This window comes from Sphaeramia orbicularis, chromosome 21, assembly GCF_902148855.1.
Source record: "Sphaeramia orbicularis chromosome 21, fSphaOr1.1, whole genome shotgun sequence".
NCBI classification, from domain to species: domain Eukaryota; kingdom Metazoa; phylum Chordata; class Actinopteri; order Kurtiformes; family Apogonidae; genus Sphaeramia; species Sphaeramia orbicularis.
In genome coordinates, this window is record NC_043977.1 from 5,974,079 (window position 1) to 6,046,167 (window position 72,089).

At 36.9% G+C, this 72,089-nt stretch overlaps 2 protein-coding genes and 1 long non-coding RNA gene across 6 annotated transcripts in view; all 3 read left to right on the top strand.

Moving 5' to 3' along the window:
• Positions 1-15,392: 15,392 nt before the first annotated feature.
• Positions 15,393-19,891, top strand: LOC115412640 (amine sulfotransferase-like). Its single transcript, XM_030125242.1, has 6 exons — positions 15,393-15,537; positions 15,620-15,828; positions 19,025-19,151; positions 19,228-19,322; positions 19,416-19,587; positions 19,660-19,891. The coding sequence occupies exons 1-6, from the start codon at positions 15,393-15,395 to the stop codon at positions 19,767-19,769; spliced, it is 858 nt and encodes a 285-aa protein (XP_029981102.1). The 3' UTR covers positions 19,770-19,891.
• Positions 19,892-21,622: 1,731 nt separating this feature from the next.
• On the top strand, positions 21,623-34,987 carry LOC115412915 (uncharacterized). Its single transcript, XR_003934400.1, has 3 exons — positions 21,623-21,634; positions 30,403-30,405; positions 34,859-34,987. It is a non-coding gene; the product is annotated as an uncharacterized LOC115412915 (long non-coding RNA).
• A 25,671-nt stretch (positions 34,988-60,658) lies between these two features.
• LOC115412167 (partitioning defective 3 homolog B-like) overlaps positions 60,659-72,089 on the top strand; it is a 387,150-nt gene continuing 375,719 nt past the window's right edge. For all 4 annotated transcript variants that reach the window (XM_030124503.1, XM_030124504.1, XM_030124506.1 and 1 more), the window contains exon 1: positions 60,659-61,771. In XM_030124503.1, the coding sequence (XP_029980363.1) occupies positions 61,655-61,771 (117 nt within the window). In that variant the 5' untranslated portion in view covers positions 60,659-61,654. The remainder of the gene's footprint in view (positions 61,772-72,089) is intronic.

Genomic DNA, 72,089 nt, shown 5'->3' on the forward strand with positions numbered 1-72,089 from the left:
ACACCGACACAAATTACCATCCCTTATTTCTGTTCCTAGATGTATTTAACCTGGCGAGAACAGCCTCCTTGCACGGATTTTGCCTCTCTCGCTCAACTGGATGCACCTATTTCTTGCGCATAGACACGTGTAGAAGGCGACGCGAGAACACACACAGTCCCGTGTACGCTTAAACAAAGAAATAGAGCAAGACACAGCGGCGAACACACACACAAAGAGCACACACAGAGCACACAGCGCCAATCCACTTAACCAAACCACTCTCTTCCTGAAAACGGCTGATTTGAGCCCCCGCAGCCCCTAATCATCCAATCAGGGACAGAGCAATCTCCACCCTACTGGGCCTATCAGAGCCCTTCGTTCAGGTTCCACTGTTCCTGCAGCGATGGCAAGATGGAGTCGTGTTCAGAGCGGCCTGCCACTCATTCTGGGCGTGTTCGGAGGGGCTTTTCCTTGTCTGGATTTTGCAGTTTATTTGTAAGCTCTATGTGGTGCACCAGGCTGCTGTGAAAAGTGCATATTGCCGGTGTCAAGCCAAGATCACATATCTTCAATTTTGCTGTTTCTCTGTAACTGACAGCCTCCGCCTCATCCCAAACACATAACGTACATATCATTATTCAAAGACTACAGCTTATTACTGTTTCTGCCTTACTCCTGAATATATAAGTCAAATATGTGCTGCAAAAATACACTGGAGAAAAAAAAGGAATATTCATGCATTCAAGATGAAGATAGAAAATAAAGTTTACCCTGGAATATTCTGCCTTGGCACAAAAATCACCTTGAAAAATCTATGAAAATTAGACTTTGTTAGCAGTTTTGAGTCGTTGCGTATAGTGTGAGTTAGGTCATGGCTTGCGGCAGGTGCTCTGATTGGCTTAATTAGCTTTTGAAGTAGGAAATTAGCCCTTCAATGAGATCCTGTGATTTCTAAGGGTGTGAAGAGAAAAGACTTAATCAAATATAATCAGAAAAGAATAATTAGGCCTTTTATCTGTAGCATAAAATAACCATAAAATACATTTTATAATGAGAAATACCCCAATCATGTGGCTACTGGTGAATGGCCGTAAAACTCTATTAAAAAATGGCAATACAGCACCTCAGCGTGTTATATTTCTAAATATATCCAGGTCAACAATGAGTACACTCAGTAGCCAGTTTATTAGGTATACCCATTCAACTGCTTATATATCTAATAGGCCAATCATGTCACAGCAACTTAGTGCATTTAGATATATAGATATGACCACAATGATCTGCTGAAGTTCTAACTGGCCATTAAAATGAGAAGGAAAGGTGATTGTATTGACTTTGAATGTGCAATGGATGTCGGTGCCACACAGGCTGGTCTGAATATTCCAGAAACCTCTGATCTATTGTGATTTTCACCACAACTATCTCTAAGGATTATAGAGAATGTTCGGAACAAGAGAAAAAAATATATCCAGTGAGCAGTAATTCTCTGGGGAGAAAATGTGAGATTAGACTAGGGGGCTGTAACCCATGGCTCCTGGGCCAAATGTGGCTCTTTAGCTTCTCTCTATGGCTCCCCTGGTCAAAAAACATAAGAACATTCTGAAATGAACTGAATGAGTCATTACTTTTTAACATTGTTGTAGGCCTAAAACTATTCTAACCTTGTCTATCTGCAAAATGTGCAAGCTATACACAGAATAAAATATTTTTTGATAGCATATAAACCAAAATGTATTATTTACTTGCCAAATTCAATACAAGATGCTTAATTTGCATTTGTTTGTAGTTTGTAAGTAAGCCACTATACATGAAAGTTGAGCTTTTCCCCATTACACAACATAATTATGTTTTGGAAATAGTGTCCATCATTAATTCTTTTTTTTTTTTTTTTTTTTTTTTTTTTTTTACAAATCTTGAATGTTTTCTTTAATGTCGTTGTAAAATTTCATAAATGCACCAGACTTTGCATTATTATAATGTAAACTAGTGAAAAAGCAAACTAATAACAAATAGGCTACAGCAGAACAGCCACCTCATGGTAAAATATAGATGGGTTTAAATATTTTTTTCATGGCTCCAGTCAGATTTCTTTCTTCTTTTTTGAGATAAAAATGGCTCTTTAGGTTGTAAAGCTTGCCAACCACTGGCTTAGATAAATAGAAATGCAACAGTGATGCCAAAACCACTTGTTACAACCAAGGTTTGCAGAAGAGGAACTCTCAATGTACAAAAGGTCTGACGTCGAAGCTACAGCAACAGCAAATACACTCACTGGCCACTTTATTAGGCACACCCCACACTAACAAGGTGTTCCTAATTTAGTGGCTATGATTGTCTATATGTATCAATACACCTGCATGTCTGACATGATTGATTACCACAACAATAGGATGTCATATGCATAAAATCTACAGACATAAAATACAGCTGATTGTGTGGAAAAAATGTTAAAATGTGAACTGCATTCAGGCTTTGTCAATGCTATGGCTAAGGTTTGGTTAGGTTTAGAAGTAAAAATAAAGAACAAAGAGTCACAGAAAATAGGTAAATTAAAAAGAAACTAAAAGAAACAATTCATAAATGGTAAAATACACAGTTTACCTCTGGTTTTATACAGGTACCCTGTGGATCAGTCAACAGTGTTCGTTGTTCCTATCTCCTTCTAAGGTCAGTCTCTGTTTAATACTATCAATTCATTAATTTTCTTTTTTGCTGCAGTTATTTGTAGAACCCCAAGAGGTTTATTAAAACATTGTACCATTTATATGTGTATATTAACACCTCATTCTGCATTGACAGTTTATACTCCTTATCTAGCTTTGAACTGACCAGCACGTTAGCTGTTAGCCGTTAGCAGTTAGCATACACACTGCTAAACATGAGTAAATAAACACCAACACTGGCCAAATGCCTTTGTGTTTACATGCCTAAATGACTGCTAATGAAATTATCTGTCCTTATATTGTACCAACACATGTTCACATACACAGCGGTAGCTAGCTAACTGTTAGCAACAACAAAACTATCATGTCACTTACATCAGTTGTGCTGCTCGTGTCCAAAAACGACTTGAAATGAGTTGAAATAAGTCTCCAAAAGGAAAATTCACAGGTCTGTACTATTTCTATCCTTTTGAAGGCTGTCCAGTAGTTTAGATGCACTGGAGCAGTACTTCTTCAGTTTTCAGAGCTACTTTTCCTGTCATGGTCACTGCTCTGAAGGGGCGGGGCTTAGAGATTTCAACTTCAATCTGATTGGCTCTTCATTATTGCATCACAAGATAAAGGTTGTCTAATTAGTTCATTTTTTCTACATGATTTTTCTTTTTGACATCTTAATGTTTGTTCAAAATTTATCTATGTTTTATATACATATATTTTCAATAAAGTTAAATAAAGAAAAAAAAGTTCCTTTTTTTCTGGTGACCATTTTGTGGTGACAGTGCAAAACAAGATCATCTTTAAATAGCTTTTATTTCACAACAGAGAGTTTATAGAAGCCTCAAACATAATAAATGTACATTTTAATGATATGAGACCCTTACAGGTGCAGTGTGTAAGATTTAGAGGGAAGTAGGAGTGTAGAAAAATGAGAATTATTATGTTTTGTTACCTTGGGAAAAGTACTTTATATCCACAGATGGACTCTACTGTATATATTCACAGGGTACTGCTGTATATTCTATTGTGGCTCTGTATGGACTTCCTCTTCTGCCTTTTTAGCTTACCGGCTGACAGGCCGTAAGCTATTGTCGTCATGCAGCGGCGTCAGCGTCTGTCGTCCGTTACAAAAATTTCAATTGTCTTCTTCTCCGAAACTACAACTCCAATTGACTTCAAACTTGGTATACAGCTTCTATATGATGATGTCAACAAAAGTTAGTTAAGTTATTTGGCTCTGGATCTGATTCTGGATTTGGTGCCACTTTGAAAAATTTCCCCATTACAACAGATAGGAAGTGGATTGACCCAGTAAATCAGTATCAATGATATCAAGTTGGAATTTGAATTTTTTACAGATCTGATTGGAATACGACCAAAACATGGGCTATTTCTGTAATAGAACAAATACACAGAACTGGGTGATAATAAATGCCATCTGGATACATTTCCCAAAGCTTTTAATTTGGCCGGTAAGCTACAGGGCCATTGGTCCTGTTTTTCTATTTTATAATGGTGGCCTCCAGCATCCAGATGTGCCATGCTGGTGATGTTCTAACACAGGGGTGGGCAACCTGTGGCTCCAGGGCCACATTTGGCTCTTAGAACATGGAAATGAATAACACTTTTTTTTTTTTTTACCATTTTGCTGTTATTGCCGTAACCATTAAGTTATTCTGATGTTATGCGATTGTAAAAATGTAGACTGCACTCTAAATTACTGCAAAAACAGAAGTACTAGTAATGGTAAATGTAGAGTACTTTTTATTTTATGAAACTGAAGGTATTCATCTGTTGACTCATTACAAAGAAAGCCTTCACATACCAGTCGGTTTTTGCTACACAACACAATAATGACAAATGTCACCGTCTTCTTTAGTGCAGTTCTGTACATGCTCCAAAACTTTGATTTAATCTTCTTTACCAACTAATCCTAAAGTGCTTCTCACAGAGTCACCACTTTAAGGTAAAACATAGTTAGGATTTTTTGGCTCCAGACATTTTTTTTTTTTTAATTTCTGCCCAAAAATGACTCTTTAACCCTATAACACTAAACATATCATATTTGATATATGAGATTTGAAGCCCTTTACATGATCAGTGTGATATTTTTTTTCTTGAAAAACCTGATGTATACAATTAGATACATGCAGTACACAGATAATCCACCAGGGGGAGGAGTTCATTCACCAGAGGCCTTTCCAGTGACACTAAAGATTGTCAGGAGGCAGAACTTTGCCAATTTTGAAAAGGAATTTCCAAATTGTTAGACATGTTTGGGTTATATTATGTTTTTCTTTAAGGCTAAGGCTGTTCATTTTGTCTTCTGTTAATGTATTAATTACACTGGTCAACAACAAATTTATTGTTTAAGTTTTCTGAGCTGATTTAGGATAATTTTGGTGTGCTGAATCCAAAAATCACATTCATTTTGCTCAATCAGGTCAACTTTCTGAACTATGCTACATATTGGCTTTTTAACATTTTTGCTTACATTTATGGGCATTTTCACATCATATGAGACAAAATTCTTTCATATTTCTTGCAATAAATGAGTTCTGAAGATTTTACTTTTGCCAATTTATGATTAATGGGGTTTTTTTAATATTACAGGTGAATGAAATGGCTTCGACTAGAAGATCTTGCAAAAATAAGCCTGACGTATTCTGCTACATCTGCGGTGAATACACCATTGTACCGAACAGGAATCAAGTGATCAAATGATTTTTTTTCTCTTAAACCTATTTTGGGTGAGAACTATATAAAAAAATCAACTGATAAAGTCACAAAAATGTAATCGATTTTGTGAGAAGATCAAATTTTTCAAAATCAAATGAACAAAAAAAACCTGACCTGATTGAGAAAAGCCGATGTCATTTTTGGATTTAGCGGTGCAAAATGGTCCGAATTCAGTTGAAAAAACCTAGACAACTTGCAAAAAACATTTTTTATAACCCGGTGTTATACTTTTCTTTTTTTCTTTTGTTACCATCAAGCAGGTATTATCTAAAAACTATACCTGGTCTGAACAAAAGAAAAAAGAAAAGTATGATTATGTTTTTGTTTGTTTAAAAATAATATTTCAGCATTGTGACCCGATGTGTCAAATATGATACAAAATTGAAAATCATACATGGAAACTGATATCAGAAGGACCAATAAAAGCTCCGGTTTTAAAGAACTGGAATTTTCTGTCTATGATTTAATGCTTCAGGCTTTACAGGGTTACATAGTAAAGGTTGCCGACCCATGTTCTACCACCTTCTATAGAATGTACACCAGATCATCCGTCCTTTTTACTAATAAATCCACCAAATATTGAGTGGGACATTCAGGTAGTTGCAAACCCCAACTTCACCACTAGATGTTACTAAATATCATACTCTGAAGCTGCTTTAGTATTGGTGCATTTCCGTGGTGAGGTCAGACTTTCTATTTGCACCTGTCAATCAAATACCTGGCTGAAAAACCTGTGATTAGCCAAAGTCTGCATCACGAGGTAGACTTTCTACAGCCAGAAAACACTCCACAGGAGGGAGTACAATTCTGCCTTTCTCTTAGACCACTCGAATTACAACATGCTGAAAGGTAATTACAGAATTTTTGCCAAATGATGCTGTAAAACCATCAAGCCCGGCAGCTTTACAGAGGCAAAACCTTTGTTCGTTGCACTTAGTAATTGTACAGCCGGTGTAATTGGATAGAAAGCTGTATAGATGCAAAATGATGGGCTTCTTTGATAATACCTGAGTGGAAAAAGATTAGTATTGGATAGAAAATGAAAGAAAAGGACCGAGTAGGATGGAGGAGGTAGAGTTTTGATAAAACTACATTGGGTGGGTAGTCGGGGGGGATGTTGTTGCGATGATAACAAGCGCAAAATGTCCCTTTTGTTTGGGCTGATATTGCCATCTGTTCATTTCGGTGTCACGAAAACCGACGGAGTAAGAAGGAGGGCAGGTGGAATTAGCTTTATATCCCCGCATCTGACAGTGAAAAGGGTTGTAATTAGAGAAAAGCAATCTCCTTCCATATCTACCTGTACTCCCGCTCAGGCCCCTTCTCAATCCCACCCTGCCAATCTCAGAGATGTTTTTATCCGTTTGATTTTCTCCTTTTCATGCTCCGTAATGGCATATTGGGAAACCTTGGTACAACCTCCTCTTTCTCCTCCATTATCCTCCTCTTTGTCCTCCTCCTCCTCCTCGTTCCTGCCTCCACTTTCCACCTCTCTCTATCTCATTACTCCGAAGGGGCCACCATGCTGTGATCCTGGCCGGCAGTAATGGCTCATGGCCTCAGCGGATGGGAGATTGCAAATGTAGCAAGGATGAAATATTAGGTGGTGACTGAGATTGTGTAAATCAATGGCTTATGAAGGCTGACTGGGCTCCGTCGTCCCTTTACTCATGCACACTCACAGGTTTGGCCTGTTCATCCTATTATCTGGAGCTCCATAGGTGACCATCAAGGGCTTTTTTTTTTTTTTTTGTTAGTAAATCACTCATTCTATGTTCTGTTCCTGTCTCAGTTTATCATTAAGATCTCTCTATTTTCTCTCCAGCTCAGTTTATATAAAAAAAAAAAACCACCCCTTTCCTCATCTGCCTTGTACTCAGTCTGCCTCTGCTTCCCCCCATTGATGGGATTTTATAATGAGGGCCACGACTTGGTACTCATTTTTAGCCTCTTTTCCTCTCTTCGTCCTCCTCCTCCTCCTCCTCTTATCTACCTCTCTTTGCAGCAGAAGGTAGATAATGGGGATCAGAGTGTGTGTGAGTCTCTTCCATTAAAGCCCCTGCAGGTTCATAAACCAAATCACAAATCAAACAAAAGTGCAGAGCCGGAGCAGGGAGGACTACAGATTGCGACGGCCAAGTCTCCAAACAGGGTTCAATAATATCCTGATGAAATTTGTGAGGGAACCATCAAAATGGCATTTAAAAAATAACTATAAGTGGATAGCAAATGGCTCTAATGTGGCTGCAGGAGCCCAGTCTGACAGTCATTTGGGCAGATTGTACATTAACAGATCTAAAAACCAAGCGTGTAAGCAAAGGTCAGCAAACACAGATGCAGTGACGGTACTTACTCCGCCAGGTCTCACAGTCCCACGATGCCTCTTTCTCATTATGTTCTTCTTAATTTCTACTGTCACTTCTGGCGTACTTTGTATCAGCATTCGGTGTTGATTTAAAACCATCGCATAGAGGCTGTACTGAAGGTTTTTTTTGTTTTGTTTTTTTTATTTTATCATTTTAAGCCAATCATCTTCAGTGACAAATTCGCCAGTAGCAGGTCTTCATTCGCAGGACTTGGTTTTATTGGCACTTCCTAAAGCTCAGGAAGAAGGTTTTTCAGTTTGCTGCTTCTGCCATTTGGAATCTTTTGGAAAATAACCTTAAACTGAAAAAGCTGGACTCTGCAGACTCATGGGCGGCCATGGCTCAGTTAAAGTTCAGAGCGGGTCGTCCAATAACCGAAGGGTTGGCGGTTCAAATCCTGCCCTGTCCATGTGCTGTTGTGTCCTTGGGCAAGACACTTCACCCCCCTTGCTTCCAGTGCCACTCACACTGGTGTATGAATGTGTGTGAATGTTCGGTGGTGGTCGGAGGGGCCTTAAGCGCAGATTGGCAGCCACGCTTCCATCAGTCTGCCCCAGGGCAGCTGTGGATACAAATGTAGTTTACCACCACCAGAGGGAGAATGTGAGAGTGTGCTTTGAATATGCGTTCACAGAAAAGCGCTCTGTAAATCTAATCCATTATTATTATTTAAGTAGACTTTAAATAACATCTGAAACATCCAGATGTAGTTGCTTTGCCTGACTTAAAATATTTATTTTTGCTTGTTTTGAGTAAGGGTGTTTGTAAACTGGTTATCAATACTACATTTGAACACACGTGTGATTTCTCTCCGGGTACTCCGGCTTCCTCCCACCATCCAAACACATGCACTAATAGGTTAATTGGTTAATCTAAATTGCCCATAGGTGTGAATGTGAGAGTGTATGTTTGTCTCTATATGTTCAGCCCTGCAATGAACTGGTGAAATGTCCAAGGTGTACTCTGCCTTCGCCCCTATGTAGCTGGGATAGGCTCCAAGCGACCCCCGTGACCCTAGTGAGGATAAAGCGGGTTCAGAAAATGAATGAATGAATGAATGAATACTACATTTGGTAAATTTTTAACTTTATCTGAATTATTTTGATTGTATGTATGAGTCCTGTGATGAAATGGTGACTCGTCCGGGGTATACTCCGCCTTCGCCCTTATGTAGCTGGGATGGGCTCCAAGCGACCCCCGTGACCCTAGTGAGGATAAAGCGGGTTCAGAAAATGAATGAATAAATAACTGATGTGTAATTTATGCTGCTGGCTGTCATATTCAGGATGCTCTTGCTAAAGACATTTTTAATCTCAATGAGACTTTCCTGGTTAAATAATTTTTAATTGTATTTTTTGTAAAGTTACTGATAAGATCTTCTGTCTTGTGGCCAAAACTTTTGGCAGCGACTTAGTTTTTCATAGGTTTTCTCTATCTTTGTTGTTCTGTTTTGGTGTTGTTTCTTCCATGTGTTTCTGAGGTGAATTGAAGAAAAAATAAAAGTGTTGTAAAAGTTTCAAAGTCTTTTATTATTATTTTATATTAATCACATTTATGTCAAGAGTTATAGTGTGTCCCTGCAACATCTTTTTGTCGTGACTGTTCCTGGTGGAGGACTAACCAGTCTTAAAGTCAATGAACATGAACCACAGCTTCATTCAGGTGGGTTTAATCCCCTCATATTATCATCATTTCATGTAGTTCACTAAAACACCAGCGGTTATGGTCAAAAATGCATTCTGTGAAGTTGTATTGACCACCAAAACCTAAGCAATACATTCAAGTCCAAGTCTTTGTCAAATTTACAGATATTGCATTGAATGGATAAATAAAGTCACCTTGTCAGGTTGACCTTGAGCTCTGACCTTTGGCCACCAAAATTGTAGTACTTTATTTTTGTGTCCAAGTCAACATTTGAAACAAATTTTAGGAATTCCCTCCAGGTATTCCAAAGATATCTTGAAAAACAGAAAAACACAGTCACCTTGACATTTGACCACCAAAATAATTTTCAACCAAATAAACTTTTTTGCCAAAGTTTGTGTCTTTCTATCAAATCATTGTTCAAAATAATGCCTTTTGAACATAATGGGGAAAATCCAGGAATCTGTCCTCTATAGTCATTCAGCATTTCTCTGGTTTGGATCCAACAGTCTCACCTGTCCATATTAAAGACAAATGGGCACAAATTAAACATACAGCTTTCCTGTCTTCATTTGCTGTGCTCGGTAAATACGACCGTACAGACTTTAATTCATTAGCAGATACAGCACTCTTTAGCTGTGTGCTAAGCTCCAAACCCTCAGTAACACTGTGTAGACCACATCGCAGTGATTAGCTCCAAATGTGTTATCATGCAGGTGATAATGGGAAAAGTTTGAAAAACTCACAGTTTTCAGCAGCGTCGTAGTTACTTTCACATCTGTACGTGTTAGACATGAGGCCTCCCATGTTTACTTGAGATATTAGCACTAATGTCACTTTAAGTGTTAATCCACTGCGTTTGCAGCTTCGACACATTCTGTTGCAGGTTCAGAGAGTGAACATGGGTTTCAGAACTCTGCTCAGCATCTCCTGCATCCCAGACCATCCAAATGTACAGAAACTGGAGGAGGAAAACATTTTGAAGATTCAAAATTTAATATGAAAAATATGGATGAGACTGTGTGCTTATGCACTGTAAGCCCGGAATTTGTATTTACTAAAATGCTTTAATTACAATGCACTTAAATGATTTAAGTTTTATGATGTCACTATAAAATGTTCAGTACATTCTACTAATTTGTAGACATAGTTGAAAGTACAAAAAAGTTTAAGTTGAATGGAATTAAATCACTAAGTTTTAGTCATGACCACACCTTGTTATCTTCGCATTGCATTGTGGGTATTGGGCATGTTGTTGAAAATGTGTTATTTTTATGTGCAGGGGTTCAGCGGGGTTGTGGTGTTAGTGTTAATTTGGATTTAATGTGTGTATGGCAGTGTTAGTTGGCCTTTTTGGGTTTGTTTTTGTATTTTTGTAGAGCTGCACCATGAGTCAGAGCCAGAGGAAGAACTATGGCTTTCCTGTTCATCTCAAATTGTTACTGTACAGTGGAAATTTTAATGTCTTACCAAATTAAAAGCACTTCCTGTACTGGCAAATGACATTAAGTTAACTTCCAATCATGCTACAGTATAGTAAGGTGAATAATTTCATAATTATTTTGGTCAGGAATAGGATTTTGAGTTTCATTATCTTAAAAAAGTTGTTTAATCAATGATAAATTAATCTGGCTGCCATTGAGATAATTAGTCAGTGTAAGCTAAAATGCTGAGTTCAATGGTTGGATAGTGGGGTTGATTTTACAACAGATTTAAAGTACAAATAACTTGTCTTTTAGTGTTTTCTACTTAATAGTTTAAGTTCAATACTTTTAGCATTAAAGTTGAACCTACTTAAACCAGTTGATTAGTCGATCATTACTCAAATCTTTTAAGTGCAATCACTTGCCTCAAATTTTTTGAGTAAACTCTACTTATCCGGGCTTACAGTGTGTGTTGTGTTCATTTGGGAGGTGGTCATTTGGTGGTGTTAGAGGACTGCATTTTGTCTACGACAGGGGTGTCAAACACACGGCCCGTGGACCAAAACCAGCCCACCATACACTGTAAGACCAGATAAGTTGAGTTTACTTTAAAAAAAAATGTGAGTAAACCCATTGCCTTAAAAAAATTAAGTAATGAGTAATGAAAATTTGAGTGGATTAAACTTAAATGCTTGATTTGAATGGAATTACTATTTTAAGTCCAACACACTAAATGCCAAGTTAATTTAACTGAAAATGTGTTGCAATGTCAATTGTTTTGTATAATTATTAACTTAATATCATCAGTTCATTGGACTCAATTCCAAGTTGATTTTTTGATCTTTTGCAAAATAAATTACTTTGGATAATTAATTCAATTCAATTTTATTTGTATAGCCCAATATCACAACAAGGTTATCTCAAAGGGCTTTACAGAGTCAGTTGGATGTAAACAACAACAGTCAAATAAGATAATAAGATAATTATTAAACTTAATATTATACTTCTTCCTACTCCTTTTTGACCATGCAAAATTCAGACTTCTATATACTTGGAGATAGATTCTGTCCATTTTAATGTTTTTTTGTTTTGTTTTGTTTGTTTGTTTTTTGCATGTTCTAAATAAATAAATACATACATACATACATACATACATACATACATACATAATTAAATAAATATATTGAAGCATGGATGGAAGTTAATCAGGAAGTTAGCTCACTGTGACTTGCCAATTTGGAGAGTATTTTTAATTTGGCAAAGCATAAAGACTTTCATAGAAGAACAGTCACTGCTGAACAGGAAACCTATTGTTGGGCCTAAGGCTGTGACTCATGGTGCAGCTCTACAAAAATACAAAATCAAACACAAAAAGGTCAAAAAACACTGACATACACACATTCAGTCCAAATGAACACTAACAGCACAACCCCGCTGAACCCCTGCACAGAAAAAGAACACATTTACAACAACATGAACAATACCCACAATGCAATGCACAGAAAAAAAGGTGTTGTCAGGACTAAAACTGAGTGATTTAAATCCATTCAAATGAAACTTTTTCATACTTTCAACTATGTCTGCAAATTAGTAGAATATACTGAACATTTTATAGTATGTCATAAAACTGAAATCATTTAAATAAATTGTAATTAAAGCATTTTAGTAAATACAAAGTCTGGGTTTACAGTGTAGGGCCCAATCTGGTCCGTTTTTTGTGAACGGCAAAAATTACACTGAAGATATTAACGATATGAACAACCTGAAATGCCGTAAAGAGAAAGAAGTGCAATTTTAAAATTATGCCTGTTATTAAATGTTTGTGTCTTTATGGGTCCACCGTGATCTGTAAATGATAATCTGAGGCATAATATTGTTAAAATTAACCTTTTTTTTTTTTTTTTTAATTCAGATTGTTCATGTTAATCACATTTTTTAAAAGATAGTTTGTAGATGTAAACACTTTCTCTGTGAATTTTACTTTTTTACAGTGTAAAAAATACAGAAAACATTGGAGTTGACATTATTTATAGGTTACTACAGCATTAATTTATTGGTTTACTTGAGACCAGAAAAAAAACAAGCTGAGACTTCCACATCGACGCAGACAGTTGGTAAATCCTGCTCCTTTTCGAGCATGGGTGTGTACATGTTTGTTTACTTGATGATTATTGAACGTTTACTGATGAAATGCACAACCATGAATGAGATAAATAAATAAATAATAAAAAACTAAATAAAACTAAACTATAATGAAAAATCTAAAACTATTCTACCCTTGATCAATAGTTTTCACTTCTTGGATTACTAAACTAAAATATTTGTGATTTTAATCGTGAAATAGTGACAGATCTTGATGGGAAGAGAGTGGATTATACGTATTAATGATTACAAGTGTAAGTGGGTGGTACAGGGTTATTCAAAAAGAATGAACCGATTTCGCGACGCATTGCTTCAATTTTCAAGCATCTTCATGGAACGAGTCAGTGACCATTTGAAAGAGGAGTTTTCTAAGTTTCGAACGGCTAACCTCAATGACCTTAAACACAGAATAACAAAAGCGATCAAGATCGTGATATGCTGATACGCGTCTGGGAGGAATTCTCTTATCGCATTGATGTTGTCCGTGCTGCAGGTGTTGGCCACACTGAACACTTTTAAGACAGGAAATAAAAGTTAATTGTGAGTAAAATACTTGTGACTTGGCTGGAGTTTTCTATTGCTTTTCCTTATCAAAGTATTGCACAGTGAAATCGGTTCATTCTTTTTTTAATAACCCTGTACCACCCAGCTACACTTGTAATCATTAATACATATAATCCACTCTCTTCCCATCAAGATCTGTCACTATTTCACAATTAAAATCACAAATATTTTACTTTAGTAATCCAAGAAGTGAAAACTATTGATCAAGGTTAGAATAGTTTTAGATTTTTCATTATAGTTTAGTTTTATTTAGTTTTTTATTATTTATTTATCTCATTCATGGTTGTGCATTTCATCAGTAAACATTCAATAATCATCAAGTAAACAAACAGGTACACACTCATGCTCGAAAAGGAGCAGGATGAAGAAAATCTTATATTTCCTGCCCCCCCCCCCGTCAAAATAATAATAACCTTAATGGTTAGCCATACACAACTACGAGGGCTGTTCAATAAGTTCATGGCCTCACCCAGAAATACTGGTTGTTATAATACAGGATGTTACATTCTTTCGTGATGGGATAGTGATGCTTGAACATCCATGGACCAAGTGCATTGCTGTAAATGGAGATTATGTTGAAAAATAAAATATAAATTATCAGTCTGTGTTGTTCTGTTCTGGGTGAGGCCATGAACTTATTGAACGGCCCTCGTAGCTCTAAAATCCTACTGTATACAGTCAGACAAACCAACTAAATACATCCAAAGATAGTAACAAATGAATACAAAACCAAGTGCAAAACTACATATCCAGAAAGTACAAAACATAGGTAAATATAAACCCGATGACATGATGCAAAAACATTTTACCAGTCCAAAGCAAGTAAATAAATATGTCACAAAATACAAAACAAATACAAAGACAAAAGTAAAACTTAGAACTGTTCATATAATCTCATTGTTCTTTCTTTATACACTTTTTCCAGTTGGAATCTGTTTTTACAGTCCTTCAGCTCATTATAAAGAGGATTCCAGAGTTTAACACCCACCACTGATACACACATCTGCTTCACAGTGACCTTTCCTTCTATGCTCTTCATTGCTTTGACTTTTTTTTCTCTAATTCAGTTCGTTTTCATTCGTTTTTCGAGCAGATTTGCTGGTTTTTATTAGTTTTAGTTTTTTTCTAATTGCTTAGTTTTAGTTTTGTTTTAGTATTAGTTTAGTTTCGTCATATCTTTTATCTTCCTCGCCGTCGTATTCAAATAAATCCCAGACAGGACTCTGCTGCTTTCTCCCAGCTTTAGTCTCCATGTTTCCAGGTAGAGTGGGGACCAGAAGACTGGAAACCACAAGTGAACACAAGTGACGAACCGTCAAGTGTCGTATGGTGTCACCAGCTAAAACTGGTCAAACAAAATAAATTGATTTCGTACCAATCTGACATTGACAAAGACAAAAATGAAGGGAATTTTATTCATAATTTTTATATGTTTTAGTTAGTTTTGTAAGCACACAATACAGTTTCAGTTAGTTACAATTTTTTCTTTTAATTATAGTTTTTATTTATTTCAGTTTACAAAAAGGTTTTTTCAGTTCTAGTTTTCGTCATTTTGTTAGTTTTTGTTAACGATAATAACCTTGCTATTGATACCATTTTCCGTGCTGCAGCTTTCCCTTTAAGTGCAATGCATTTTTAGTTAACTGCTTATGTTTAATGTGTAATTAAAACTGCAGGTCATGTTTTATGTGAAAGGAAGTTCTAGGTCACGCTAGGGGTTATATCTACATTACTGCTTGTGAAGGCCTGCTGCCAATAACATAATGTAATCGAGTACAAAGTCCATGTGTTTAACAGTATAAACAGTGGGTCCGTCTCCTCTGGACTGTGATCATTTCATTCTTCTCTTTCTTGTGAACTTTCTGGCGAACATGGAGAAGATTTCTGATCATATGTGTCGGTATAAAGGATATAACTTTGCTATTAATGAGTTACTTACTGCAGAGTACATCGATTCACTCCAGAGTTTTGAAATCAGAGACAGTGACACATTTATTGTCACTTTTCCCAAGTCAGGTGAGTGAACTCTTCATTATCTTACTTGACTGGACACTGATTTACCAGTAACGTATGGTTTATATTTACTCTGTCCACTCAGGTACTGTATGGTCTCAGCAGATCATCATCTCCATCTGTGAGTTAGCTGGTGGTCTGAACCAATATGCTAACAATTTCGAGCAGATGCCATGGTTGGAATACCGAGAGGAGGGGCTGGAGGATTATACTCTGAGACGGTCACCTCGCCTCTTTTCCTCTCACCTGATCCCAGCCCTGATGCCACCAGGACTGAAAAACAAGAAGGCAAAGGTCAATAGATTACGAAAATAGTCAAAGAAATGAGGTGGAAATAAGAAGCAGGTTTGATCGACTTTGGTCTCGAAAGTCAAATCTACGATTCAAATATCAGATGAACTTCTTGGCTTTTGTTCTGTTGTGAATTTGCAAACAAAAAGATGAGTATATGTAGGGTTACAACAAGAAGTGTTTCACACTAGAAAACATATTTTTACACCATGTGGACATATACACTTCCTGGCCAAAAAAACTCCACACCTGGACTGAACTTGATCATTTCTGCAGAACTTAATGTTTCAGCTGTAAACAGTTCTTTAACAGTAACTTCTCATTTCATAAACAACCATCAGTTTGTAGAAAGAATAAAGACTGGACTGTGTTTCAATAGAAAAAGTCATGTGGTCTGATGAGTCCAGATTGACCCTGTTCCAGGGTTGGATGCAGGGATTACCCATCATGCCTAGTGCCTGTCAGGGGCAGAGTTATGATGTGGGGTTGGTTCAGTCGGTCAGGTTTAGGCTCAACATGAGTTCAGTTGAACCTGAATAAACTGAATGAGCAGAATGAACACCAGTGGATGTCATTCTATGCTGATGACACCTTCATATTCCATGATGAAACACCAGGATTCATCAGGATCAGATGGTTAAAGAGTGGTTCACTAGCATGAGATATCATTTTACTCATGGATTGGACACCACAGAGTCCAGACCTGAACCACATTGACGATCTATGGGATGTGATGGAAAAGAAAACAGTCCAATGAAATGCAGTGTCTGACTTTTTTTGGCCAGGTTGTGTACATACAGTCATGGGATTATACTCATGTTTGAGGAATATGCCTCTTTTACACAGTTTATTGATTGATATTATTTATTGTTTATTATTTATTGATATTTATTGATTATTAGGAATAAGCTTTTGCTCAGCACCACATGGAACCAGAAACATAAACAAATACCTGAATGTACTTTGGCTCACAAATACCCAGCTTGGTTGAAATGGAGATTGTGTAGCATGTACAGTTGCAGAAAAAATTAGTAGACCATCCAAAGTCATCCAAAACAATGGTTATGCAATCCAGTCCTAACTCCTGTGTGTGTCATGTGACTGAAACAGACAGAAAAGAAAACATGGAATGTCTAAAAGCACTGTTTTTGTCAGTACAATGACAGAGATATTGATGGAAGAACTGAAGTGATTTTGGTTTTTATCAAGAAAACATGTTAAATGGATAGAAATCAGTTCTGAAATTCAACTACAATGAGCTATTTTTGTTGGTATCATTGTATTTGTCCAAACAAATGGACCTTTAGTTTTACCAGGCATTAACCCTTTCATGCATGAATTATGAAAACCTTAGTCAAGATATTTTTCCTGAGTGTTTTTATTCCTCTTAAGGCATGAAAAAAAACAATGTCATTGAAATTTTTTATGAAGCTGTTTTTTATGGGGTTTCAAAAATGTCTGCTCAGCTGGACAGCATGCGTTTAATTTTTGAAGAAAAGAAACACATATTTAAAATACAATATCAGAAAGTGATATACTGTGTGAAAACTATGAAATATTTTCTTTTAATGTAGCTAATCTGACGTCTTCTCACATTTTATCATACTCCAATACAAGTTATTATTCACTTCATGGACATAATATATATATATATATATATATATTTTTTTTTTTTTTTTTTTTTTAACTTTTTGTTTAACAAAACTGTTAATTACAGTCTAATAACAAATAGCAATTGATTTACTCTCCAACATTTTACCGCAGATCAGGTTTATCAAGTATTTATCAGTAATTGTGTGAATTGCAGTGTATGAGATGGTGCATAAGTGTCCACTGTGTTGTCTGATATGCAACTAAAAAAACAAAATCCATGAATATACAAGAGAACATCTGTAAAATAACTGTCCACTGTAGTGACCAGTATGCATGAAAGGGTTAAAATGAACAAGAAATTGAAGAAAACAAGGGATGGTCAAATAATTTTTTCTGCCACTGTACATGTAGATGAACGTACTATGAAACCAATGACAGAGTTAAAATTAGCAGCTGCATCATGACAAATAGATACAAATACATACAGATATAGATACAGGTACAGAAACAGGTACAGATACATAATAGATATACAGATACAGATACAGATGAATGTATTAATAACACTGGGTTACAAAAAAGTGTTTTTTGCAAGTTGTCTAGGTTTTTTCAACTGAATTAGGACCATTTTGCACCGCTAAATCCAAAAATGACATCTGTTTTTCTCAATCAGGTCAGGTTTTTTTGCTAATTTGATTTGGAGAAATTTGATCTTCTCACAAAATATAATAATTAATAGCAAAATAAGATTGGTGAGCACACTATGAAATTTGTGACTTGATTCCTGTTAGGTACAATGGTGTATTCACCGCAGATGGAGCAGAATACGTCAGGCTTATTTTTGCAAGATCTTCTAGTCGAAGCCATTTCATTCACCTGTAATATTAAAAAAAACATTAATCATAAATTGGCAAAAGTAAAATCTTCAGAACTCATTTATTGCAAGAAATAAGAGAGAATTTTGTATCATATGATGTGAAAATGCCCATAAATGTAAGCAAAAATGTTAAAAAGCCAATATGTAGCATAGTTCAGAAAGTTGACCTGATTGAGCAAAATGAATGTGATTTTTGGATTCAGCACACCAAAATGATCCTAAATCAGCTCAAAAAACTTCAACAATAAATTTGTTGTTGACCAGTGTAATCAAAATCCAGTGTCTTAGTGAAGAAGCAATGATATTTGACACCACTTTTTGTCCTACTTCTTCAGTTCTGTTGTTATTCAGTTTTTAACTAAATGAGTCATATTTGATCAGTTTATCCATTTTCCATTGACAGTTTCTACAAGCAAGTTACAGAGTTATAACTAAAACAGGACTATGTTTTAAAAACTTATCTAGCACATTGTCCTAACATGACTTTCTTGCTGTAACATGATTAATTTGTTGAAATAAAGTGAAACTATCTTGATCTAATACAACAATCATAACCTCAAAACCTAAATTTATCAAGTTACATCATGATACTGATATATTTTCCTTCTGGAGTTCCTCAGTGGAAATGTGTTTTACCAAATGAGAACATTTTCTTACAAATGGAATTCATTAAATGCACTTTAGCACGGAAGGAAAACTCATATGTATAACTGACTGTTTTTATCTCAGATCATTTACGTGATGCGGAACCCAAAGGACGTCGTCGTGTCGTTTTACCACTTCAGTCATATCCTCAAAGATCTGGACACGCCCGAGAGCTTCGACAGCTATTTGGAACAGTTTTTGGAAGGAAAAGGTGAGGAATCTGAGAGCATCCTGTGGAAACTTTTGATTTTAATTCATATATATTGATCCTAAAAACCATGGTTCAGTTATAGGATCGTCCTGGTTTGACCACATCAGGGCGTGGCATTCACACAAAGACCAGTACAACATCCTGTTCCTGACCTACGAGGACATGATCATGGTCAGATTTGTTGTGTTTTTATGCGATGAATGATGCCAACGTTCAATTCAAGTCAAAAATAAGAATGTTTTTGCATCCTGTGTTGATTTGTAGGATCTTAAAGGGGCAGTGACGAAGATCTGTAAGTTCTTGGGGAAAAACCTCAGTGATGCAGCCATCGAACAGGTCGTCGAAAAATCAACCTTTAAGACCATGAAGAATGACTCAAAAGCAAACTACAAGTTTATTCCACCGGAGAAGCTCAGTGGAGACTTCATGCGCAAAGGTAACGCACTAAAAGGTAACAGAAATCTACAGAGTTATATACAAACACAACAGTGATTTTGTTTCCGTCCAGGTAAAATCGGAGACTGGAAAAACACTTTCACCGTCGCCCAGAGCGAAAGAGTCGATCAGATGCTTCAGGAGAGACTCGGTGACATGAATCTGAAGTTCATCTGGGAATAAAAACACTGTTGAAAACTAAAACGGTCAAATGACAGACTACAGCAGATGCAAAACTAGAAGAAATCGCTAAAAAATTACTATATTCAAGCAGCTTCAGTTGAATGATAGCAGGACAAATTCTGCAGAGAAAAGCTCATTGTTTACATCAGAACATACAGCACTAAAGGTTCTGCAGAGAAACACTGAAGTTCTATATCCTCCTGAGACCCAGTAATGCATTTCTGTCCTCTGTAGGGGACAAAAGCTTCACAGTTTTACTTCAAAAATGCTGTCCATTGCAAAGGACATTCCACTAAAAATGAATAAAGTAATTAATTAAAATAATTTTAAAAATGTATCTGAAAAACCTGTTGAATTATGCAGTCTCCAATCAAAACAATTGTTTAATGTAAAATAAAGCTAAAACTTTCACTTTCCTGGGTCTCAGGAGGATATATGTTTAGCAAAATTACTACAATTACACAGTTTCAATAAAGTTATACAGTAAAAACTAGGGATGTCCGATAATATCGACCCACTGATATTATCAGCCCGATGTTGGCATAAAAATGTAATATCGTTTTTTTGTCTATCATTAAAACGGATTAAAAAATGCCTTGATTTCACCTGCATTTACCGACGCGTAAATGAAGCATTGTTTGTAGCTGAATGAAATGTGCAGTTTTCAAAACTGTACAGTAGAGCTGTCACACTGTAATAGACTCATGGAGGGAGGGAGAGAAAATAAATAAATATGGCATTTTTTACACAACTTAAGTTGAAGTATGTATTCTTTGCACAGACAGTGTTTACATTTTAAAAGCCTTGTTGCATTTCAGAATGCATCCAATGGAGCATCACAATAAAATTAGGCATGATGTGTTAATTCCATGACAGGAGATATGTGATGTTACCTAAAATTAGTTTAATATCCCACACATATCAGCGGCGGTATCAGTAGATATTGGAATCGGAAATTAAGTGTTGGACAATATCGGCATATCGTTTTTTGGCAAAAAAGCCAATATCGGACATCCCTAGTAAAAACTACAGAAAATCACAGACTTTTAAATTTTTTTTCTGAATTATTACAAAAAAACATTACATTTCTCTACATTTTGAAGTTGCCATAAAAATTGTTCTAGGTTTTTAAGGGTTAAAATCTATACATACATTGGATTGTAATAAACGTAAATTTTTGACTGTATCCTGGTCATCTGAATGTTCAGTACAAACCTGATTTTTTCTCATTCCTCTGTTTTTAATAAGCTTTTCTGACTCAATATTGTATATTATCTAAAATAAAACTGCCTGGTCTCAACCATTTACTGTGCCTTTTTTTTTTTAAACTTCTTTTTACTTCTACTTTCTTTATTTCACAAAAAGCACAATCAATAAGTTCTTACAGTAGATTTTCAGCCAAACACTCAATGAAATGTCAAAGTACCAGAATGACTTTGACTGCAGCGTTCTCAAATGTCACCGTATCATATTGTTCTGTTTCTGAATAAGGATAAACAACCTCAATACTCTTCTGTCTCTGACTTTAGACTAAAAAATGGTGTTGCACTCAAGGCAATTCACAAAATTCCAGGCATGCAATTATTGATTGGCTAGAAATGTCAAGAAAAGGCTATTATGATCGCAGCAAATGCTTCAGAGAAACACAAAGAGCCTGTGGTAAATGGGAACATTTCAAAACGCTTATTATGCATTCGCGTTATTTTTGCATTGATACTAATATGTTAAATCGATGTTATTTTCCTTCAGCGTTGGTGGAAATACTCCACAAATGTTCATTGGTTTCATAATCTGTAATTTTCAGCTGTTGCTCCGAATTAAAAATAACCCTTTGAATCCGTTAACATTCAAATATCCCTGTTATTGTCTTGACAACTACTCATTAGGAGACTTTACACACCCATCGCATTACACTTCTGACCGCTTTGTGGCAGATATTTTTACTCCCTGTCCACATTAATACACTTATTTTTCTTCTTGCATATTTTCCATCTCTGTCCACAGTTTATTTTACAACATAACTCTATAGACACTGGAACAAAAAAACACCACAAACAGACAAAACTGTAGTTTGTGTAGCTTTTTATAATGTGGACCTTCAGCTACTATTGGTCTAATAATATAATAATAATTAATAATAATGCCATTTAATAATATCTATATCTATCTGTAATATTTATCTAATCATAGATGCAAAGCTGCTGAATCTATCTATCTATCTATCTATCTATCTATCTATCTATCTATCTATCTATCTATCTATCTATCTATCTATCTATCTATCTATCTATCTATCTATCTATCTATCTATCTATCTATCTATCTATCTATCTAATATTTAATCTGTCATGAAGGTGAACAGCAACAAGTTAAATTTTACAGCTATAAAACTGATGTAAAAGTAGTGGCTTTTCCACTGGACATCTGCGCAAAACTTTACCAATATTTTCTAAATGTTGAAAAAACAGAAGTGCATTATGTCAGTTTTTCCATTAAATCACAAACTCAATGATTTGTTTGTTTATAATCACAAGATAATGTGAGAAATCATTCCATACACATGGCAACGAACATAAATATCATGTTGATTTACAGATATATTCATTATTATTATTATATATTACCCCTCTATCTCTCCTGGTGTGTCCACACATACCGACACTTGTTTCTTTTAAAACTCTTCTTCTTCGCTTGTTATAACGCACATCAACACCCAGGATTTTTTATTTACATAACTCTTGTTGCAGAAAAAGGTCTGTCCATAGCAGTTTTGCATGATGCACCATTTGTGCTACACCCAAAAAAACACCTCTTGCCAGCGCAAAAACTTTGAATCAAAAAATGACCATTTTGGCAAAATTGTCATTTTTTCATTTGGTAAATTTTTATGCACAAGTTATATTCACGCAATTTGAAGGTCAATGGAAAAGTGACTACTGTTAGTTTGTTAAGTGAAACACCAGTACATGTACTGTATCTGCCTCATATTATTATATTATATTATATTATATTATATTATATTATATTATATTATATTATATTATATTATATTATATTATATTATATTATATTATATTATTGTTGTTGATCTATAATGTTCTGTTCTCTTTCCTCAGGATCCACAGGTCAGTTCAATCTAAGGTTTTCTTCCTATAATAGTTTTTCTTCCCCACTCTGACCATGAATAGATACAGAAATATATATAAATAGATAGATTATTGATAGAATATTGTCATTGTATAAAAAAACACAAGATAGATAGACATAGCAAGACAAATATCTACAGTAGATATGACAAATTGTCACTTTTCTTAAATAATTTATATAAAAATGACTTTTTTGCCTAAATTATCGAAAAAATATCAAAACTTTATTAGTGTTTCCTGAAAAATCTGAAAAAATAAAAAAGACTGGCAGTTATTCATGACTTAGGAAGGTGACGATATTTGGAGAATCTGTAGAATAAATCTAAAGTGGAGATAAGGCTTGCGGAATCAGTGACATCTTTTAAATCACTTCTTAAAACACATTTTTATAGACTTGCTTTTATGTGATGTTTGTCACTTTTAATTTTTATTTTTTTAATTATTAATTTATTTATTTTTTTTAAATCTTATCCTGTTTGATTATTAATTTATATTCTCATACATGATGTTGTTTTATCTCACTCCTTTATTTTTACATTGATTTGACAGCATCATGTTACGTTATCCCTGCCCTCTTTATTCCGATTCATTTAATTTATTCAAAGTGTCATGTTTTTGCATTTGTTGTACACATCTCTCTTATTGTGTTGCTTCTGTTTTAGTGTTTTTACTTGCATCTTGTATCCTGCTGTTGTGCCCTCTACTTTGTCTGTCAAAAGCACTTTGTAAATTTTGTTTTTAAAAGGGGCTATATAAATAAAGCTATTATTATTATTATTATTATTATTATTATTATTATTATTATTATTATTATCATTAAAGTGAAGGAGGAATGTCACTGTTTTTCTTGAGAGGTCATTATGGTTGAATAATTATTACTCTGTTTTATTGTTCATTCTGTGTCATGTATGTGTTTTATATTCAGTAGTTTTGGCTGTTTTTTTTGCTACCTTGGCCTGGTCTCCCTTGCAAAAGAGATTTCTAATGTCAGGTTGACTTTCTGGTTAAATACAGATAAATAAAATAAAAGATAAGATAATAATAATAAAATAAATAATCTGAAGTAAAGTTTACCTAGTCGACAGCTTAATCTCCAGAAACTATGTCTTGTCTGTGCATTTGAAGCTTTTTGTGTCCTAGTGTGTACAGAAATGCTTTGTAAAATAAATGTTCTGTGGTGAGAATTTTCTTTGAAACAGAGGGAAAACAACCATTTAGTAAATATCCATATTGGTGTGGACATAATAATCATACTTCAGTCATGGTGATTACAGTTAGACAGATGTAGTCATTACACATGCAGTTATACTGTTTGTTTGGTGCATTGTTTTTGTCCAATCCCAGGAGAATGCGACATATTATAGTGTTCCACAGTGAAGGGACATTGCTGCGCCTCCGTTTTCAGAGGAAAATAAATGACATAGTTATTATTTTTAAAGTCTAAAACCATGAAGTTTTAAAGATGGGCAGTAACTTCTCCAGTTTATCATGTTTGTGTTGTTCCTCTCATTCTCCTTCCCTTTGTCTCCCCCTCCCCTTCCCCGTTTCCCGTCCCCAGTGTTCGTTGCCACATTGAGTTTTCACAGGAATTTGAGCATGAATCTTTAATTAGCAACAGCTGCTGTACTTGTGTGTCGGCGTTTGTGTGCACATGTATGTCTGTGTGTGTGTCTGGTGGATGCTAACTATTCTCACGGGCTCACTGTCACCTCAATCACAGTTTCACACAGCAAACAGGCTGCCAACAGCACACACAAACAGCATCCCAGAGCACGCACCCGCAAACCTGCGCCTCCAAATCCACATACATGTGCAGACCCCTGAACGCAACGCACACGACACCTGCGTTACGTCTGCACACGCTAATGCATACAAGCGTCTATGTGCATGATCCACCTCCTTGGCCTTCTTCCTATTTGTCCTTTTGGTCTCTGTTCCCTTGTTCCCTCTGTCTCTCTGTTTGTCCTCATTTACTCAGCTGTTACCTATGAATTATGTATTATATCCTTATGGAGTGAGAAGAGTTAGCTCGGGGCTATCATTCTCCACTTAACGATCATTAGTTGTGTCTTTGCACCAATTAGAGCTTGATGGCAAATCAGGTCTTTTTCGCAGTCACCCAGCTCCTGCATAATGCAGCTCCGTGCACCTGGTACTGGCGAGAATCAGGCTGTGATTCTACCCAAAACCGTATGGAATATTTTCAGCCTTCGACCTCTAAATTCATCGTACGTGCAGCTTTTGAGACCGGGGTCATACTTTAATTATATTTATAAAGCACCAAAAGCAACCGTGGGTTCAGTAATGATGAGGTCATGGGATAAGAGAAAGAAATTAATACCAAAGACGTGCATCTGCTGTTTTACTTTGTGGTGCCTAATAGTGAATCGTGCCTCACTTCCCTCTACAGACTCTGAAGGCTTTATTTGTCTTATGGTGACTCATGAGGAGACACAACAGAACAGAACACAATGAGACCTGATCTGTCTGCATGAGGAGGGGAAAGAACCGCAGAGCAACACAAACAAACCAGGTCAGTTTGTTCAGGTCAGGTCTGTTTTCAGCCACAGTGTTAATGGGACTGTAGGCCATGGGGGGCCATGGGGGTCAGTACTAGTATTAATGTAGGCCATGGGGGTCAGTACTAGTATGAATGTAGGCCATGGGGGTCAGTACTAGTATTAATGTAGGCCATGGGGGTCGGTATCAGTATTAATGTAGACCATGGGGGTCAGTATTAATGTAGGCCATGGGGGTCGGTACCAGTATTAATGTAGGCCATGGGGGTCGGTACCAGTATTAATGTAGACCATGGGGGTCAGTATTAATGTAGGCCATGGGGGTCGGTACCAGTATTAATGTAGGCCATGGGGGTCGGTACCAGTATTAATGTAGACCATGGGGGTCAGTATTAATGTAGGCCATGGGGGTCGGTACCAGTATTAATGTAGGCCATGGGGGTCGGTACCAGTATTAATGTAGGCCATGGGGGTCAGTACTAGTATTAATGTAGACCATGGGGGTCAGTACTAGTATTAATGTAGGCCATGGGGGTCGGTACCATTATTAATGTAGGCCATGGGGGTCGGTACCAGTATTAATGTAGGTCATGTGGGTCAGTACTAGTATTAATGTAGGCCATGGGGGTCAGTACCAGTATTAATGTAGGTCATGTGGGTCAGTACTAGTATTAATGTAGGTCATGTGGGTCAGTACTAGTATTAATGTAGGCCATGGGGGTCAGTACCAGTATTAATGTAGGCCATGGGGGTTGGTACCAGTATTACTGTAGGCCATGTGGGTCAGTACCAGTATAAATGTAGGTCATGTGGGTCAGTACCAGTATAAATGTAGGCCATGGGGGTCAGTACCAGTATTGATGTAGGCCATGGGGGTTGGTACCAGTATTACTGTAGGCCATGTGGGTCAGTACCAGTACTAATGTAGGCCATGGGGGGTCAGTACTAGTATGAATGTAGGCCATGGGGGTCAGTTCTAGTATAAATGTAGGCCATGGGGGGTCAGTACTAGTATGAATGTAGGCCATGGGGGTTGGTACCAGTATAAATGTAGGCCATGGGGGTTGGTACCAGTATAAATGTAGGCCATGGGGGTTGGTACCAGTATAAATGTAGGTCATGTGGGTCAGTACCAGTATAAATGTAGGCCATGGGGGTCAGTACCAGTATTGATGTAGGCCATGGGGGTTGGTACCAGTATTACTGTAGGCCATGTGGGTCAGTACCAGTACTAATGTAGGCCATGGGGGGTCAGTACTAGTATGAATGTAGGCCATGGGGGTCAGTTCTAGTATAAATGTAGGCCATGGGGGGTCAGTACTAGTATGAATGTAGGCCATGGGGGTTGGTACCAGTATAAATGTAGGCCATGGGGGTTGGTACCAGTATAAATGTAGGCCATGGGGGTTGGTACCAGTATAAATGTAGGCCATGGGGGGTTGGTACCAGTATAAATGTAGGCCATGGGGGTTGGTACCAGTATAAATGTAGGCCATGGGGGTTGGTACCAGTATAAATGTAGGCATGGGGGTTGGTACCAGTATAAATGTAGGCCATGGGGGGTTGGTACCAGTATAAATGTAGGCCATGGGGGTTGGTACCAGTATAAATGTAGGCCATGGGGGGTTGGTACCAGTATAAATGTAGGCCATGGGGGTTGGTACCAGTATAAATGTAGGCCATGGGGGTTGGTACCAGTATAAATGTAGGCCATGGGGGTTGGTACCAGTATAAATGTAGGCCATGGGGGTTGGTACCAGTATAAATGTAGGCCATGGGGGTCGGTACCAGTATAAATGTAGGCCATGGGGGTTGGTACCAATATAACCCCCTTCTCCTTATATAATTAATAACAATAATAGCCTTCCTCGTCTAATCCTATCTATACACTATGCCATAATATGACTGATACTTACTAGTAAATAATTTGGTTTCCGGCTTTATATTATTATGAACACATATAATACCATTTACATAAACACATAATACAATAACACATATATGTAAATACACATTCATACACAGATCTATACACACATATACACCTACATATATACACACACTTACCACATACTTGTACATCTTTAGAACACCCAGTGAGTTGAGGCATAATATTAAAAAAATCACTTATTTTTCTGTTTTTTCTGGTATTTTTTGCTAGTTATTCACATCTTTTTTGTTTGGATAGTTTGTAAATGTAAATATTTTCATAATGTAATGTTTTTTATGGCGCTAAAACAAACAGAAAAAATTGGAGTTGTCATTATTTACGTGTCATTATGCTATTATTTTAATGGTTTGGCCCACTTGAGATTGAATAGGGGTGAATGTGGCCCCCGGACTAAAATGAGTTTGACATCCCTGATTTAAATGATTACTATGTTCTTTTTTATTATTATAATTATTTGCTCTTTTATCTTTTCATTTTTCTTCTCTAGCTTTCACAACATGAAATCAAAGCAAACAAGTCGGTTAATTCTTCATCCTTATTGAATTTTCTCACTCTTTATTTTCAAGTTCCACATGTTATTTGTGAGTGTAAGTTGACAGCTCAGTATTTCTACATGTGCTACATTACCTTTCACAAATATAGTCTTTGTCCCAGAATTTGCTTTTTCTGTCTCTAAAGTGCATATATTTTAATTAAACATTATTTTGATGTGAAAAAGTCTGTATAAACGTATTACCATCATGAACATCATCATGATAAAAGTCTGTAATCTGACTTGTCCTTCAGTTTGTACATGTCTGTCCGTTCTCAGTCTCTCCTCCTCTCTCACACAGACCTTTTCTCATTCAACAGAGTGCTTTCTTGTCCGAACTCGATTTTATTTTGCTGACTTCAAGGCAATTTGTGGGATAAATGTCACCCTTTCCATTATGCTAGCGTTGCTGTCCCTCTGCCTCTGCATGCATTCACCACACACAGCAGTGTTTCATCATGTTGCATTGACTTTACCACCTTAAACACAACAAGACTAAACCTAACCTTACCGTAACCTTACAACTAGTCACTCCCTGCGTTTACATGACAACTTTTATTCCTGGTTTAATGTAAATAAATGTTAGATTACATTTAAGATGACCATGTAAACACCTTATTCCAGTTGAAAAAGAATAGTTCGGAATAAATTTAAATCCAAATAAAGTCACTGGTTTAATCCCCTTTTAATTCCGAACTAAATTCTTCCTGGACATGTAAACCCTTTATTCCGTTTGGACTTTATTCCTTCCATTCTGCACATGCTCAGTGTCTTGTCCTGTCGTGATGACGCACACATTCTGCGCTGGCGGAAGAATATGCACTGCAGTCTAGTCTTCCCAAACCGTTCCAGTGGACTATTCTGATGGGATCTACCAGCCTGGAAAACCCTGAAGGAACAGTTCATCACCTGTTTTTTATTAATTCATTTGTCATGCACTAATGAGTTCCATAAGTGGGTAAATCAGTTTTCACTGCAGTGCACTGATTGCCTTGTTCTCGCAGCCCTCCTGTTAGCTTAGCTTAGCCTAGCTTAGCATAATCGCTTCATTCCTCTGGTCAGACGTAGCCAGGCTTTTAGAGGTGATCCGTAGCATTTTAGGAGTGATTTTGTTTAATTCAGTTCTCCCTAATCGTTCCTTCAGTCCGCTGGGGTCAATATGATCACAAACTGAGGCTCAAATCATGGTCATGTGACTTACTGCACTAATAAAATATTGGGAAATAAAAACTAATGCAAAGCTAAAACGCTAAAGCAAAGCTAATTTAGCGCATGCATCCTTTCCAACAAAAAGATTTTCCAGCTTCCGTCAACACAACAGTCCCAAGATTGTATGAGTGCAGTAAGTCGCAGATCTAAAGAAATAATTAGAGAGAATCGGATTTCACAAAATCGCTTACAAAAGACGACAAATCACCTTTAAAAAACTGGCTACGTGTGACCATGGAAATCAAGGTCAAGGTCAAGGTTACTTTATTTGTACCCGTAGGTAGATTTGTTTTGCAGTCTGTGTGATTGCCTGGGCATTACAACAACACATACATTAAACATGCAAGACAGGCACTTGATCACACTTACAGACAGGACAAAAAGACAGGACAAAAAGTGTTCAGTGTTCCACCATTCATCGGTATAGCAGCATGGATAAGTAAATAAAAAAGATAAGATCAAATAAATAAAAACAAGATGCAATAAAACACAATAAAAACCAGAAAAGATAAAAACAATCTGGGATAAAAACCAGATAAGAACATAAAATGCAGTGACTATGCTAAGCTAAGCTAACAGAAGGGCTGTCAGAACCGAATAAACGTTCCTCATGTAAACCTTTATTCGGGGTTTAACATTTCCATGTAAACAGAAGAGAAAGTACTTTAGTTCCGAATTAATTTCTTCTGGAAAAATAAATTTGATTTAAAAAACGTCATGTATCCGTACCCAATGAGGAGGTGGACTCTCCAAATGAAAGTAGATTTACAGTGAAATAACACTAGTAATCCTCCTTCACAGAGTTTATCTGATCGTGTTTCCACTCAGATATCCAGTACGTATCATCGTGTTTCCCTGGAAATGAACCTTAAACTGAGGCTGGTGTCTTATCTGTAGGAGACGAGCAGTAGCCACGGTAGCTTTATCTGTTCAACACTTGACCAGTTCATCAGCCTCCTTCATGTAACAGTCTACATATAATCAGTGTAATTCATTTTTATGTGTGTTTCCATGTGTTCAGGGAAACTATAGATGTAGTTAAACATCAAATCCAGGTGTATAAACCAGTGTCTGACCTGCAGTAGATGGAGGTCAGCTCCAGTACCTTTGGGAGACAGACCCGACTGGACTGGAACGGCATTATGGACAAATCCACAACAGAGAAAGAATCTACTTCCACAACCACAAAAAACACTTAAGGAAACACAAGTTTACACCTTCACCTTAATGACAGAAGGTTGGCTGGTTATTGTTCACAGATTGGAAACAGCTATAGCTGGTCTGAGATTCTGGATGATTATCAGCACCAATATTCAGCATTTGACACATATTTTATTTACGTTATAAAACCTCAGGAAGCTATTTACTTATTTAAATTTTCAGTGAACTTTATAAGAGATACTGCTGAACCTGGGAAGTTCCTGCATTGTTGATTCATTTCAGTTATACTAATATTTTGGAAAACATTATTTACTGTAGAAAACTTTTGGGAGCTAGTTATTTGTTACATTTTTCATTTAACTTTATAAAACATGCTGCTGAGCCTGGGAGCTCCCTGCACTTTTTGTTAGAATTTTTAAACAAAGATCTCTATCGTTTAAGATTTTTAAAAAAAACAAAACTTTAAAATGTTGCAGATCTGAAAAGCTGTTTAATAAGCACATGCTTAAAGGCATTTAAAGTTTAAACAGAGTTAAGTGTTGGAGTTTATATTATTCAAAATTTTGACAAATATTTTCACTTTTCCTGCAAATGAATATAGTATTGGTTATTGGCCTCCTTGACAACTAATAATCAGTAACAGTGTCGGCCCTGATAAAAACATATTGGTCGATCTCTACTTTGGACCAGTTTGGAATCATTTTTGTGTTGTGAGGACAATAGGGATGGGAATCGTTAAGAATTTAACGATTCCGATTCCATTATCGATATTGCTTATCGATTCTCATTGGGTGAGGGAATAAAAGGGTACAAACGGGTGTGTTTGCATTAACTGTCTTTTATATTTCCATCTCTGCACAGAAAATAGAACATATACAGTATGTACAAATAATAAGAACAGATGACGCCGGGCCCAGTTGGGGGGGGGGGGGGGGGGGTGTACAGTGAAAGTGAAACTAAAGACGCTTTACTAATTCCTCTATTGTTGCATTTCTACTACATGGAACCGGTTCGACTCGGCTCGGCTCGGCTTGTCTCCCGTTGTTGTGCACCTCATTTCCTTTCCCTTCTTACCTTCAGAAACTTGTATTTGAGGAGTTACGACGTTTGTTGCCCACACCGGAACCGGAACCGGCCCGGCGTTCACTCTGCCGCTCCATTCACAAGCGCCGCTAAGTAGAGAATCAAATACGTGACATTCCTGTAAATGAGTCACATGCTGTGGACAAATGTTTGAGGATATTGGAGGGATTCCACCCTTTTGAAGACATGGAAGCTTTGACAGTGTTCCAGTGGACCTGGTGTCGTCTGTTTAGACCGTTTCTGCCTCAACGCCCTGTTGGCTACGTTCTGACCAAAACAATGCAGCGTACGCGTGACATCATCGCGCATGCACAACGAAGGCGGAATCGATGAGCAGAATCGTTAAGCAGGCAGGCAAACGATTCCAAGGAATCGAGCTTCTGGGAACCGGTTCTCAAAAAGAACCGGTTCTGGATTCCCATCCCTAGAGGACAATACCCATTGAGAAGAACATCCATATGAGGGTGGATATCATGGGCGTCGTTAGACCTGGGCATTCAGGGCTTAAGTCTCAGATGTTTTGGCAGTAGCCCCGGATCTCTGAGTGCACTGGGGGCTGTTATGGTCTTTTTAAGCATATGAGTAAATACATGCCCCCTTCATCATTGCGCCTGCAGCTGGCCTGTGTGTACTAAGTGACATTTGAGAGAGGGAGAGGGAGCCCCTTTGTTTTTGAGGGGGAGACAGATGAGGGGAGGTGCCAAGTCCCGTAAGCATCAGTCAGCCGAACATCATCAGTGTAACTTTAACCCAAAGCCCTGGATGTCCTCGCGATGCCCCTGGTGGATATGGCATCAAACCACCAACAAATCAACACTAATTATTACCAGACTATAATCACTGACGGAATAAAGAAGAAAGCTCATTCTTTACACACGTCTGTATTATGGTATCATCAAGTTTTCTTCTTCAAGCTAAAACTCATAGATGCTTATTTTAACAGTTGCTCAAAATAACAGTGTCTTATAATCTTCACGTCAGCTAATAGTTTACATTATAGCTCTGTTAGCTTAGCTCTGTTTTTAGACTGAAAACAGCCTCAGTAAAACCACTAATCACCTCTGTTTTCTGTTCAGTTTGTGTCGTCAGTAGCTGAACTAAAGATCTGTTTGAATCCAACAAACAAGGTCAGAACTGTCACAGTTTAGTCTGAACCGTGGATCAACAAATGACAACTCAGCAAAGATAATAACATCCCATAATAACTTCATACCTTCATCAGCCTCAGAATTAAACCCACCTGTATAAATTAACCCTTTCATGCATGAATTATGAGAACCTTCATCAAGATTTTTTTTTTCCTGAGGGTTTTTATTCCTCTGTAGGCATGAAAAAAAAAAGTGATTGAGTTTGTTTTATGAACCTATTTTTCATGGAGCTGCAAAATCATGCGTTTAATTGTAGAAGCAAAGAAACATGTATTTACTGATATACTGTGTGAAAACTATGAGATAAAAAACATTTTTAATGCTACTAATCGGATGTTTTCTCACATTTTAACAATACCTGTATGGAGATAATATGCAAAAAATAAATAAATAAATAAACAACAACAAAAAAAACAAACAAACAAACAAAAAACCCTTTTAAAAAAAAAAAAAAAAAGTTAATTACAGTTTGACAACAATATTTTTTTTTTTTACAGTCAAACATGTTACTGGAGATCAGGTTTATCTGGAACAGCAAATTTACAGTAATGGTATGAATTTCAGTGTATGGGATGATACATAAGCGTCCACTGTGTTGGCTGATATGGAACTAAAACAACAAAATCCATAAATATACAAGAGAACAGCTGCTGTCCACTGTAGTGACCACTATGCATGAAAGGATTAAACATTTCATCATCAAACTCCATTCTTTACATTTAGAGCTGTGTCTGAAAACAATGAATTCTGTTTTTATCTCTTCTTTTCTTTGAGTCTAAAGGTTGTTTCTTAATGGTTCTCATCCCATCTGGTCACTGACTCACTACTCCTTCCAGTGGTCACCTAATTTCTCCAGCCCACCACTGGAATCCAAACTCTATAATCCAACACACTGACAACTTTGGCAGAACGTCACAGCTCTTTATTCCAAACACTAATGATAATTTTGGGTGATATTTTAATATTTATAAGCACAAATTGTAACAAATACAACCGGAACCCAGAAGCAGACCGACACAAAGGTATGAGTTTGAAAACCTTTACTGAGGCTTTGTTGAAGCAACAGGAGTTCAATATAACAGTTACAGTTTTAGACACAGTTACAAACTCAGTCTCAGTAATCCGACAGGGGTAAGGCAAAGGGGGGCGTCGGGGACAGGCAGATAGTCCAGTAACCGGGGAGTCCGTAGAGTCCAGAGGGGCTGAGACAGAAGACAGGGTCCGAGGCAGAAACAGGTCGAAACCAGACGGCAGGCAGAGAGACGTGGTCAGGGACAAAGGGCAGGTCGAGCACCAGGGAAACGGACGAAAAGGCAGAACCAGGCTGACGAGACAGGCAGGGATCAGACGACAGGTAGCAGAGCGGGTCAGGGACAAACGAGATCAGACACGAAGAATCAGGTAGGTGTAATGCTGGAAAGTTTCTCACAGGTAGAAGACAATCTGGCAAAGAACAAAGGAGGGAGAGGTGAATGTAAACCCTCTACCTAATGAGCCCAGGTGTGCTCACAGGTGAGGGGAATGAACTGATGAGGAGGTGTGACAGAAAGAGCAATGAGGAGGTGTGGCTGAGAGTGAGGGGAAAAAAGAGAAAGAAAGAGAAACAGCAGAACAAAAAGACAGAGATGTTACACAAATAGATCCTATAGTTCCCTTCAGGTCGGCTCATTTCACATTCATCTGTTTCTTTTTTTCTCATCTTAGGTCTTGTAAGTACCCACGAGGCAGAGGGAAAGACACAAAATGGAAAAGTGGAAGAAGATGTAATAAAGGACAATTTAATGGAGGGGTTATTAAATGAGCGAGGCACTGGAGAGCTGGGCAGGATGAAATGGAAAGAAAATTTAGAAGAAATCAAGTAAGATCAGGAAAATGTGACAAAGCTTGAAGAGTTGGGAGATGGATAAAGAAAAGAGTGGATGATAGTGACGGAGAAAGACGGAGAAGAAGAAGGATAGGATGTGGAGGTTGGAAATAAGATGAATAAGACACTGAAAGGTCAGTGAGGAAGGTAACTCCTCTACAAAGACAAATGGTAACGTATGCCCGTCAAAGATACAGATGTGATGAGTTAAAATAACACACTGGCTTTTCTTTTCTTTGCATTGAATTTCAAGCACATAAAGATGGAATGTGAAGAACAAATAGTAATAGAAGAAAAAATGATGTTAGTATGTGACGGAGAACATAGGCCTAATAAGAGTCACCAATTGCTAGCCACAAAACTCCTTTTGTTTCCTCAAGATGGAGGGACAGGTCATGTGTTTGTACTGGTGTCATTTTAACCCTTACATGAACCTCCTGACGCATAAACATGGAGAAGATCAGCTTTAAAATGAGACTGATCTCATGGAATCATGTTGTATGTCACGCCAGTTCTTACAGCATTTGGCGTGCTGTAAGTACGCATTTTCGACCTTTCTCATGTTATTCAACGCCATTTGATCACATGTCAATTTACACCAAGATCTCCAGAACTGCCTGCCAAGTCTACACGAGTCACCAACCAGTGCATCCTTGGATTAAGCTAGCTGACAAGAACAACATCCAGGTATTCCATGTGTTCTTGGTTTATGCAAACTTTCAAATGGAACAGTACTTGGGCCGCGACTGATGACGTTTAACAAGATCACAAGAACGGAATAACAGACGAGAACAAAGACAAGAAACGGCTATACACGTGGAAAGCTTCTAGGCGAAGAAGACACACCAATCCAATTTTCGGCGGTCAGGTGTCGTCGGGCAGTCTGGTGAGGTCAGTGGCATGAGTCTGGTTGGTGTGTTCCATGTGATCAGCCATCATTAATCATTAATCATTAATGCCATTGCCAATCTTATCGGCTGATTCGACATGTATAACACTGGTCAACAACAAATTTATTGTTGAAGTTTTTTGAGCTGATTTAGGATAATTTTGGTGCTGAATCCAAAAATCACATTCATTTTGCTCAATCAGGTCAACTTTCTGAACTATGCTACATATTGGCTTTTTAACATTTTTGCTTACATTTATGGGCATTTTCACATCATATGACACAAAATTCTTTCATATTTCTTGCAATAAACGAGTTCTGAAGATTTTACTTAATTTTACTTTAATATTACAGGTGAATGAAATGGCTTCGACTAGAAGATCTTGCAAAAATAAGCCTGACGTATTCTGCTCCATCTGCGCTGAATACACCATTGTACCTAACAGGAATCAAGTCACAAGTTTCATAAAGTGTGCTTACCAATCTTATTTTGGTATTAATGTAATTAAATGTAATCAATTTTGTGAGAAGATCAAATTTTTCAAAATCAAATTAGCCAAAAAACCTGACCTGATTGAGAAAAACAGATGTCAGTTTTGGATTTAGCGGTGCAAAATGGTCCTAATTCAGTTGAAAAAACCTAGACAACTTGCAAAAAACATTTTTTTGTAACCCAGTATAATCATCCACAACCCATAGTTCAGTCGGACCAGTCTGATTAGTGGAGAGATAGCCCTTAACTAGTGAATCAGTGAACAACAAGTTTCCATGTGAATACAGCTATGCCCGGGTACTTCACACTATTATTGTCTTCTATAACAGTCCATTCACTGCTCATATTGTATCTGAATGAGTGACAGTCAGTAGATCCCAAACTGGAAGAAAACTCCGAACATTCTTCTATTTCCATTAGCTCAGTTAATATTCTCGTACACCACAGATTTGATACTGCTTGTACTTATTTGATTTTCTACTGCTCAGAGACTGTTATGACGTTCTTGTTTCTGCTGTTGCCCCTTCTCAGAGGGCCTTGGGGTTGGACTGGGCATGGGGGAAAATGATATAAAAGGCAATGTGTAATGAATGCACTGTAATTCTGCTCCTTTGTATGTACTGTTACATTGCTCATAAAAAGATAAATTTAAAAAAAAAAGAAAAGAAAACTCCAAACATTAAAAAGCCTTTATTAACATGACACGGTCATATCTACACCAAAATTTTTAGGTCTAGTTATGATCGTGCCATGTTAATAAAGGCATTTTAATGTTTAAAGAGAGTGCCTTGGACTTTTCTTCCAGTTTGGTATCTACTTTATGAAACCCTTTTTCCAAAGAGCACCTCGAACAAACTCTTTTTTGGTCTGAGAAGCATTCCTTCCCATGACTTTCTGAGTGCCAGTCAGTGTTGGCTATGGACTTCATTCATTCCATGAAGTGAACATTGTTAGCATTGTTAGCATAGTGCAATTTCTCTTCAGTTTTTGCCTGCAACATCTTTCTTTTTTCACAAGAAGGAGGAGCTGACAGCGCCAGTATCTTCTTTATTACTAGCCATCTGTTCAACAAATACAACAACAACCCTTCTGGACTACTGAACACTCCACTGATAACAATGACTGACGACAGCGAGCTCTGTGTTTTGGTCTAGAGAGATGTTCCGTCATTTCCGGTTTTACGTTTCGCGCAAGCGCAGAACGTACGCTCAAGTCAGTAGTCGATTTGGCATGTCCTACACACTTTGGGAGCAGACTGAGCAGTCGGCCTACCTTCTCTGGTGACGATTGGCAGTTGGGTTGGTCGGTCTTCGCCCTAAAATATGTACAGATAACACGGCAGTTAAAAGTGGCGAGTCATGATATTGCGTTGTTTAAAGTGCAGGTGTAAGCTGGTACAGTATGTTCCACCGAAGATGCCAGTGACTTCAAATTGATGTTTAAATAATGCGAACCCCGATCTGGTAAAATCTGCCGGGAAATGTCAATTCGATTTGCTTTACAGAAAACGTACTGCTTCTATTTCTTTTAGAAGGTTAAAGGGTCAAACTCCCAGATTCACTATTGATCGGATGGAGCATTAACATTTATGCTGACATCTTTAAAATGCAGTGGCTGTCAGAGCCGTATATGCCACCAGGCCAGACTCTGAAACACAGGCACATGGGCGCAGAATTACAATGGATGAGGAGACATTTTCTGCTGTAATGATCACCGTCCTCTGCACTCCATTTCTGAGAGCTTGTTCAATATTCTGGGTCTTTCTTTCTTTAGTTATCTGTGAATCTCATTTGCTTTTCAAAAGAGTTGCAATGAGGGTATTTTTAAGTGTCTGTCGCACTAGGATGTTTTGTTCTTTTCTGTCAATACCCACCGGAATGACAGAACAAAACAGGCAGAAGACATGGGCGGGTGGGGTTTCCTTTGGAGGTAGGGTGAGGAGTTGGGTCATTGAGGAGGGGTCGTTCACATCCAGAGGGGTCAGCTGAGGTGGGTCATCAGGTTAGGACACCCCCCCAGTGAGGTGTTATATATCCAACAAGGGGGAAACCCCAGGGTAGAACCAGGTCAACACCCTGGAGATGGATGGATGGATGGATGGAATGAAGTAAAAAAAAAAAAAAAGGATGGATGGATGGAATTAAGTAAAAAAGGATGGATGGATGGATGGATGGAAAAAATGATGGATAGATAGATGAATGGATGGATGGATGGACGACAGATGGGTGGAATGAAGTAAAAAAGGATGGATGGACTGATGGATGTAATGAAGTAAAAAAGATGGATGGATGGATGGATGGATGGATGGAATGAAGTAAAAATGGATGGATGGATGGATGGATGGATGGATGGATGGATGGATGGATGGATGGATGGATGGATGGATGGAAAAAATGATGGATAGATGAATGGATGGATGGATGAACGGATGGATGGAATGAAGTAAAAAATGATGGATGGATGGATGGATGGATGGATGGATGGATGGATGGATGGATGGACGACAGATGGGTGGAATGAAGTAAAAAAGGATGGATGGACTGATGGATGTAATGAAGTAAAAAAGATGGATGGATGGATGGAATGAAGTAAAAATGGATGGGTGGACCGGTGGGTGGATTTCTTTCTTTCTTTCTTTCTTTCTTTCTTTCTTTCTTTCTTTCTTTCTTTCTTTCTTTCTTTCTTCCTTCCTTCCTTCCTTCCTTCCTTCCTTCCTTCCTTCCTTCCTCCCTCCTTTCCTCCCTCCTTTCCTCCCTCCTTCCCTCCTCTCTGTCCATCCCCTTCTTTTTCAGCTGCAGTTTAATGGAAATAACCCAGAGCCATAATGAAGGGACAGGAGGGGAGAGCACAGATTAGCCCACAGCTTTGCAGAGCTTTCAAAGGTCAGTATCTGTGTGGGCGTGTTCAGGACCATCACACTAGAATGCCAAATAAAATAGACTTTTCTCTTTCCCTTTCCTCACTTTTCCTTGTCTTTCAACGCTCCCTCTCTTTTCGTTCCTTTCCCCCTGTTTCGTCCCTGTGACCCGTTCAAACCACAGCCTGTTAGATATTCAATCACCCCCCCACCCCCCTTTTTTTTTCTTCTTAAAGGCTGAAAAGTCCAATGGCCGACCTCCAACCTCCCATATACATGCACTCTGCAAAAAAAAAAAAAAAAAAAAAAAAGGAAAACCTGACAGAAGGATATTGGAAGCAGGGCTGTGCAGAATAAGGTGTGTGAAAGAGGCTCCGATTTCCTGTGGTTTCAGAGGACCACAGTCCGGCCCATCATATATTATTCATTTTCACGAGGAACACAGTCATATATCTCACACACTGTGGATGCATGGTTTCTATTTCACCAAAGTGAACAGGAGAATTGAATTTTCGATGAGCGGCCTATGAGAATATTGTTCCTAATAAATAGATCTGTTGGTGCTTTCTAAGCTCGCTGCAGTTTTGTCCAACAGTGAACGGAGCTGAATATGTTGGATTCTGAGCAAAAGGCTGAAGAAAGTCTGTGATGATTCTTTCACTTTTCAGTCTCTGATAACTCTTGGAATGCGTTTTTTCTTTCCCTTTACCAGAAAAGTAGATTCCTCCACTTTTTTTAGTCTTTTTTCTGTCTCTTTTAACCCTTTCATGCATAGTGGTCACTCCAGTGGACAGATATTCTCCAGCTGTTCTCTTGTACAGGGGAGAACAGGGGCCAGGTTAAGGACTTTGTGGACTGGTGCGACCTCAACCACCTACGACTGAACATTTCCAAGACCAAGGAAATGGTTTTGGACTTTTGGAGGAAGAGGTCCAAACTGATGCCAGGCACCATCCATGACACAGAGGTAGAAGCTGTCTCCAGTTCCAGGTACCTGGGAGTCCAGCTGGACAACAAGTTGGACTGGTCCTGTCATATGGAGACTCTGCACAAGAAGGGGCAAAGTAGACTGTATTTCCTACGGAGATTAAAGTCTTTCAACATCTCCAAGCCTCTTCTGTGCAGCTTCTACCAGACTGTGGTGGCTGGTGCCCTGTTTTTTGGTGTGGTGTGTTGGGGGGAGGGAGCTCGCATTTCAGACAGAAACAGACTGAATAACCTCATTAAGAAAGCCAGCTCCATCAGTGGGACTGGACACAGGTCAGCAGGTGGCTGGGCTGAGAATGCTCAGGAAACTGGACTCTATTTTGAAGAAAGCATCTCACCCACTGCACCATCTTGAGGTGTTCAGGGAGAGCACCTTCAGCCACAGACTGATTCCCCCTCAGTCCAGGACTGAACGCAGTAGGAGGTCTTTCCTGCCGGCTGCTATTGGACAGTTTAATTTCACTGCGCGATAAATTATTGTATGTTGTCCATACTTAGGTGTTTGGGTTATTGTATTATTTACATTACTTGTATTGTACATAGTATATATATATATATATATATATATATATATATATATATATATATATATATATATATATATTATTCTCTTTACTTCTTCGTTCCATTGTGGGTTGTTGTGGGATGTTCTCGTGATGGGTCAGTGTGTTTTTCTTGTACTGCTGCTGTAGTAATGAAGCAATTTCCTGCAAAGGATCAATAAAGTATCTATCTATCTATCTATCTATCTATCTATCTATCTATCTATCTATCTATCTATCTATCTATCTATCTATCTATCTATCTATCTATCTATCTATCTATCTATCTATCTATCTATCTATCTACCTACCTACCTACCTACCTACCTATCTATCTAGAATAGTACATAAAAATAAATGAAAAATGTACGAAGTAATAAATAACATCGAAAAATAGGCAACAAAATGAACAAAAACTACCAAAGTGATGAATAAAATGTACATTTTTGTTAATTTTATTGATCACTTTGGTTGTTATATATGGTAAATCTACAAAATAGTAAGTGACATGAACAAAATAATCTACAAAAAACACAGAATTGAAGAGACAATAATAAAATAGGCAACAAACTGAACAAAAAAATAAATAAAAGTGAACACAAATAATAAAAAAAATTAGCATAATAAGGTTGAAGACACGTCTACAACACTGATTCACCAGTAAAACTCATGGAGTTGGATCAGTGACAGTGCATGGACACAGTGGGTTTTACATACATTAAATGAACAAAAATGAATAAAACCATTTACAAGGAATAATAACATGGAAAAAAAAAAAAAAAACAAATAAGCAAAAAAATTTACAAAAACGAAGTTGAAAAAATAAAATGAGAACAAAATAAACAAAATCAGCCAATGTTTTCAATAAAATGAACACACTGGGTTCATATATATATATATGTCAAATGAAATGAACAAAAATGAATAAAAACATTTACAAGAAATAATAACGTGAAAAAATAAACAAAAAATGTAATTAAAAAAAAAGCAACAAAATGAACAAAAACAGCCAATGTATTCAATAAAATGAACAAAAATCTATCTATCTATCTATCTATCTATCTATCTATCTATCTATCTATCTATCTATCTATCTATCTATCTATCTATCTATCTATCTATCTATCTATCTATCTATCTATCTATCTATCTATCTATCTATCTATCTATCTATCTATCTATCTATCTTCATGGGTTTTGTTGTTTTAGTTCCATATCAGCCGACACAGTGGACACTTATGCACCATCCCAAACACTGCCGTTCATACAATTATTGTAACTTTGCTGCTCATGATAAACCTGATCTGCAGTTACATGTTTGAGTGTAAATCAGTTGCTACTTGTTATTAGACTGTAATTAACAGTTTTCTGAAACAAAAAGTTTTTTTTTTTTCATATCATTACAAAGGACATTCCATCAACAAATCAATCAATAAATAAAAATTATTTAAAAAATGTAGCTGAAAAAAACTGTTGCATTATGCAGTTTCCAATCAAGACCATTTTTAATGTAAAAAAAAAAAAAAGCTAAAACTGTCAAATTCCTGGGAGGATTTTATCACCATGAAATGAGTAATAACTAATATTAGAGTATGATAAAATGTGAGAAAACATTAGCGATTTAGCAGTTAAATTAGTTTGTCACTTATGTGGCATTAAAAATGTTTTTATTTCATAGTTTTCACACAGTATATCACTTTCTGATGATGAGTTTTAAATATATGTTTCTTTGCTTCAAAAATTAGATGCATGGTGTCCAGCTGAGTGGATATTTTTGTAACTCCATGAAAAATAGGTTCATAAAAAGAACATTCATTTGCATTGTTTTTTTCAAGCCTAAAGAGGAATAAAAACACTCAAGAAAAAAATACTGACTCAGATTTTCATAATTCATGCATGAAAGGTTTAAGTGCATTTTTTTTTTTCGTACATTTGTAGCATATCTGGATATCTCCATCCGTTTTCAACACGGGTCAGACTTCTCGCAGCAGGAGGCACGGAAATAACAACATAATAAGGATCCAGTGTGTGATTGGAGACATGGGATTGATTTACACATTTAACGGTGTCGAATCGTGTGGGATCACACATACCCACAGAAAAGCTTTTATCTTGCTCTGCTGCCGCTGCTTTTCCTGAAAACACTAGTTGGAGTCAGAGGAAGACAGATACAGAAGAGCCAACGTCAGAGGCAGAAACTGATATGAAAAAGTAAATAGACTGGGATAAAAGCCGATCAGCATCTGCGAACTGTACAAAATCTGAACTGTGGTGCATTTCCTTAGAGAAACAGGCTGATACTTGAAGGCTTTTCTGCAAACTGTAGAGGGAGCGCTAACACAAAACGCAAAAAACACAAGAATACAAGAACAATATTTTATGAAAACGTTCATGTTTGTAAAATCATTTTACCCATAAAGACCCAGTGCTACTTTTGTGTCAGTTCCCAAATGAATTTTTCTATCTATTTAACTTTCATAAGTGATTTATGTCCATTTATTACAATATTAACTTCTGTATTTTACATTTTTTTCATTAAAAATCATGTATTTTGCTATATTTAATTCACTGGTCATGTAGATGGTCATAAAAGCTCAGGTTAAAGTTGAGGGTTATTATATCAGAGACAGAGAAAACTGAAGAACAAAAGGATTTTTTTCTGCAAAATCTCTCAGTAACTGAACATAGACCCAGTGTGTCCATCCACTGTCACTGATCCAACTATAGAGTTTTGTTTTGTTTTTTTCTTCAGTTTCATTCAGTTTGTTGCTTATTTTGTTCTTGTTGCTTATTATTTTTGTTCATTTTTTTTTTTATATTTATTCATTGAGTTTATTTTATTACTTTGGCTTTGATTGTTCATTTTGTTGCCTATTTTAGAATTTTTTTCATCAATTTTGTTTAGTTTATAGATTATTTTGTTCATGTTACTTCTTATTTTGTTGATTTGCTGTTTATTTTTGTTAATGTTATTGATAACTTTGGCTGTTTTTTCTCATTGTAAGTCAGAGTAAATTCAAATGTTATTATATCGAAACAGAGAAAACTGAAGAAATATGTCTTTTTCAGCAAAGATATCAATAACTGAACATAAAAACAAGTGTGTCCGTCCACTGTCATTGATCCAACTCCATGGGTTTTACTGGTTAATCAATGTTGTAGAAGATGATGGTGTTTCCACGGTAACCACGGAGCCTCTGAACGTCCAAACGGGTCATATCTGATGACCATGAAAAGACGAAGAACTGTGTTTTACACCAATTATTGACATGTACTGATAGGATTAGTGGATCAACAGGTATTAAACAGTTCAGATCAGTAGATGCTTTTGGTCACCAGTGGCTGTTAAAAATATTTATATATATGGGTTAAATACAGTTACATGACTCTTCAGTTCCTAATAGTGCACATACATGCAGACTAAAGTGAGATGCCACTTCTCGGTGTTTGCACCAAGTGTTGACAGAAACACAGAGAAGCACTCATTCGTCCATGGATCAGTCGTCTGAACTTGTGACTGAATCTATGCAGAGCCACAGACACACATTGATTGTGAGGGGAAACCTTTAGCCTATAGCCTCACACACAAAAACAGCTCTTCATGTGGTTGAACCTCAGACGGCTGTGTTCAGCAGAGCTATTTCAGGAAAACTGTGGACTGTATTTGGAGAAACACTCTGCAGCAGCTGGAGAAAAAAAGGCTGAATATGTTCATTTGACTGGAACTGGTTTGGATTTATTCCTATTCTGTCACTGTTACATTAACCCTTTATCGGGCAAGTGACTATTTTTGGTAATTTCAAGACAGCGACAGCAATAGTTCCAGTGAGAACGGTGAGTCAACAATCTCAGGTCCAATGTGTTCTCCAGAGTCTGCATGAACAGTGAGTGGACCTGCTTTGTTTGGTACCATGAAGTAATGGTACTAATGTCAGGGATCATGTGGATGTGGACTGGATCAGATACAGGTCACATATGGGCAAGAAAATCAGATTTGGCCCACATTTACCTGCAGTCTGAACGTGGCCTTTGTGGCTCCTCAACAACACTTTATGTCCAACACAGAGCAGGAAGAAGCCGAGGTTATATCATCCCACCGCAGTTTTACATGACTAATATATACAGTCCACAGAAAAGAACAGGTCAGCCACAGAGAAAGTCGAAATAAAACTAACCTGACATGGGCAACGCCGCTACTACTGAAGAAACACTTTTAAAGAATGTTTGGCACCTGCTGCAGACACGCACTACCTGAAGCAGTGGTGTGCACAGACTTTTGAAGGGCAGGGGCGAAAAGGGAAAAAAAAGGGCACATACAGCATGTTCTCGCCACTGAAGAGGGTACTTTATAGTACATTTTGACTCCCAAGAGGGCACTTTAGTGCACATTTTGGCTCCCAAAAGGTCCCTTTAGCACGCATTTTGACTCCCAAAAGATCAATTTAGCACACATTTTACTCCCAAGAGGGCACTTAAGTATGCATTTTGGCTCTCAAGATGGCACTTTAGCAAGCATTTTGACTCCCAAGAAGACACTAGCATGCACTTTGACTCCCAAGAGGGCACTTTAGTGCACGCTTTGGCTCCCAAGATGGCACTTTAGCATGCATTTTGGCTCCCAAGAGGCACTAGCATGCATTTTGGCTCCCAAAAGGTCACTTTAGCACGCATTTTGGCTCCAGACAGCACTAGCATGCATTTTGACTCCCGAGAGGGCATCTTAGCACGCATTTTGACTCCCAAGAAGACACTTTAGTGTGCATTTTGGCTCCCAAGAGGGCACTTTAGCACGCATTTTGGCTCCAGACAGCACTAGCATGCATTTTGACTCCCGAGAGGGCATCTTAGCACGCATTTTGACTCCCAAGAAGACACTTTAGTGTGCATTTTGACTCCCAAGAGGGCACTTTAGTGCACGTTTTGGCTCCCAAAAGGTCACTTTAGCATGCATTTTGACTCCCAAGAGGGCACTAGCATGCATTTTGATTCCCAATAGGGCATTTGAGCACGCGTTTTGACTCCCAAGAGAGCACTTTGGCACGCATTTAGACTCCTAAGAGGGCACTTTAGCGTGCATTTTGGCTCCCAAAAGGTTACTTTAGCACACATTTTGGCTCCCAGGAGAACACTTTAGCACGTATTTTTCAACAGTTGGGCCCCCCTCCTGTGCATACCACTGACTTGAAGACATTCTTGTTGACGAAGCATGACTTGCTTTGTCATGGTGTTGATTCTCAGTAACACACTTGCAGATACATACATTCGTTTACGCAGAATAAACGAATCCTCACAACTGCTGCCATCGGTAACACAGCTTAAGAGTTCGCACACACACTTACAGTTGGTGGATATCTGCGACAGCACATACATAATATTCTGCCGCTTAAGGGCAACAACAACACACTGCATTCTCCTTAAAATTCTCTGAACTGCTCGGGGTCTAATCCAAAGCGAGAGTACGTGTCAATCTCCGCTATTATTCGCAATGACAATGTTGGGATGAATAAAGCGGGCCGAGACATTTCCAATGAGACGGCGTGTTTAACATAACAAAAGGGCTGTTTTTCTATGCATCTTTTTCTGTTTTCTGAAAAACCTTGATTTCATTCAGGCGGTAAGTCAGTCAGTGCTATCATCTCCTCTTGTCATTGCATGTTTTTTAAGCCTCCTTAAGCCATATCTTTGTCATACTCCTTACTTTCTTTCTTTCTGTCTTTTTCTTTTTTTGTGTGTGTGTTGCATTCCCTTTTCTTCTTCTGTTTCCTCGTCTTCTCTCTTTCCTCTCGGAGGATTTGCCCCAGACATAAAACGCTTGTGTATTCAATTATTTATTTATTTATTTGTGTGTGATTTGCATAAGGACAGAGGGTGTTACAGTGAATGTGTGGGATGGATAAGAGAGGTCAGAGGATGGGGATGATGTAGTTATGGGTTTGCAATTAATGGATTTCCATACGGTAATGGGTGGTGTTTGGGAGGCAGGACGACGCTCCCAGAAGAGAACGAAGCTGACCTCCGACAAATGAACCCATCACCTTAAGCAGAGGGAGAGGCCGACCTCGGAGAAAACAGAACAATCTCCCACTTAATTTCACAGACACTCATTTACAGACGTTTCCATCGGAGAGAGTTTGAAGGAAAGAGATTAAATTGCTTCATGCATTGATAATATCTTATATTTTGTATTAGAGCGAGACGAGATGGAAAAAGGGGAGAGACAGATGGACAGACTGACCAATCTCTGGGCGATCTCCTTAATTTCACAGGCACTCATTTACAGCCGTTTTCATAGAAGAGAGGGAGATTAAATTGCTTCATGCATTGAAAATGTCACATTTTTTGTAAAAGAGAGAGGAAGGAGATAGAGGGCACGAACCCGCTGGCTGGGCTTTTGGTCTGCAGTGCCTCTGAATCCAATTCACGCTGCTTCCCGTTCCATCACCCTTTTCATCAGCTTATCAAATTTTTATTGAGGTGAAAAGAAATAGATACACAACTACGGTATATCAGTTGACATAAAGATTTTCTATTATGTTTCTCTATATGCGACTTTTTACGGTCAACAAATCATGAAAAGAGCAAATGAGTTAAAGCCAGAGCTGATAGGGTTGTGAAAAATAATAAAAAAAAATACAGTGTAATGCTTGACATGTCCTTCATGATGGAGCCGAATAACATAGTGGGAATTGATTTTCTAATATTTTAGAAGCCATAACATGCATAATATATACATATCCCTATGAACATGTGATATAAAAATAAATAAATAAAAATGCAATAATGTACAAAAACAAACTTATTGTTGTTTTTCTCAGTGACATGTTGGCAGAATTGTTGCTAAGTAACTGTAGAAAAAGGCAAAAACATTATTAGAACAAAAATGTTCATATCAGGAAGTATTGATAATTCACAAACAAAGACTAGTGTTATATGTGAAATGGTTTTATTAAATACCAGGTCGCCCATAGAGTTAGAATAATTTATTTTCATTCACATTCCTATTTTTTTTATTTTTATTTCTGCACATCAATAATCCCCTTTGACCAGGTGTAATGATCACATACGGAGTCCCAGTCACTCTTTATCTACAAGAATAAATCACATTGTCACAATCATTTCATGAGAAGAGGTAAAAAATATTTGATTCCAACTCCCTCAGAAGAAAAACAAGCAGAATACTTTATTAATCCCAGAGGGAAATCTGTAATATTGCAGAAACTCCAAGAACAGTATTTGTCAGTATATAAATATTTATATAAAAATGTCAAATGGAAAAATAATTTCACGTGAGTAAATATTCAGAAATAAAAAAAAAAAAAAAAACATTCCTAAAATTTGTTCAAACCTAAAAAAATAAAATAAAAAAAAAACAGTCAAATGTGAAGTCTAGATGGACTGGGGTTGTGGGTGGGAAATTATGGAGTGGAGCTGATGATGCAAAGTTAAAAACAAAAAAAAAAAAGTGTCTTAATTTTTAAATTCTTTAGTAATATTGAACTGAGATGGTAGATATGTTTTTGTTGTTGTTGATTTTTTTTTCTGTTTATGGTGTGAATGCTCGCTGTACACATTTAATTTAATGTAAGCAGTGGATCAGGTGAAAAAGGTAGGCAAAAAAATACGCTTTTGCTTCTAGTCTATTCCTGTTTTGGTTTTTATGTTTATTCTAATTATTATACTAAGTACAATGAATGATGTACAAAACAAAAATTCATTCCTTCATTCATATGTACAAATGTAAAAAAAAAATACAGTTAGGAAGTGACAAGTACTAAATATACAGATTTTCATATTATTGAACAGTAGCAGATGGGATGATTTCACAGATATTAGGTAATAAAACATAATCCCACAGCAGTATATTAACTGAAAAATCAAACATGTTGACGTAGATTATATTGCTGTATTATATTTTATTGCAGATTATATAGATTATATTGTATTGTAGATTATGGGGTTGTCAAAGTGTATTTTTTAATATCTACAATATTCACGTAGATGGAAACAGATGCTTTAGATTTTTCTCAAATCCACACCCAGCTTCTTCATTATAAATTTGTTTCTGGCTGTTATTTTTGTATTACTTATTTATCTATTTATTTATTTAACATTGATTATTGATTTTTTTTTTTACAACAGTATTTTTGCTGTTTTGTTGTTCACGCACAGATGAGCACCTGAGTCCTTCATATACAGTGAAACACCCTCCAGCACCGTGGAAACACCGTCATCTTCTACAGCATTGATTCATCAGTAAAACCCATGGAGTTGGATCACTGACAGTGGATGGAGATGTTTGTTTAATGATATATTCAGCAAAAACAGTCACTTTTTCTTCTGTTTTCTCCGTTTTGATAGAATAACCTTTGAATCTACTCTCAGCTTCTACGTGATCAGTGAATTAAATGTTGGGAAATACTTGATTTTCACTGAAATAATGCAAAATGGAGAGGACAATATTATAATAAATAAGATAAGATAAGATAAGATAAGATAAGATAAGATAAGATAAGATAAGATAAGATAAGATAAGATAAGATAAGATACCACAACTGAGAGTTAAATATAAAGGAAAATGAGAAATTTGGTATTTATATAAATAGAGAATTTTCAATTAAACATTCTTAAAATTCAAATGGTATTTACATGTTTACATTATTTACATTGTGGTTGTACAATGAAATAAATGGTGGTAAATGACTTAGGGAATGTTAAACAGAGAACGCACAACTGAAGTTACATTACAAGAGTTGGATTTTTTTTACATGTACAATATCCACAGAGATGAGAACAGATGTGTTAGATTTTTGTCAAATCCACAAACACCCTCTTTATAATAAATAACTTCTTTCTGGCGTTGTTTATTGATTTTTTGCAATAGTCTTTTCTACTTGTTCATTATTAGGTACATGCATGAGCACCTGATTCCTTCATATGCATCTACATTTTGTGTTTATTAAGATAAGATAAGATAAGATAAGATAAGATAAGATAAGATAAGATAAGATAAGATAAGATAAAATAAGATAAGATAAGATAAGATAAGATAAGGTAAGGTAAGGTAAGGTAAGGTAAGGTAAGGTAAGGTAAGATAAGATAAGATAAGATAAGATAAGATAAGATAAGATAAGATAAGATAAGATAAGACAAGACAAGACAAGGTAAGGTAAGGTAAGGTAAGGTAAGATAAGATAAGATAAGATAAGATAAGATAAGACAAGACAAGACAAGACAAGACAAGACAAGACAAGACAAGACAAGACAAGACAAGGTAAGGTAAGGTAAGGTAAGGTAAGGTAAGATAAGATAAGATAAGATAAGATAAGATAAGATAAGATAAGATAAGATAAGATAAGATAAGATAAGATAAGATAAGACAAGACAAGACAAGACAAGACAAGACAAGACAAGATAAGATAAGATAAGATAAGATAAGATAAGATAAGATAAGATAAGATAAGATAAGATAAGATAAGATAAGATTTATCCCACCATGGGGAAGTTTAACAGTTTAAAGCAGCAAACAAACAACACACTAGTGCAAAAGAAAGGCAGGTAGAAATAAACGTTCTTAAAGTATAAATAAAGTATAAAATTTAAAGATATTAACATATTTACAAAGTGAGATATTACCCAGTGGAACTCCTTTTCTTTTAACCCTTTCATGCATGAATTATGAGAACCTTAATCAAGATTTTTTTTTTTCCTTAGTGTTTTTATTCATGACATTTCGGCATGTAAAAAAAAAAAAAAAAACTATACGATTGATTTTTTATTATCCTATTTTTCATGGAGTTACCAAAGTGTCCACTCAGATGGACACCATGCATTTGATGTTAGAAGCAAAGAAACATGTATTTGCTGATATACTGTGTGAAAACTATGAAATAAATGCTGATAATCTGATGTTTTCTCACATTTTAACATACCTGCATGGATATAATATGCAAAAAAAACTTTTTTTTTAACAATTAGCAATTTTTTCCGCTCAAACATGTTACTGCAGATCAGGTTTATCTAGAACAGTTAAGTTACAGTAATGGTATGAATTGCAATGTATGGGATGTTGCATAAGTGTCCACTGTGTTGGCTGATATGGAACTAAAACAACAAAACCCATGAATATACAAGAGAACAGCTTTGAACAGCTGTCCGCTGGAGTGACCGCTGTGCATGAAAGGGTTAATTATAAGTACTTGTTTTCTAATATCAAACCAATGTGACTGTGCTTCTGTTTCGTCCTTTACTGTCAGGTTAAATCACCGCCTCACGTACACTTTGTACAGATTACTTTCATACCTGCTCGTCTCCAGCGGAGTCTCAGTCTCCTTCGATTTATTCATTATTTTATCTGAGATGTGACAGAATGCAGGTGCACCGACAGAGAATGGAGAAATCGAAGTCACGTGACAAAATACTCACCTCATTCCACACGTCTAATAGGTTTCAGGAGCTGTCGGAATGATTCTCTGCTATTATACACACATGATTAGTTTTCAGAGGAGTTTTCGGTGAATATACTATCAATTACTTCCTGTCTCTTTGCGATCTTCCTTGGAGACAGGTGGATTTAGTGGCTTCACGGCTTCTGATGTGACAGTGTGTTAATTGAGCTATTAGCCAGAGGTGTGTGTGTGTGTGTGTGTGTGTGTGTGTGTGTGTATGACAAAGAAAATAAGAGGAAATATATATACCCTGTCCTCTAATTAACACCTGCCAGCATTTGCAGAATTATAGGTGAGAACTATTAAATATCATCGTCTCCGTTTGTTCTATTTCTGTTTGTAATATTTCTGATTTGTGTTATATGTTATATGGAGTCACGTCTATGTGACACTGAAAGGAATGAGCTTTACTGAGGAGGTGAGTGTCTTTGCACCGAACACCAAGTCATCAACACTTACACTTGGAGCGTCACATCACTAATCTTTTACTGCAAAAATCAAAACCGTGTCAGCAAAGTTTAGATTTGCACCTTCATTTTTTCACTCCATCTTCTCTGTTGCTTGTCTTCATTTTGTCCAGAAAGCAGCAGCAGACAGGTTCAAAACTCATACCCAGTTTGCACCAACACTACTCTGTTTTTTTTTAACCCTTTAACCCAGTGGTTCCAACCTTTTTTGTCTCGTGACCCCATTTTGACATCACAAACTTCTGACGACCCCACACATTCAAAACAGAGACTTTGTTTTTTTGCTAAAATTAATTTGTTTTTAGCTTACCGGCCGTCATGCGGCATCCGGCGTTGGCGTCTGTCATCCGTTACAAAAATTTTAATCGTCTTCTTCTCTGAAACTACAATTCCAGTTGACTTCCAACTTGGTGTACAGCTTCTTTATGATGATGCCAACAAAAGTTAGTGAAATTATTTGGATCCGGATCTGATTCTGGATTTGGGGCCACTTTGAAAAATGTCCTCATTATAAACGATAGGAAGTGGATGGATGCAATAACTCAGTAAATATAAATGATATCCAGTGTAAATTTCTACAGTCCAGCCCTGATGGGGAGATGACCAAAACATAATGTCCACATGCTGATCAGGATCTTCTTCTGGATCCAGGAACTGACGGAAAATTTAACATGGGCTGTTGTAGGGAAAAAATTTAAATCATCTTTTTCTCCGAAACTCCAGTTCTGATTGACTTCAAACTTGGTATACAGCTTCTGTATGATGATGTCAACACAAGCTATTGAAATTATCTCCATCCAGATCTGATTCTGGATTTGGTGCAACTTTGAAAAATTTCCCCATTATAAGAGATAGGAAGTGGATTGATCCAATAAATCAGTATCAATGATATCAAGTTGGAATTTGAATTTTTTACAGATCTGATTGGAATATGAGCAAAACATGGACTATTTCAGTAACAGAATAAATACACATAACTGAGTGATAATAAATGGCATCTGGATACATTTCCCAAAGCTTTTAATTTGGCCAGTAAGCTACAGGGCCATTGGTCCGATTTTTGATCATGTAATCATTTGCTATACTATGTTGCAAATAAACATTAAATTTAGAGGACATTTAGTCTATATAATGTATATTATTGTGGACAGAGGCAGTAAATCCAGGTGTAGATTACTGCACAAAGTGAGAATTGGATTTTCCTTGGTCAGGATATGTACAGTCAGTCCAGTTTGGATTTACAAGGAGGAAAATTAATTCTGAACAAACAAGAATTGAAACTATGAATTATGAAAGAGCTGCAGCGTCTGAAACTGACCACAATGAACATTTGACACATAAACAGAACCACAGCGCTGCTGTTTTAGCTTCACAGTTTGTCGTGTCTTTTATATATTGGGATTGTCTCTGTCAACTCACCATATATTTTTTATTAGTACGTTTTTTTTTTGTTTTTTTTTATCAATTACTAGAAATTTCAGGTGACCCCATTTGAATTCCAGGTGATCCCACGTGGGGTCCCGACCCCAAGGTTGAAAAACACTGCTTTAACCCCTGTGATGTGATTCCAGATAAAGGTGGTGCTGTGAATCTGGATCTTTTTCAGGTTCATTACAGCTGCTGTGAGTATGTGCTTGTGTTCCTTTTCTTCTGTGGTTTTGTTTTACTGTGTGTTTTCGGGTCAAAACAGATGGAACTAGAAAAACACTTGGAGAGCGCAGACCTCCGCCAAGGCAGATCAGCGCCCCCACCCCCAAACACCACCAAATTCTAATCATTTGTTCCTTTTGCCAGTATAAACATTTTCTGAAAAATTCATACAAACCCGTCCATAACTTTTTGAGTTATCTTGCTAACAGACAAACAAACAGACAAACCCAGATGAAAACATAACCTCTGCAGAGGAAATAACAGAAAAAGCAAAAACAGGAATTGAAGTTTGACAAGTTTGGAGTAAATAAGGCACTCAGAATGTACATCAATAAGAGATTTAGGATGTTGAACATCAATTGTGAACTGGAATACACTGAACAACAAGGACTTGAATTTGGGCCCAGTAGTTTTAGTTTTGGCCTCTTTTTCCAAGTCAGTCCAGCTGCTTTTTGACACTTGGTTGAACTTAGAATAGAATAGAATAGAATAGAATAGAATAGAATAGAATAGAATAGAATAGAATAGAATAGAATAGAATAGAATAGAATGCCTTTATTGTCATTATACATATGTACAACGAAATTATAAGAGACAACTCTCTGGTGGTGCGTAGTGCAAAACAGTTTAAAGAAGAAGAAAGAAGTATAAATATACTTCAAAAAGTATATTTCAACTTCAAAAAGCAGTTACAGGGTCAAAACTCAGTAAAAACACAGTAAAAAAAAATAGATAAAATAGAGGAAAATCACCACAATACTGCAAAAAAACTGTAAACCCTCCCCCAAAAAACGCAAGGAAAACAGTGTAAAAAAAAAAAAGGAAAAAAAAAAAAAAAAAAAAAAAAGAAAGAAAAGAAAAGCCCAAACCATGTATTTTTGTAGTGAGTTGGTCTCACTCAATCCTCTGGGATTCATCCTCCATTACGAAGGTGGTGGGGGATGCATTGAGCATGCTCAGAAGTCTATGGAACCCACAACATCTATTCTATCAGCATGTTGTGAAATTGTTCCTATTGAGCAAACAGTTGAATTTTTATGAATATTTAAAAGAAATCACACACTCAGAACACTTACCACAGACATATCAGGAGTTAAAGGGTTAAATAAATTCTGTCCACTTGACCTTTATTTTACATCTCTGTCCACACAACAACACAAAAATGATTCCAAAATGATCCTATTCCAGAGTAATGGGTATATCAGGCAGTGAAAATACTTAAAAATGCTATAATATGTGAATGTTCCTATTTACATCAGTGGAATAAAACTGTTTAAACTGTTTCGGTTTAGTTACTCAGTTGTGACCAAAAGTTTGAGCAGTGACACAAATTGACTCATTTGCATAAATGTGATTTATTTGCTAATGAAAGTCTTTGAAACTTGGGAAATGCTTATAGTTGTTCTCATTGCACTTTAGAAATACATAAAAAAGGTTGTTAATGACCAAAGGTGATTACTGATGTGTAGAAACAGGAATGAGTAAAGGAATGGGTCTGAAAACAAAATTATTACAACTTTATAGTCAACAGTGTATTTCAGTGCAACTTTGACATACCTGGACCAAAGTACCTTTTTTTCCGCAGTATTATATTTATTGAAATTTTTGGTTATATGTGGTTCGAAGGTTACATTTAGCAAGAGTATGAGTAAAAAGTAGAAGGTGGAAGAAAAAAAAAAGTAGAAAAGTTCATGTATGTAAAATCGATACGTGGATATGCAGAGGGTGGAGCTATTTCTCTCAAGGTTCATTCATTAGGTGTGATAAATCATTATTTTCAAGATATTATAAAGCGTCCCCACACTTTATGAAATAAGTGCTGTTTACCTTTAAGTATAAAAGTCATTTTCTCCAGATGTAGACAGAGCCAGTTCTCTGAACCACTGTGGAACACTCGGTTTACGCATCTTTTTCCATGTCAACGCAATCACTCTTTTTGCCTGTAGAAAGCACATATTAAGAAAGATTTGTTCATGCTGTGTTATGTTATGCCCCTCTATGTAAAGGTATGTGCATATTTAACTAAAATGTTTGTTCCTTCTATGATCTGATCATTTTATCCAAATAAAAAATGAAGATTACGATGATCAGACAGTTAAAGTTGCACTATAGGAAGCGTCTAATAATACAGTACGCTAAATAACTATTATTGTTAATAACAATAAAAACAGTAAAATTGTATAATAATATGTTATTTGTAGCAGCAAGTTTCATTTTCAGTAATTACATCAGTGGTTCCCAACCTTTTTTGGCTCATGACCCCATTTTACCATCACAAACTTCTGGCGACCCCAGACATTCAAAACAGAGAATTTTTTTTTTTTTTTTTTTGCTAAAATTAATTTGTTTTTGATTGTATAATAGTTTGCTATGCTGAAAATAAACATTAATTTTAGATGACATTTAGTCTATGTAATGTATATTATTGTGGATGGAGGCAGTAAATCCAGGTGCAGATTACTGCACAAAGGGAGAATTGGATTTTCCTTGGTCAGGATATGTACAGTCAGTCCAACTTGGATTTACAAGGAGGACAATTAATACTGAACAAACAAGAACTCAAACTATGAATTATGAAAGAGCTGCAGCATCTGAAACTGACCACAATGATCATTTGACAGATAAACAGAACCACAGTGCTGCAGTTTCAGCTTCACAGTTTGTCATGTCTTTTATGGACTGGGATTGTCTCTATTAACTCACTACATATTTTTGATTAGTAATTATTGTTACTATTTTTTGATCAATTACTATAAATTTCAGGCGACCCCATTTGAATTCCAGGCGACCCCACATGGGGTCCTGACCCAAAGGTTGAAAAACACTGAATTACATTGATTAAAAGCTCTTTCAGCCCGCCTGCGGGCCGAAAAAATTATATTAATATTCATCTACTATAAAAATATAATAAATCAGGACAATGAATGTTTTTTTCAACTTTTGCTCAAAGTTTAGACCCTAATGTGAATTAAAGTACATCAAAAGTGTATTTTAGTGCAAACTTTAATGTTCAAACATGATTTTTAATCTTTGTGGGGTGAAATATATGCTATTAAAAATCTCTGACACAAACAATTAATTTATGCATATCATCGTCAATCCAGCCGGAAAAAAAAACAGGCGAGGATAAAAATTCCAATTTCTCTTTTAGTTTGTTACAGTTTACTCAGGCATAGTAATAGATACAATATTTTAGACAATAGGAATAGATTCTGTAAGGTCTGTAAATGTCCATAGACACCAAGAACATCCATATGAACCTTATTATTGTGGCGTAATTCTTCATTTACTTTGGGTATGTCTGTTTAGGCATTTTTCCCCTGAAAATATGGTCAGGGTTTAAGATATCATATGTATCTCCAGTCTCATCTACATAACACCTATGAAAATACCCCTCTAATTTATGATCTATGTCAAAAATATACACAAAAACAAACCAAAAACCCATCAAAAACACTAAAATATGACATGTCAAATAAAGAAGCACAAAAAGTTCAAACACCAGCTATTATCTTGACAATCAACACAGAAATAATGACTCATAAAACTGTCATAAAACACCTAAACTAGTCGCATTAATCTCTTCTTGCACGGTCATTATATTAAACACATTTTAATGATGTCACTCATCTTATTTACAGGATATTTTCCGATGGCGTTAATAGCACACAATTAGACTAATGTAGACGCATTTGAGAATATGTAAAATAAAATGGCAGCTTAGAAAATAACATTTAGACAGACACGTTGACTTTAGTGCAGATGTCCAGGCTACTTTGTCACACAAATGCATCTATAATAAGCTTGTAATTATGAGGAGTTTGGAGGCTGATGTGGAGCGAGGGAGTAGCAAAGCACAGTGAACATCTCCAAGTATGGGTTGATCGGCAGGGCTGTTATTTATTTTTGGGTGTGTGTCGTGCATGGGAGGCGGGGGGGTCTATTGACAGGCTGCTATTCTTTATACTGTGCAGTGGGATATGGAGTGTGACAGTCGGTGTGTTGGTGTGTATGGGTGACCGAGTGGTGGTGGTGGGGGTTCAGGGGTGTGGACTCAGCGGCTGATCGAATTCTCCCTGCTGACAAGTCCTCGTATCGATCCGTCTGCGGCCGACACATGGCCACACACACGCACAAACACACAAAACCAGCAACCGGGGTACAGGGAAAACCTGTCACACACATATAACATGTTGAGCACCAGGCCACGGCGTTCTGCCTGGGCTGGATTTATTTTCTTAATATATCATAGAGGTTTAGAGGTAGATGAAAACACTATACAGAGGATACAGAAGCATGAGACACTGTGGACAGAACTGAAGACAGCGACAAATGTCTGAAATGTGTCCTTGGATATTTATGTCTCTCATGTCTTGTATATGGCAGGGGTGTCAAAAATACAGTCCGTGGGCCAAAACTGGGTTAAGGTTGGATGGGATGAATGTGTGACATGCAAAAAATACACCGAAGCTTTTAAATTTTAGTGCAGGTACCACATACGACCCAATTCAGTCTCAATAGGGTCAGGCCACAACAACAACCAGGCAAAATTAATCAATACATTTAATTAACCAAGCATCAAACTTAACAAAGTAATAAATAAAATGAACTAAATGAATGTCAAAATGAACAAAATAATCATTAAAATGAACTAAATAAGCATCAAAATGAACAAAATAATCAGTAAAATGAACTAAATGAACATCAAAATGAACAAAATAATAAAATGAATCAAAGAAGCATCAAAATGAACACAATTATCAATAAAATGAACTAAATAAGCATCAAAATGAGCAAAATAATCATTAAAATGAACTAAATGAGCATCAAAATGAACAAAATAATCAATAAAATCAACTAAATGGGCATCAAAATGAGCAAAATAATAAAATGAACAAATACGCATCAAAATGAACAAAATAATCAATAAAATGAACTAAATAAGCATCAGAATTAAAAATGAACTAAATAAGTGTCAAAATGAACAAAATAATCAATAAAATGAACTAAATATGCACCAAAATGAACAAAATAATCTATAAAATGAACTAAACAAGTATCAAAATGAACAAAATAATCAATAAAATGAACTAAATAAGCATCAGAACAAACAAAATAATCCTTGAAGTCAACTAAATAAGCATAGAAATGAACAAAATAATCAATAAAATGAACTAAATAAGTATAAAAATGAACAAAATAATCAATAGAATGAACTAAATAAGTATCAAAATGAACAAAATAATCAATAAAATGAACTAAACAAGTATCAAAATGAACAAAATAATCAATAAAATGAACTAAATAAGCATCAAAACGAACAAAATAATCAGTGAAATTAACTGAATAAACATAAAAATTAACTAATAATCATTAAAATGAACTAAATAAGTATCAAGCTGAACAAAATAATCATTAAGCTGAACTAAATAACCACCAAAATGAACAAAATACTAATTAAACTGAACTAAATAAACATCAAGATGGACAAAATAATCATTAAAATGAACTAAATAAGCGTCAAGATGAACAATATCAACTCCTAACTTGTCACTATGTTTTAAATCAGGGGTGTCATATGGCCCGTGGGCCAAAACTGGCCCACCAAAGTCTGGGATGAATTTGTAAAATGTAAAAATTCCACTGAAGATACTATATATAACATCTATATCACATATATCATACTGGTCTGAATGTGGACCTGAACTAAAATGATTTTGCATTTAAAAAGTTCACCCCCCAGGCCGGGTTGGACCTTTTAGTGGTCCGGTTTTGGCCCACGGGCCTTATGTTTGACACCCCTGTTATAGGCCGTCTGGTTTTATCTGTTGCCAACTCAACCAGTCTGATGCTTTCAATGTACGTTAGGAAATCTGATCTCCATAAAGCCACGTCATAAAATAAACAATATGCTGCCTCTTATTGTTAATGCTTCGTTAAATCACTTTCAAATGATAATTCAAGCACACATCTGACTTCCAAACTTTCTCCAAAGAATGAAAGAAAGAAAAAATGCATACATTCACAGTGCTCATCCTCCTCTGGGGTTCATTAGCAGCAATGGAATTCAGTGACCCAGAAACTAATCCGAAATCAATTACAAGACATACACTTGCATACATTTGAGCTGCTAATTACAAAGCCCAACTCCACCTCACAGGGAGGGAGGGGTTTCCTCTTTGAAGATCCGCTCTGAACGATCTCAGATGTTTTTTAGAAATGTAGCTTTTTCCTTGAATTTACATTAAAATGCTGAGGCGAGATGTCAGACGGTACACGATTATTCATTAGGTTTCAAGGTTGATATGACACAGATTGTATCATCCTCCAAAACTGATACGGAAAACATCATAATTCAGCTGCTTATGTTTTATGGAAAATATTTGGGTTGTTTTTTTTCACTTCATGTCTTTGTTGGTATTATTTCTTCAGTTTCTAATCTTTTATATAAGTCCAGTTTTGGAATATACAGTACTTCTCAAATCATGTGATTAAGCACAATTTTAAGATATTTACACTTTGCTTAAATACTGCTACTACTACTAATTAATAGTTTCACCTGCCTATATTTAACATAAGTAAGATTGGATTCTGGATTTATATTTATATTTTTAACAGAAAATAAGAATAAACTAATAAATTATTATGCGTCATTATTATATATTATATTATTAATTCTTCTAATCCAAATAGACTTTTCTCCACATTTAACCTAATTTACCACAATTTATTACAATGTTTAATACAATATTGATGTTTCTTTCAATAATAATTATAATTGCACCACTGTTACAATGTTGTTGGGGCTGAGGAAGGGGGGGCTGGAGATTTTTCACCCTCCACTGGGGGGGGGGGGGTCACAGAAAAACACTGAGAACCACTGCTGTAACAGATGAAGTTTTCCCTCTATTGATTAATAAAACTATCTATCGATCGATCGGTCTGTCTGTCTGTCTGTCTGTCTATTCTACTGTACTCTAATCTAATGGAATCTACTCTACTCTGCTCTACTCTACTCTACTCTACTCTACTCTACTGGAATCAACTCTACTCTACTCTACTCTACTCTACTCTACTCTACTCTACTCTACTGGAATCAACTCTACTCTACTCTACTCTAGTCTAATCTAATGTAATCTACTCTACTCTACTCTACTCTAGTCTAATCTAATATAATTTTATCTAATCTAATCTAATCTAATCTAAAAAAAAAAAAACCTCAGACTATTTTGTAGTAACGTCCAAATGAATTTTTCTCTACATTTAACTTTTATTATGTGACATCTCTATCCAACCTGTGGTATGATCAGAATGTGCACAGCTGTAAATAGTACATGTAACTTTTTTTTTTTTTGATTTGTCTTTATTTTAATTTTGCACTTTCTTTTACTCTTGTGTTCTTTTGTGCTTTGCAGCTGTAAATCTGGAATTTCTCCTTGTGGGCCATATAAAGGCATATCTTTTCTTATTCAGCACCATTCATTATTATTCTAAGCTCTGCAATTTTCAGTCAAAATCAGTTATTTTCCTATATTTATATATTTTTGAATTTCCCCCGGTATTAATAAAAGCATCTATCTATCTATCTATCTATCTATCTATCTATCTATCTATCTATCTATCTATCTATCTATCTATCTATCTATCTATCTATCTATCTATCTATCTATCTATCTATCTATCTATCCACGTGACCTTTTTCATTCTCTCTACAAACTGATGCTTATTGTTTCAGAAATGAGGAAGTTGTGAGAAAACAACTTGTTGCATCTCAAAACCTATGCATCCATTGGAGGTATGTGTATCTGCAGGTGGGGACTATTTCTGTTTTGTTTTTTTTTTTGGCCTAGGTGTGTTTGTGTCCTGCACATAGAACAGGACACTTCCCCTTTAAGGCAGTGACAGCAGGGTCGGTGGATCTGGTCTCGAGCTGGACTGTGGAGGAATCTCTAAACTTTTCCCTACACTCTCTTCCCTACTCTCGGTTTATTTCCACTTTCTCTCCACCTTTCTCTCCTCCCCCCCACTGTGAAAACAACACCTTTTTTATTTTTTCCGTATTTCTCCTCGGTGATGAAGTGGATGCTACTGACCCTTGTGGGAAAAAAAGGAAACTTCCAGAGGGGAAAACTTACGGAAAGATGCGCGAGCGACTGCATCCCTCCCTCCAAAGTTTAGCTAAGGTGGCTAACGCTAGCTAGCCGCTCCCTTTCATGTAAAAACAACCACTAAAACGCACACAAGGAGTGTCAAACTAACCGAGCTGACATGTGAGTGAAGGTGTCTCATGTGTGTTGCACTTTCAACACTTGTATAGTTGTGTTTCTGTCTGTTTCGAGCCACTTTATTGTGTTATGCTAATCATATTTAGCCACCAGGAGCTATCAGGTTAACTTCTAATGTAACGGTGGATACCTATGCTAGCTAGAAGTGATACATGGCATGACGCCGGTATTACTTCTTTATAAACTGTCACCGCGAAACCGTGAAAACTATGAGAACACTGGGGTATTTTTAACGCTTTGGGACGCCTGTTCCACCTAACACTTGTTGGATGATACTCGGGGATACAAGAAGGTATGAAAAGCAAGGAATGACCCAGGGAAGTGACATCGGATCCGGATGTTCTTAGTGTAAAGTCCCCAGAGCTGTGGAAGCTGTGGACTGTCAATAAACAACTCAGCCCTTTTGGCTGGGAACCACATTTACCAGCCTGTAAGAGTGCATTTATTTGGACATAGTTAACATTTTTCTCGTTGTTTTGACCTCAAGGAATTTAGTACCAGTCCTGCTTTTCTCCCACAATCCCCTGCTTTGTCATCTTGGGCACATTCCAGCATCTTCATTCAGACCAGTTCTACAACTTGGAGCTTTCCTGCATTATTATCATCATTATCATCTGCATGTAGAGCATCTTGGATGAAGAGGAAAGCGCTGTAACAATGAAAGTGACAGTGACTTTTGGGCAGACAGGTGTTGTGGTCCCCTGTAAGGAAGGCTGGACCGTCCGGGATCTGATCCAACAAGCCACGCAGAGATACAGGAAACTCCTGGAACAGGTATGTGCAGAATTCACATAAGTCACCAAAGATGATAAATCAGACATTGTCCTATACCAGCAACCAAGTGCATCTGCTGATCTAGAATGTGTAATACCTGTTGAACCACTAATCCTATTAACACATGTATCTAACTGAGGTAAAATACAGTTTGTCATCTTTTCATGGTCATCAGATTTGACCCATTTGGATGTTCAAAGGCTCTGTTGTGTATGTGGAAACGCCATCATCCTCTGCAACATTGAGTAAAACCCATGCAGTTTGGGTTTGAGACACTTGTTTTATGTTGAGTTAATGATATGTTTTGCCGAAAAGGTCAATTGTTCTTGTGATTTCCATGTAGTTGAGCTTGAGGTAAAGTCATATCTTGAGTAAATCTCATGTGGAGAAGTAATTTGGCTTTTATACAGTCAGTCAACATTAAATCACATCCTTCTTCCGTATGAACAGCTGTTTTTTTTGTTTTTGTTTTTACATATTTTGTTAGTTTGAGGTAAGAGAAGGTAAAAGAACCTTAATGTTTTGATACTGTTTTGTATAAAAGCAACTGTACTAACTGATAAGTTAATGACGTTGTTATTTCTTTAACCCTTGAAGACCTAAGCAGCCCCCAGCGACCAAAAACATCTGTTGATCTAAAATGCTTAATAACTGGAACTCTGTCAGTGTAGTTAAATAATTCAGTGTATGCAGTTTTTCATCTTTTCATGGTCATCAGATATGACCCATTTGGACGTTCAGAGGCTCCGTAGTTACCGTGGAAACACCATCATCTTCTATAACATTGACTCGCCAGTAAAACTCATGTAGTTTGATATATGACAGTGGATGGAGACACTTGTTTTATGCTCCGTTAATAATATGTTTTGCTGAAACAGTCACTTTTTCTTTAGTTTTCACTGTTATGATATAATAACCTTTGAATTTACTCCAAGCTTATACATGATCAGTCCATTAATTTAGGAAAATACTTTTATTTTCACTGAAAATGCAAAATGCAGAGGATAACATTGTAATAAATAGTAATAAATCCTTTAGGAAACTAAATTAATTTGGATGGTGGCACAAGAGTAGTTTTAGGTCTTTAAGGGTTAAATATAAACCACTTTCTGAAAAATCTTGCTATCTTTAAGTACAGCACAACTGCTTTTGAACATCTTACACAGAAATCCAACAAGTACTAGGGATTTTTTGACTTGTAAAGTCACCATTCATAATAGAAGTTGATATGAAAAGCTCCTTAACAGCACTACTTGTTGGCAGTTTGATGAGTATTTAAGAAAGTCCTGAGGTTTTCTCCAGGTTTTCTTATGCGGACAGGAAATTAACTCTCCACTGAAGCTGTGGAAGATAATTTTTTTCACAATGTACATCATTACGCTGGCCATTTGTAATGGATGTTTTTATTCATGCAATTGCTGCTCTTTGTCGCACATTCTGAGTGGTAATTAAAGCAGCTTTACAATAACGTTTAATGTTCTTTGATGCTGACATGCTCAAGAACATGAACAAAAGCATGAACAAATGTAATTTTTTTCTCTTTTTATGCCGTTTTGACCTTTTGAGCCTTCAGTTAGCTGCATTATTCATTCTTAGAAGTAGCTGTGTAGTGTTGCATGAAGATTTTTCACAAACTCCTGAAAGGCTCAGAAAAGAGTGGGAGCGAAATAACTTTTTATGAAACTACACTTTCATAACATTTGAGATTTTTCCCTGAAGTCATAAAAGAGTAATCGAAAGCTCTGTCATTTTTATATCATGAAAGGGCCATATGATTTTCACATCCCAAAGTCTTGGGAAATTAGACAAAGCCACGGAGGTCCCGCTCTCCATAATTGCGGCATAAAAAATTAAAAGCACATCTGATATGAATTGTGATGGACCAGACAGGAGCGGGCATGAGTCGTTTCCACTTCAGATGCGGGTGTTAAATGCAAATGACTCCCTCTGGTGATTCCTTTATGAGTGCTGTTGATTCCCTGTGCTGCTCTCGGGGCAGGAACCCTGTGACCCCCATCAGAAGACCAAATCTTCTCAGTGACTGGCTTCATATTGGCTCTATTATTCAAAGAGCACACCAGATAGATGGCCTCAGCTGTGATGGAGAGAGAGCTGTCGGAGCTGTTCGTGCTCGTGTGTCGTGTTTATGTGAGACACGGAGGCCGAGATAACACTTATAGATGCACTCCAGCTCCTTCCACACTCTTCACCTATCTCTACCTTCTTTGCCTTTTAATCTGCTTTCATCTGCCGGTATATATCACTCCTCCCTACTCAGTCCTCCCCTGTTTTGCTCCCTTCACCTTATTTATCATCCTTCTCGCTGGTACAGCAGCTCCTCACTTACCAGATAGCCATCCGCAGAATGTGAACACCCTCTGCTTTCATTTGAACTCTTCCTCTTTCAACACTTCCTCCTTTAACTCATGTTCTCCTTTGTGAGAATATTTAGTTCCTTCTGCAGACTGTGTTGAACAGACTACATTTACAGTTGTTGAAAATATCTAAACAAACCCATAGGATGATATAGTCAGCAGGATTTCTCCCATGATTACCTGCAAGAAATGAAAATAAAATCAATTATATAGTAGTAGTAGTAGTGCATAAATATATTGCATGAACATTAGACAAATCACAGTGGTTGAAAAGACTTGTTTTTATATTGAGTTGATGATATATTTTGTCAAACAGTTTTCACCATTTTGGTGTAATAATCTTTGAATTTACTCCGAGCTCCTACATTAAATATAGGAAAGCACTCAGTTTTCACAAAAAAAAGCCAAATGCAGAAGATAGTAGTAGATAAATGGCAATAAATCAATTAAGAAAGGTTAAATGTAGAGAAAAATTCATTTGGATGCTGCCACAAAAATAGGTTTAGGTCTGTAGGCATTAAATATACACCATATCCTGAAGAACATGCTGTGAGATTTAGTGATTCAGTGATTTTAGTGATTCATTCCAAACATGCAATGAAATTTAACATCCATGTGAACAAGCAAAACATACATAATAATACAAATATCAACAATCATAACAATCTTAGACAGAAGAACAGCACAATAGTTGCATTTACATTCCCGACAAGGGGTGGGAAGAAGGTAGAAGTAGAAGCTGTGTAGTGTAAGACTACTGTTTTTGAACATTTTTTGGAATTGTTTGATGGATAAAGTTACCATTTACAGCAGATTGTGCTATGAAAAGCTCCTAAATTTATGTTTTATTAAAAGTATCGATATAAACACTTGGACAGATGGATATAGATTATTACCTGTCACTGCAAGAAATCAAAATAAAATCAATAATATAGTGGTATGGAGGCATTAATATATTAGCTCAACATAAGCCAAAATCAGTATCAGGATTTAAGATGTGATTTCACCAATAACTGTGGTCGATATTTGTCTGTTTGATTGGTGTAGTGAATGAAAAACTACAATACATGCTTTAGAAACTTTATGTATGTATAAACGCTATGTAAAAGGAGCACCTCTCATTCCGTAACCATAGTGTGACGTTTTATGACGTATTGCGTGTGCAACCCCCATGCTGGGGGGATTTAAAAATGATCACGGGCCATGTACAGTAAACAAACATATCAATGCGACCAGAAAGTCGAATTGGGGAGATGCCAAGCTGTTTGTCACTTCAGGCGGAGGACTCTATGCATGCTAACATTTGTGGAACAGTGAAAGACTCTGGAGAGGTTAGCAACACCGCTATGCTTAGGGTATTTCCGACGCACAAGTTGTATGTCACACTATACGCTGTGCTGTGTCACCACCCCTTTGATTGAGGAACGCAGGTCCACCGTGTAAAAGTCCAGCCTGTCTCACCTCTGTTACTCTTTTGGCTTGGCTGTGGAAATCGGTCAGTGGTGGCAAAAACATGGTCTCCCTTCTCACCTTTTTTTCTGTAATCTCTGTGTAAAAGTGGCTACTGACATGACCTGATAGACTAAGTGGAACAGGGGAATAACATGGAGCAAATGGCATGGAAACAAACCCCAGTCTCTTTGATAAGGCCTTGGTTTATGTGGAATGTGTTCCACCAGGTGAAGTTCTGGATCCGCAACAGTTTTAACAGCAACTGAGTCTTTCATGCAATTTATTTTATACACTTGATAGCTTCAGTTACAGCAGATATGCATGTAGATTGCAGATTGCATCTAACTAGAATGTACATTGGATCTGAATATTGATATAAAGTGAATATAACAGTCAATATAATATATGCAGTAAATGTGAAAATATTAATAATACAGCAGTAGGATGAGAATAGGGCAATGTGAATATTGACAATATACAAGATGAAAAGGGCAAGAGAGTGCATGAAGGTGCAAGGATGACGTTATGAGTGCAACATTGTCATGTCAGATAATGGAGTAACCCGCATGATTTAACTAGAAACAATAAAAAGACTATGTGCTTCAGGAGATAATGTTAATAGTTATAATGCACTTGTTTATGAGGCAAAGTCCCCAAAAAATGTAAATAGAGACCAAACTGAACCGGGTCAGTGGGTAAACATTACGTGGCTTTAAGGGTCTGAGGGTTGTGGTTACCATGGCGACACTCCTGATGACGCTGATGACAGGATAACAACACTTGACTGAACTCAAAGGGACCATTATTTCTTATCACAACATCTCTTTGCTGACAGAGTGAAATCAATCTGATCTCACCATGACCTGAGTCGTTCCTCAGTGGACTCTAAAGTGAGGTTAAAAAATTCCTCCTTGAAGGTTTTTGGATGTTTTGTTTTCATATCATGTGCTAGAGGTTTTCCACATTTTCATTCACAGATACTACTATTACTACTACTACTACTACTACTACTAATAATGTCCCAAAGTAGGGCTGCACGATATTGGAAAAAACTGACATTGGAATTTTTAAAAATCCTTCGATATATATTGCGATATGAAAAACTACTCAGGAAGATAATATAGCTGTGTGGTACCAATGTAAATCATCTAACAAATTAGTTGTGTTTCCTGGAGTGGAAGGCACTGTCAACACAGAACATTTATTTCAATATCATCCTTCTTGTAGCCAAATAATTCCAGGTAACTGATGTTGCTTTTCTTTTTGGCACCAAGTCTTCGTTTTTGGTGATTTTCTCATGATGCTCTAATGATATATTGTGCAGATCTATCCCAAAGTACTCGTTAAATCCGTATTTTTATTGAAAAAATGCCCGTTTTCTACTATGAGAATCCAAAAACCTCCCCTTTCTGCATAAATCTTCCACAAAACCAATGAAAAGATGACTATATATACTCTGAAATGTGAAGTTCCAATTTATTTATCATACTGAAATTAATATGAATAGACTTTTGACGATAGGTACAGTAAATTTTGTCACCTTCCTTAACAAATAATCGTTGACAACAACACAACACCTTCCTTCCCACTCTCCAGAGACTGCCTGAACCCTCTGCAAACCCAAGGAACACTGGTTTGTTTTGTTGTAGTTGTACGTGATCTAACAGAATACCATCCAACACCTCAGCAGCAGTGTTGTAGTTGTATATTAAAGTTCCCAGATGGAGTGAGAGCTCCCGTTGTGTAAAACGATACACCTCCCTGCTCTATTGATTAGGTCCCTGAGTGTTTAAATACTTGGTTTCCTGCCTGTGTGAATGACATGCCTCATTGAACAGTTGCACTGTGTATTGTTGTGTGTTTTGGCCTCCTCTCCCACTGATCTCTTTGTTTTTCGTCTCTTCTTCTGTTTTTTTTTTCCTCCTCCTACTCTCTCCCACTCCTTTGTCAGCACTTCCCAAACTCTCCTCCTCTCCATACCTGCTTTTACTTTGTAGTTTCTGGTTTTATGCGTCTGCTTCGATTACGACTCTTCCTACTTTTAGACAGTTTTGTAATCTTTGTCCTCTTTTCTTTTTGTTCTTTAGTGTCGGTAACGTTCAGTGTTTGGTGTTCCTCATAGTCAAACTTCCCCACTGCTTTTCACTGCCTCCTCCACTCCATTTACCGTGTTTATTTCTCATTTTCTTTCTCGGGGTTGGAGAATATACAAGTTTTCCAGTGGTTTTCAGGGGCTTAGATGCAGTTTGGGTCTAGCTTTTTCACAAATTTCCTCAAATACTTAGACCCAATCCCAATTCACCTCTTGGCCATTGCACTTGGCACTACCCCTTGAAACAGAGTTGTAAGGGGTAGGGATTGAAACACTCCCCTATGAAATGGGACAACCCTTTGAGACCTGTAACGTCATCAGTAGTCATCGATGCCGCTATAAACAGATGCAACAACTTTGTTACTGAAAGAATTCCCATGCTGTCAGCAGCTGTAAGTGTCTCTGTTTCGTGGGCTTTGGTCATCTTTTTGCGGCTATCAACTGCAAACTACAGAAATACGATCTACAGCACCTTGAAATGGCATCAAACAATCGATGAAATCATTAAGTTGTTAACAAAGAAAATATGTACATTTGTGTGTTTCTTTCCATTATGCTGCTGCACTTTTTGCTGTGTTTACCTCCATCTTGCCGATGATTCGAACAGAATGGTGGGAGATTTCTCCTACCCCTCTGTTTATAGTATGGTCCTGAAACATCTCCGTTTTGAGGGCCAAACAGCCATCCCCCTTAGCCCTTCCCCTCTGACTCATTGAGAATTGGGATACCCCTACCCCTTCACATGAACATGCAACATGGAGGGGTAGAGGTAAGGGGGAGGGGCCAAGGGGTGAATTGAGATTGGGCCTTAGTCTACATCACATTGATGCCATGAACACTAGTGTTTGGGCAACATCACAGAAATAATTCTGTATAATCTTACATGTCGGCAACATGTACCTTATAAAAGTGTAGTTGATAATTGAATCGCAAATTGCTTTCAGAATTTACTTGTAAAAAAGCAGAAACAACAAGGAAAGAATCGCCTGTAATTCAGTGTCTGTGTCATGAATTTCCCCCCTGGGGATTAATAAAGTATATCAGATTCTGATTGAATTAACATCTGATATTAAATCCATCAATGGCTGGGAGTCAAAGGGTGATATTTTATATACCTTTGGAAATGGTCTTTGAAAGGTAGCAACAAATAAAGGAAGGATATGTCACTGAACCAGTCAAGCAGCAAGTGCAAGTGTCTACATCAGTGTTTCTCAACCTTTTTTGAACGAACGCCCCCTCCCCTCATCTTTAGCCTCCTGCTGCCAGGGGGAAGGGGGGGCAAAGTTTGTTCTCATATAGATACTTATACATTGTGATGAATGGCAGTGACTAACACTCCCCATTTGTGCCTGAGCACCCCCCAATGTTGCTCCAATGCCCCCTGGGGGGTGGTACTGCCCCCATCGAGAAACACTAGTCTACATAGTCATGCCTTTGTCTGTTTACTGTACCACAACACAGCCCCAGAGTTTCTGAACTAAACTAAGGTCTGTCAGAGTTATGTATGCACAACACAATGGAGCAAAAGTTACACTATACGGACAACAGTTTAAGGAACTATTGATGCTTATAAACAATATGGACAAAAATATTGGGACACGTCATGTCTACAGCTGTAAGATATCCCCTTCATGCTGATTTGACATAGAACCTTAATATTTCCTTAAAGTTTAATGGGAGTTTTTTTTTTCTCCTCAGTGATATCTGAAGAAAGTAGATGGTTAAGTTGGGGTAGAAAATGATTATTTACAGTCAGAGCACAAAAAATATTTCAGTAGTTTTGAGGTAAAACATTTAAAATCACAGTCATGCATAAAAAACCCCAAAACAAACAAAAACAATGTTGAGAGAAATTAAGTAAAACCATCCCTGAGGCATTTTGGAAGCAATAACAATTTAAACCAAACTAACCAGTGCAATGACATTTATCCCAATATAAAACTATATTCTGACGTTATTGTTTTGTATCCCAGACCCCTGTTAGAAAAGAAACACCTGAATTCAATGTGTCCACATACTTTTGTCCATATCATGTATGTGGACAGGGTCTGAACTCTGGGCCGGGTGATCTGAAAAAAGACCATATAATGATGCTTAGGGGCAGAATCCCAATCCATGACCCGAGTCACAATTTTCTCACCAAATTACAACCAAATTAGTTTTCTTTCTCTGGATTCTGGAGGCTTAGGCTTAGTGTAATGGCTTTGCTGAATGTACCAAGAAAACATCTTATTTCAGACTGACATTACCTGACATTTTGCTGTACATTCAGGTGCAGTAGTCTCAAGGAGTATTATAATGAAACTAAAATGTTTTTTTTTTTTTTTTTACCTCCCACATGATTCTAAATAATATGTGCAACATAGACTCACAGCATGTCAGAGTTCAGAAGTCAGATCTGCAGCTTGTGGACTTATGGTACTTATTTGTCATTAATTCTTCAGCAGCAACAAAACATGTTACATAAGCTTTGTAAGTTAACACAGACTAAACCCGAAGACTTGAGTGCTGACACTAAAGTATCACTATTTAGAGACTGAAATAAACTTATTAGCCCAGCGACCTGTGTTCATGACATTAATGCTACAAACCTACAGGTTAAAGGTAAAATGTTAAGTCTCTGTATTATCCCTGGAGGGAAATTCAGTCTCTGTGTTTTACCCATCCTAATACACACACACACACTGTACCTTGCATTAGCAGTTAGCATTAGGATTAGCACACATTAGGACCAGCGAGCTGCCATTGCACCTGTGAACCAACTCCAGATCTTCATCAACATAGCTTTTAGTGCAATGCTCTTTGTAAAATACCATAATTACATTGAAAAAACAAGGCCAAAGGTTAGCTGAGCAGATTTATGTTTTAATTGCACAATCTGATCCCTCTGAAGAATAGATCATATGTCAAAGTAAATTTATTCTCAATCTAAAATGAGATTGCTCAGACCTACCTGAAGTGCATGATTGTCTGGAGGTCATTCTGCAAAACATTTTCCAATAAAAAGTATATTATTCATCATATTTTTTTACTGTTTATGTGTGCAATAAGTTTGAAAAATTTCCAGAACATTCCAAAAATTTCCAAACAAATTTTGCCAAAATGTCCTGGGGTCCAAATGGGAAACTTACATTCCAGAAAATGTGGTTAGAAAATCTACCCTTGGCTAGTTCTGATGCTCTCTTCATGGATTTTGTATGATTGTAATGCAAGGAAAACTTATATTATTATATTATTTCTCAACCTTGCTTTGCTTTTTTGTGTTTTTTTTCTCTGGGAATTTTACTTTCTTTATTTCCATCACTTCTTCATGGATGTTGTCATTGTGTTGTTCTGGCTTTTAATATGTTCCAGGATTAGAGTCAGAAGCTGTATCAGTGTTCACCCATGTTTGTGTACAGTCCAGACTTTAATCCGTCCCAATGCAAACAATGCTTTCAACTAGCACAACTGCTCCTCACTTTCCCTCTTATTTTATCACCTTCATTCCCCTTGGTGTGCTGCTTGTAGAAACATTATTGTGTTGTATTGTATCTCTCTGCCTGTTTTCACTGTATCTGACATTAACACACTATCAGCTGTTTCATTAGGTGCTCAGTGCTATGTGGTTGTGATCCTGAAAAGGTTTAGTTTTGAAGGGAGTTTTAGTTGCATTGATTTTTTTTATTCTAAGGTTTCTGCTTGATCACAGCTTAATTATAAGTATTAGTATACCCTTTTGTGTTCCTTAAGCAGAGGGGGATAAAGAAGACGGAAGGGATTAGAAAGTGAAATGTGATCGTAGAGTGCATTACACTTCTGCTAAATCCTAGAAGTGAAAGGTTTCTGCGCAGTATTCCAACTTTACACTCGTAAATTAGTAGCAGTAACTTCCATTAAATACAGTAAAAGTAGTAAGTGTAGATTTCATATAAACCTGGTACATAAAAATACAACTTCAAGAACTTAAGGAAGCAAAAAGAGACAGGTCAGATGAAAAAGTTTATCTTGACACAGTAGAATTCATGTTAAGGTAGCAAGTAGCATCATCCTCAATATCCTCATTATTTGTACTTTAGGTTGTATTCACACCTGGAAAGTCCTTTGGTCCACTTATTTGGTTCGGATTGAATGCAGACTTTATTTTTTTCGTTTGGGGCGGATCGCATTCTCATTGCACTTTTCGCTAGTGGACCAAAATTTGTAAACAGAAGCACGCATGTGACGAACTGCGCTGGCATTTGACAGAAAAGTCGGGGGTGGGTTGAATCACAGACAGCGGATGTTGATGAAAACAAACATGGAGGTCCTACGTGACCATTGACCAAATGTCCATGAGACATTCAGTCTCCTCATTGCTCCATGTCTGTCCACGGCTCATGGCTGCTGCTATTAGCTCTGGCTACAAATGCGGCTCGGC

Excerpts from the sequence above, each read along its gene's own strand:
- LOC115412640 (XM_030125242.1), top strand. The coding sequence starts at position 15,393 with ATGGAGAAGATTTCTGATCATATGTGTCGGTATAAAGGATATAACTTT. Across the intron at positions 15,829-19,024 it reads TGAAAAACAAGAAGGCAAAG|ATCATTTACGTGATGCGGAA; the intron begins GTCAATAGATTA and ends TTTTTATCTCAG. Across the intron at positions 19,323-19,415 it reads CCTACGAGGACATGATCATG|GATCTTAAAGGGGCAGTGAC; the intron begins GTCAGATTTGTT and ends GTTGATTTGTAG.